This window comes from Cheilinus undulatus, linkage group 11 (genome assembly GCF_018320785.1).
Source record: "Cheilinus undulatus linkage group 11, ASM1832078v1, whole genome shotgun sequence".
NCBI classification, from domain to species: Eukaryota; Metazoa; Chordata; class Actinopteri; order Labriformes; family Labridae; genus Cheilinus; species Cheilinus undulatus.
The window spans coordinates 34,733,390-34,786,463 of record NC_054875.1 but is presented as its reverse complement, the minus strand read 5'-3'; the positions used below and the strand labels follow the sequence as shown (position 1 = coordinate 34,786,463).

Below are 53,074 nucleotides of genomic sequence, written 5' to 3'. Positions count from 1 at the left end.
GGAGTGGGGAGGGACACTACAAACAAGGGGAAACGGTATTTTAATAACTAAATAATCTTGGCTTTAAATGTATAACTTGATGGCAGCCACAGAGGTAAGACTCTGTCATAAATATCATAAATATCAATTAAATGACAAATCACAGATTTGCACCCGAGTTTAATCATTCATAATAATTTGTCTGTGAGCTCTAAATACGCATATAGAAATGACTGAAATACCTACCTAAAAAGTCAAGCTGGAAGTTTACTGTTGGGTATCCATCAGGCCAATGTTTTGGAGAAAAAACTTCTGATGTGATTGCTGGATTTGTTTCCATAAAATCATGCACTATTACTCACTAGATATGGTTTCACATGAGGAAATATCTTGTCTTCAATGCTCAAAGTTAGGTGTCCAAACTAAGAACATGGGTTTATTCTAATTAGCTCTGAAATTAAAAAGCATATCTTGCCGTTAAACAAACTCTTCCTTCTTATTTTATTTTGAGGTCAAATTCCTCTCACTTCCGGTATGATACTGTCTAACTTTTGTTATGTTGACGCAGCTCTCCTCAGCTCAGGCGCGCCGTTGCTCACACCACTATCTCATCCCCACTTTTAGTAACTCGGCGCTCCCTCTAGAGGCGAAACCGTGTCTGCGGAGAACTCGGCCGGTCAAACCACCAGCTGTGATCTTCAGCATGCTCTCAGTGGGGAAAAAATCACAGTGGTGTGGAGGGGGGTAAGGTTAGCTGTCACAGAATAGAGGTTTGTTCATTATTATAGGAAATTTTTACTTTCACATTGTTTGCAATATTACATATCATTATAGAAAGACATGTATGCATGCATTTTATTTTACTCAGATTTCCTGACACAGCATGGGAATTTTGGTCATTTTTGAGGAATTTCCTCATCACCGTGGGAAAATTTACATTAAACAGGACAATGAATATAAATAAGTTGAAACCTTGAGGAAAAATACCAGAATTTACTTAAGCTTAAAAAGGTTTACAAGAGAATGTCCACTCATGGCATTATAGACTTTTGGTGCTTTTTTCTGGCACGCATACATGACCCACTGGAAACAGCTTTGTGACGACACCTGGTTCTCTGGTTAAGAACCAATGCCTTAGAGAATTTACTCTGTCTGTCCTTCATGGGGAAAGTTATTACACTCCATTGTTGTTGAACATGCTCCACACACATGAGCTGAAATAAATGCACAAAATGGATCCTATGGACATGGAGAAATATCAGAGTGAGGGCTGCTGCTATAGGAGGAGCATGGTCTGAGAGGCTGGGAGTCTAGTGCCTTGCACAAGGGCACATTGGCTCTACTCGGGAAGGGAACTGGCACCTGTCCAGTTCCAACCATGACCATGACTTGAACAGGCAATTCACTGGTTTCCAACCCAAGTTCTTACAGACTGGGCTACAATCACTACATTTTGCAATAAGACTTGTCCTTAAAATCATTGACAACCTAGTTTAATATCATATGATATAGAGGTTTAATATACTGTATGTTAGGTTGTATTATTAGAGTGGTATTGTCCCGACCTGGAGCTTATGTTATTTTTAAATGAGCCTTGGTTTGAACCTTCAATAATGCCATTTAGGCTATACTTAGCTTAATCTGTTACTTAACTTGGATCCTTATTTAGCATGATTCTTTGAATTTCACCCTCATCCACTGAATACTTTGTAATATAATTAGAAATTCCATGTTTTTCTGTGTGTTTTGTTTGTTTGGTTTTTTTGTTTGTTTGTTTGTATTTCACATTTATTTGATTGTCTATTCTCTCTCTGTACAGTGATGAAGGAGCAGCCTGGCACTAGAATTTAAAAAATTATCCAATATTCAGCTAATAATTAATACTAATATCTAATAGTATATCTAATTATTTAAGTTCCATTTCAAACCAATGGTTCATTCTGATCATGCAATGATACAGCATCATTACAATATAAGTGACCAGTGCAAGGGGTTAAAATGAAGCTGAAGAATCAAGATTTAAAAACAAACAAACAAAAAAAAAAAACACCAGGAGCAAGATAATCTGTTTAAATCTTAATTTGGAAATGTAATTGTATTCATCTTTTTTTAAAATTATATTCAATATAATGAGCTTTTTTTTTTTAAAGATTTATTTTTGGCCTTTTTTTGATAGGACAGTGGATAGAGTTGGAAACAGGGGAGAGAGCGGGGAGAGACATGCAGGAAATAGTGCCACGGGGCAAGGGTCGAACCCGGGTTGCCTGCGTATATGGCATGCGCCTTAACCACTCGACTACCGGCGCACCATAATGAGCATTTTTTTAACCTTTCCATAAATCATTATTAATTTTAAGGGTATTATTTTGTCCTTTTTCATGCACAGACCTGAGATTGTGCAGCTGGTTGTTAGTATAAGTGCCTGTGGTGTTTGGCCCATGCTGACTTGACTAGAACTGACTTTGTTTTTGTTATTTCTCTACAGAAAAAAAAATCTGAGCTATACAGTGCTTTCAGAAAGAATTTGTCATGTTGGAAGGCGAACATCCAGCCCTGTCCTGAGTGCTGCAGAACAGGTTTTCATCGACAGTATCTCTGTACTTTGCTCCATTCGGCTTCCCTCAACCCTGACCAGTCTCCCAGTCCCTGCTGCTGAAAAACACCCCCACAGCATGATGCTGCCACCACCATGCTTCACTGCTGGGATCGTACGGGGCAGGTGATGAGCGGTGCCTGTGTCCTCTTTACATAAAGTTTAGAATTGAGGCCGGACAGTTTAAACTTGGTTTCATCAGACCATACAATCTTGTTTCTTTCAGTCAGAGTCCCTCAGGTGCGTAGCAGGCTTTCATGTGTTTCACACTAAGGAGAGGCTTCCGTCTAGCCACTCTGCCATAAAGCCCAGATCATGTTGCAGTGGTGGTTGTCCTTCTGGTTGTCCTTCTGGAACTTTGTCCCATCTCATTGTCAGCTATGAGGTCTTCAATAGAGGTGTGTGCGTCTTTCCAAATCATGTACAAGTAATTTAATTTACCACAGGTGGACTCCACTCAAGTTGTAGAAACATCTCAGCAACGATCAAGAGAAATGGGAGGCACCTGGCTAAATGTCAAGAGTTGTTGTAAAGGGTCTGAATACTTATGTCAATGTGATATTTTAGTTTTGTTCTTTTTTATACATTTGCAAAAATTCTAAAATTCAATGAGAGAAAATGATTTTTTGTCTGCAACATAATACAATTGGAAAAAGTGAAGGGGGTCTGAATATGTTCTGAATGTACTGTATTTTATGTGTTACCATTTAGCAAAAAAAAATAAACAAAAAAAGCTTGAGAGACCATTTGTGGTCTGTGTTGTCCAGCCCTAGGTAACAGGCAGAAAAGTTGTGTTAAACAATATACAATGGGGTAACAGCAGACATAAAGATGTTTAAACAAATACAGTCTATATACTGTGAAAGCTCAGAAAGGTCTGTTTAAAGTTGCCTCTGGAGTGCAGAAGCTCAAGTCCGCTTTATTTTATAACTGTTGTTCTTGAGTGACAAATGAATGCAGTCTCCTCAGAGTGAAGTCAATGCAAAAGTACCTCAAGCCTTTACTATTTCCTTTGGCCAGCAGGGGGAGACTACACTGGTTGCAAAAGAGTTGGAGAGTATGAACCCAGGTAAGAAAATGAGTCAGCTTTCTCAGAACACACTGCCTCAGAAAACTTTTCAGTAGTGACTTAATGACCTCAGTTGGTATATTTAAGTTGTTAAATACAGCACCATAATATTTTTTAGTCAATGATGACTTCAGCCTCAAAATGTTTCTTAAACTAATATAATGTAGACCATTCATTCCCAACCTGGGGTCCTGGAACCCCCAGGGGGGGCACCAAAGATCTTAGGGGCAATATGAGGCTTTGACTGCTCTGATGCTGCCAAAATTAGATTTGCAAATATTGACTAAAACCATGATAAAGCAGTTATTAAGTAGTTTATACACAAGTGTTTTGAAAAGAATAGCATACATAGTCCCTTTAGGGTTTTATCAGTGAAACAATTAAAATCCATGTTGATTTTTGGCAGCAGTTTGTCCCTTTTTCTTCTCTCTTGGGTCCTGGGGAGGCTTCCACTTTTCTCAGGTATGTAAGAGGGGGCTCCAAAGAAAAATGGTTGGTAAACACTGATGTAGAAGATATGTGTTTTGCTGAATAATCCCAGTATAGCTTGAATTTGTTCTGTTGTTGTGTTGTGGAAGGAAACCTGGTTGTGTTATTAGCTCCTGCAGATTTAACTATGACTAAGAGGTGATTGGTTCTTGACTGATTAGACACAGCCTCCAGCTGTGCAGTGACTCTGCTCTTGTGAGCTGTTTAAAAAGGGAATCTGTAGATTCAGTCAAACAAATGATCTGATGAAGGCTTTGTGCCGAAACGCATAAGCGTTTGTCTTGATGTGAGCCAAATAAACTTGTAAAATGTTATTGTTTTGTCCTCCATAACTTGGATTTGAGATGTGCTGCCCTTTTTGAAACTTTTGAACGACTTTGAGTTTTGGCACTCCAGTGGAGTGATTTCACCGATGGTCTACATTGATGTGAAGCGCAAATTTCCCTCTAACTTACTATTTAACAAATGTTGAATCACAGTTTTAGTTCATATTTGCAAATCTAATTTTTCATAACCTTAGAGCAGATCTTTGGGCCCCTCAAAGGGGGTCCCAGACCCCAGATTGGGAACCAGTGCTCTACAGCTCCCTATATGGGAAATGGTGAGTAAGGTGAGGGTTAAGGTTTACCGCACTTACAACAAAAAAAAAAATGGCTTCAAACCTCTCGTCATGCTTTGATTTCATATTTAAACATAACTCCATTAATATTACTCAATAAATATCAATCAATATAAGCTTGTGAAAAATGGTCATTATTGTTTTATCATATATTTCACTTCTTCATGTGTTTTTTTAGACCTGCACAAAGGTTGAGTCTAATATGAAACACTTATACACACACCTAACTCCTTATTCCCCATAGAGGGAGAAGTTTGTAGAGCACTGGTTCCCAACCAAGGGCCCAGGACCCCTTTGGGGGGCTCAGAGATCTGCTGTGAGGTTATGAAAATTAGATTGGCACATATGGACTAAAATCATGATAACATTACTATTACAGGGTTCCTGCAGATCCTTAAAACATCTCTAATTGGACTTGATGAATTTAAGGTCATAAAAAGTCTTAAGTCTTACTTTTAGTGAGTGGTCTTGAATTTTAAATCTTTGTGTTCCAACCATATTTTTTTTATCTTAATCTTTTTTTTTTGGTATATTCTTGTTACGTATGTTAATATAAACATTACTGTGCCATATATTGATAGAAAAGAGGCAATTAATGTAATAAAAATCATCAAATTTGTGTTTATGACCCTAAAATCCCTGTTTCCTTTATCACTTGACATTTAATTTCCAGCAAATCAAACCAGATAATTCAGCTCTGTCCAGTGTACCAAGGAATTTCATTTGACCATTTGCCGCAAAAAAAAAAAAAAAAAAAAAAAAGGTATTAGTTTTCTCAGCTCAGGTCTTGAAAAATGTCTTAAAAAGCCTTAAACTTGATTCTTAAAACTATGTAGGAACCCTGAGTACCTTTAAATATTCTTCATATACGAGGATGGGACATTGTTATTCTTCTCTTCTTTTTTATGTGAGTTACTGCTACTTTAAATTCTTATCCCACTGTAGATCATGTATTGATTTTTATTTTTACATCACCTGCTTTTTTCTGGAATATATTATTCTAAGTGCTGATGATCTATATAGACATATAAAATACTGGATCAATTGTTAGCCATTTAAAGTACTTAAAATTAACACCGCTTTGAGTATAAAGGACATTAACAAGTGTTTTAAGTATTGTCAAAAACATTCTCTCCAAGAAGATGTGATTGAAATTGCATTTTTTTATTTCTTATGTGTTTACACAAGTTACTAGTAGATATCCATAGTGGTCGTCATTGAATTAATATTAATATCAGAATTAATATCAGACCTTTAAAAAAGGACAAAGAACTTTTAGGAAATAACAATGGGGGGTCACAACAGGGTCACACACCCACAATACACAATTAACCTTGCTTAGAATAATGTTAATTCTACCATTGGATTAGAGTGAGTATCATCAACGGAGACAGGCATCACTTTCATAACATTTGCCATTGTGGAGCTTATTCTTATGTAAAAATATCAAGTCAAGATGTTGGAATTATTTTCCTGCTACTTTGTGACCTCTCTTCAACACTTTTTCCACTGTTCTGCCTATTTTTGCTACAACTTTTTGCCATTTCTAAACCATTTTGACTACTTTTGCATCACAATTTTTGATGTTTTTCGCTCCTTCATTGCCACTCTTTTGCCACATCTGCCAAATTTAGCCACATTTTTCGACTGTTTTGCCACTTTGTTCCATTTTTGCCACTTTTTTGGCATTTAGATCTGATTTGTTGCCCCTCCTACCCACTTAGTTGCTTTTTCACTCATTTTTGCCACTCTGTGCCTCTTCTTTTGCCCAGTTTCCACACACTTTTTGCTCATTTTGCAACTATTTCTTGCTATTCTGCCTATTTTTTTTTTGCCTCTTTTCACATTTATATAATACTTTTCCATTGAACTTGCCTCAGTTTTTCTGTTTTATTTTCTGGTATCCTGATGAATGTGCAGATCATGGCCAAGCTTTGAAGTCTATTACTTTCCAAATGGTTTTGTTCAGTATGTCCATCCACATTTTTAACTTTACCAATAAAAAGTTAATTTTATCTTAAGAAAAGGGAGTTACATCTTGAATAAAGGCTATATTAGTACAACAGCGTAAATAAATAAAAATAACAATTTGTTGCTTTGATATGAGGGGTTATTATTCCGGTTAAGAATAAAACGAGCATTATCATAGCTTAACTTTACAGTGGACTGTGATTTTGATGACCTCCATGGGACCCCAGTTTGGCTGGGTCCCTTTCACCCCCTTTATAGGCGGCCTTGCTTATCTGCAGAGTAACCACAGCATCTAAAATAAGTACAGTGGAGTAAAAGGTAGCTTAGTTGACTTATAAATGTGCTCGGGAAGAAGTAATGATAACATAAAATTGGCTTCTCAAAGTATCTCTAGGGATGTAAATACCTTTGGAGAGGTACTTTTATTTTTCAGGTTTTTAATAATCACCCCCTGAAATTAATTCAAAGATCCACTCTTTGATGATTCCACATGTATTTTACTGTGGTTTACTTTTGTAAATCTCGATTGAAACCAGACATCGTCCTGAAAGTAGAAGTCAGAATGGTGTTGATTTGAAGCAGCACACCTCTAAATAAAAGGAAGGTTAAATTTTATTAGTGTATTAAAGCATTTATTGATTTTTGTGCCGGTTTAGACAACCCTGACACCCCCGGCAGAGACGTTCAGTTAGTACGGACCTCAACGGGTAGCTCGAGCGATGACGCCTCAGTCCTAACCGTTTATTTTAGCTCCGGTATTTTTCCTGTTCGCGTTACCTTATATTTTCCTCCTCGATATAACATTTGTTTTCTTATCAAGGAGAATGTAACAGCCTCAGTGTCAACTGAACCTTGATAGAAGTGGTCGCGTTTCCCCCTTTTGTATTTTCGGTCCCGCATGCCGCTGCCCCCGCTGTCTTTTACTGCATATAGCTAGATGTATTTTGTGTCCCTTGTTTCCTCCAGTAACCCATGTCTGTGTGCATCCCGCCTCCCTGCGCTCTCAATAGATGGTGCAAGTCAAAATGTCCAAATCGCCCGTAGACCCACTGTCTGCTGTGGAAACAGGCTCCCAATCGCACTATTTCCAGGTAAATCCACACACCTTTATTCACACTATTAGCTGTTATCATCTCAGTAAGAGTAAAGTGCGGTGGGGGAAAACGGCTAGCTAACGTCTTCTTACTGCTACTTGTTGTTGAGATTGAGGCGTCGCGTTTTGCCTTACAGCTACTTTCTTTCATTTTTGTGTACATCCACCTTCACTGAAACTGCAAATTGCTGTTTAGTCGGCGTAAAAGCACTTTGAGCGATCTTATCATGCTTCCCAGTACACAAACAGGTTCCTCTACATGTTGCTGCTTCAAAATACGCATTTAATGGATTACATGCTAATGTTTGGTCATGTATTTGATCCATATTTCCGGCTTTATTTGCAGAAATGCATAAGAAAAAACAGGCATATGACTTGACTTGTATGCTGAATTTTATTGATGTAAAGCAGCATAGAAAAACCATGACTCTGATTCACCTGTAGCCTGAATCTACAGGGCCTGTCAGCACACACATTGAAACACACAATGAAACATCCAAGCTTACCTTTTCATCGACTGTGGTACAAGTGGCCTGAGGAAATCTGTGTCCTGATTTATAAAGATCTGTAGGTGCAGGTAGATTAATGTAGTCATGAAATATGTGATTTTAGCAAAGCAGCACCTGTTTGTAGTTGTGGCTCTGGTGCAAAGCAGCTCTTTTGCACCAGTTTTCACAAAATGTATGCATATATTTTGCCAAAATAACAAAGAAAAACCTTTAAAATCAATTGAAATATCTATCTATCTATCTATCTATTAATTAATATCTTCATCACCTGTGGTTGTCTCTTTCATCACAGCTGCCCAGGAAGTTGCCTAAACGAAAGAGCCGTTTCAAACGCTCAGATGGCAGCACCTCATCTGACACAACATCCAGCTTCATCAAGCGCCAGGTAAGGAGTCCTTTGAGGCATTTGTTGGCATCTCTCTCCTTAATCATGCATGCATCTTCCTCCAGTTATCAGAATCACAGGGATGATTATCACACAGATAACATAGGCCATGTTGAGCTCTAAAGGCTGAATCTGTAAAGGAGGATAGAACAGATGTTATAGGATTGCTGTTTGCTTTTTTTCAAGCAATATAAGCTTTTTATGTAAAATCAGTGTCCTCTTTCTGACTGTAGTTCTCAAAAGTGGTGTGTTGTTCTCTGTTTATCTTTCTTGTATCACACATGAACATTTCTGTACTGCATCTTCAGCTTGGCTTGTCCTTTCAGTTGTTGTTTTGCCCAGTAGAGAGCAGCAAAATGCTTTAGAGTGGCAGTGCATTGCATCAAAATCCCATCTCAGCCCAGATTTTTTAATTAATGTTTCCAGGTCAAGCACGTGAAGCAGACACAGATGGAGATTTGGTGTTATTTAAGACAATCTCCAACTGAAAAAAAAAGAAAGAGAGAGAGAGGGAGATTTCTGAGCTCCAGATTCCCCACACGCTCCGACTGCGTGGCTGTATGTGAATCATCTTGATCAGCTGATTGAAAGGTGTAATAATCAGCATTCACTTTGATGTGCTTGTTTCCTAAAATGGCTTTGATTTAATTTGGGTGTCACTGAGCAGAGCTGATTGTAGTTGTCAAAGAGTCCAGCAGGGGGAAGAACTTGCTCTCTTGATCCAAACTACTGTGGGTAGTGAGGAGTCAAGAGGTTTCACCAAGATACAGCTCATCCCAAACTGTAAGATCCCAGAGCTTCTCAAGTCTCAGAAAGAATACGCTCTCTATGTAACCCCAAAGGATTTTATAGTGCCTGGAAAAGATATCTTTAGCATCCATTCAATCCTGATCAATTAATCTACAGCTGAAACAATTAGAGTTCAATGAGATAGAATGGATAAGAATAGAATTAAACTTGTTCCAGAGGGTGGAGTTAAAACTCTCATACACATCAATAGAGTGCTTTAGTGATGACTCCTAGAAACCAGGGATGAGTGAGCATTTTAACACTTCTGGTTCCATCGCCTCAAAGACTATGTAATAAAATGATGTCTCCAGTAAACACAAGCTTTAGAGATATTGCCCTCATTTTTTTCTATGATATGAAATTCACCTCAAAGCACCCCACTTATGAATTTTGAAGGTTCTCAGGTCAGGCAGTTGCTAACAAGTGGTTAAGTGGGACTGCAGAGTTTGTCAGTGACATTAAATGTCGTCATGTCAAACAAAGAACTCATTTATTAGTCCACTTTTCGCTTCGTGTGTATTGGTGTTATGCATTAAACTACTCTGACTCAAACTTTGCAAGAGAAGAGTGTGGAAAAATAGTTGGAGGCAGCTTAGTGGTGGTGATGCTGAAGTCAGTCTACTACTTAGTAGTTCCTACTTAGTCTAACGTTAGCCTTTTATTTTCTATGGTTATGTTTACGCTTCAAATTAGGGCTGAATGATTTGTGAAAATAATCTAATTGGGTTTTTTTTCCCCAATTGTGCGATTGCGATTTGATATGCGATTATTTGTTAAGTTCCTCATCTTGTGCATTTTCCGAAAAACACAAGCAATAGATCATTCTATACTATAACCAAAACAGTATTAGATTAAGCGTGGGCTGAACAATTGTGAAAAAAAATCTAATTGTTATGATTTTGACTCATATTGCAAATTGAAGATGAATTTTGTATTGAGGGGAGGGTGGTCATTTTTATGTAATTCTCACATTTAATAAGCAAAATATAACCCCCCCCCCCCCCCCAAAAAAAAAGTTAAACTGGCATTTTGTCATAAATTTTAGGTAAAAGACATATTGCATTTCCTGCAATTCGAAAATTGCAGTAGGCCATATTGCGATTTAATCTAATTTTCGATTAATTGCCCAGCTTTACTTCAAATACTTTAATATTGATTTTTTTTTTTTTTTGTGAAGATTGTCCTGATTAAGAAAACATCCAAGTAGCATAAACTTTTTTTCATCCAAGGAGATAATTTCCAGCAATGACCAAAACATGGAAAACACGGATAAAGATCTAGTGAAACCTGTATGACTCAAACTCCAGATTTTCCTACAAAAATAAAATACATCATCTCTATACCGCTCTATTAAAAAAACTGACAGCAGAAGGCTAATCCTTAAGTTGTCTTACAGAGAATTGCATGGATTTAAACAATAAAATGATCATTTTAGGCACTTTTTTACCTGAGTTGATAGAATAGCTGAAGAGAGAAAAGGAATACAGGGAGAGAGAATGGTGACTTAAGTCCCACATAAACCAAACCCATAAACCTATATAGTGGTGCTGGAAAAAATCAATTCACAACAGAATTGCAAATATAAATTTTTAAGATTTTGAACCCATTAAAAAAAATCTAGTTTTTTTTTCCAAATGTACTTTCTTTCATCCTGGTTAAAATTTCATCATCAGCCAGTCTGAGCACAAAACACAGTCCCCAATCTTATGGGGTTGTTCCTGGCTCGTCAGCCACACAGCATTTAACATACTATCACACTGCCGGTAGTAGGGCTCAGTTATGGACCCCTAATAACTTCTTAATATTGCAATGCATGCTGAATACCTCATTGTTTATGTTCTGTAACAAACTGACCAAAAATCTTCTTTAAGTCAGATCCACATACCGAAAAGTCAGATGCCAAATGCCACACAGGTATTTTTTATTATACACAGCTGCAAAATAAAAATGCACATGAAAAATGACATAAAAATTAATTACTCATTTTTGAAAATAACTTAAATGACAGTGCTCCTTAAATAAAGTTTGACTTAAAAAAAATGACAATTTCCATTTTAGATAAATTGTTTATATTTATATTGATTATCCTGACTGAGGTCAATAATTATATTGCTGTTAGCAGTAAAGAGTCTTTTACTGAGCATTACACAAAATTCTTAATCAAATCAACTTAAATTATAAAGATATAATGATATTTTTTTACCCTATATCTCATATGAAAATTTCTGATATATCTTAAAAACACGATATATTGCCCAACCTAAGCTTTACAGATATAAGCTCAAGAAGTGAATTTTTGGTATTGACAAATATGAAAATCTTTTCCAATATTTCCAGCTGAGATACAGATATGGCATAGGCTCAGCCTCTCTTTGCACTGGAGACACTTGGTGTTCTTTATAATTAAAAAATTGTTTGCACATCTCAGTGTTAGTATTAGAGCCTGACCGATATTAGATTTTTGGGGCTGATGCCAGTACCGATATTGGGGGCTAAAAAAAAGCCGATATCCGATATATTGGCTGATATATGAAATAAGAACATTGATATACACAGGATATATACTAATTTAACAGTTGCATTTATTTATTTATTTATTTTTTTTCCACAAAGATGCAACTTGGACAACTTTGAAATGCTGTGTAATAGTCTTTTATTAGATAGTGGTGGGCATGTCAATTAACAACTGCATTTATCTTCATTTCACAAAGATGCAACTTAAACGACTGAAAACGCTGTAGTACATATACCAAGCCTGTACGTGGCGCTGTATTGCTCCCACAGAAATGCACTGAAAGACAAGAAGAGGCTCACAGAAAACTGACACAAACTTTCTTCTAGTTGCCCTTCTGGTTGTTCTTAGCGTTAGATTTAAGAACATATGGTGTATGCATTTCACGGTGGTGGTAAAGGAGCGTCAGATTTTGCTGTAAAAGCCATAACAGAGAGCTACACTGCTTGCGATTTTCATTTCAAGAAAGATGTGGATAGCTGTCCACTAGGAGAAGAAACGGTAGTCGTTTACGGATTTATGCACTCTGGGACCCGTTTTCAAAAAGGATCATTTACAGTCACCCAAAACGCTATTTCTGTGTGGATGAAACGCCGATACGACAAAAAACTTTTGCATATACTCCTGAATTCGTCTCTGTGTGGACGGGGCCTTGTGTGTGAGGGGGAGGGGCCAGGCACTTGGGCTGAGTTCAGCAGGGACACACAGAGCAGAGCACAGGAGCAGAGCGACAAAATCCCCACGCAGCAAAAAGTTAATATATCGGCTACATATTGGCCAATGTTCATTAATCTGTGATACACTATAATCGGCCCGATTAATCGGCCCACCGATCAATCGGTCAGGCTCTAGTATTGGTAAAAACGAGTTTAAGAATATCAGCATTTTAAATGCTGATGGCTGATGTCTGTCACAAGTGCCATTACTGGCTAAAATCCATGCATCAGAGCATCCCGTCCATCCATCCATCCATCAGTTTTCTCCCACTGGATCACAGTGGTAGCAAGCTAAGAAGGTCAGCCCAGACATCCTTCTCCCCAGAGACATTTTCCAGACCTCCTTGGGCGTTCCCTGGCCAGATGAAATATATAATTTCTCCAGTGAGTCCTGGATCTAACCTGGGGTCTCCTCCCAGTTGGACATGCCTGGAAGGGAGGCGACCAGGAGGCATCCTGATCAGATGCCTGAACCACCTCAACTGGCTCCTTTTGAGATGAAGGAGCAGCGGCTGGCTGAGCCCAGCCACCCTCCTAAGGAATCTCATTTTGACTGTTTGAACTCGCGATCTCATTCTTTTGGTCATTACCCAAAGTTCATGACCATAGGTAAGGGCTGGGAGGTAGATTGACTTGTAAATTGAGAGTTTTGCCTTCTGGCTTAGCTCCTTCTTCACTACGACGGTCCGGTACAATGTCTGCAACACTGCTGTTACTGCACCAATCTGCCTGTGGATCTCGCAGTCCATTCTACCCTCACTTGTGAACAATACCCGGGTGAGATAACATCTGGGGCAAATACACCCTCCCCAGCCGGAGGGAGCAATCCACCTTTTCTGGCAGAGAACCATGGCCTGTGCACCCCTAGATGTATTATTAGAAAAGAAGATATCCCTGTAGATTTTTTCTAGCTATTTGAAGATGTTAACTTCTCTGGGACAGAATGATTGACAGTTTTAACTTTCTCCAGTACTATATGGATTAAGATTACACATCAGCTGATCAGTCAGTTATGAAAATATTCAGTGATAGGGGAACTGGTGGCCTTGTGGTTAGTTGGCCTATGGTTCCTTTTCTGCATGTCATTCCCCCTTTCTCTCTCCCCAATTTTCAACTCATCTTTTTAGTCTTGATGGTTTATTATTTGATATGCTTGGTATCAAATTTCTTCCAATGATACTTCTTCTGTAAACAGGAGAACATTAACCCTTACAGTTGTATTCAACCTTCAAAACTGGTGTGAATTGAAAGGATTTTAAGTTAAATCATACCTTGGGAAAGCTTGTGGATTTGTTTCTTTTTGCATTTCTAGTATTGATATCTGTTGAGAACATACAAAAAACACAGGATATAGCACATCCTCTCATTATTTATATTCTAAAACCAGTCTAAAAGTCTAAAATATTACGTTTTTACTTATTTGTAATACAAGCATGCAGAAAACTGTTTTATCTGAGCTATTATTGAATATTCAATTAGCGTTAGTAGCTTTAACCATACATAGAAATGTAGCTGAAAAGATAGAAGCAGAAGCGGTTAATTACAATGAAAATCCACTTTAAAATGCAATCATGAGCTTAAAACGACTGGAGGCGTGATCTTCTTTTCAAGCTGAATCTCAGTGGAAACATGAGATTCATACATTTAGACTTCTGTTTCATGCATGGCATCGTTGGCGAGGGCGACTGTGGAGCAGAATAACTGCAACACTGAGACGTTGGTGGGGAAAAAAGGGCTGAGCAGACATCTTCTACTGGAAGGGGACATTAGTTATCCTGATCAGAGGGCTTAATGACAATTTCCAGATTCCCAGAGAATATTGCACAGCTTAAAATATTCATGATGCTCATTTTGAAGGCCTCGGGCGATGTGATGTGTGGGTTCACTGTTCGCACGGGCAGCACCTTTAGTTTCTTTTCAATCATTAGCTTCTCTCTGCATGCACAACAGGCAGCAACTCCATAGGTGATATGACAAAGTGCTTTATGCAGAAGGAGTGAATTTCACACACAGAGCAGATAGTTTCTTGTCTGTGATAGGGGTGGGGTGTCTATGGAGGAGCAGTAGAGTATGACTCATTTCTGCAGCAGGATACAATAAGCAGTATGCTGCCATAAGTGTGGATATATGTGTTATATGTAGGACAGGAGGCTTGGAAACAGGAGTGGAAATCTGCAGCTGTGTGTGTGAAAACAACAGCAGCTTCTTCATTGTTTCCTCTCTAGTTGTGCATGCTGAATTGATCTCAAATTAATAGGAAGGTGATGTAGATTTAGAGAGCCGGTTTGATCAAGTGACGCAAAAGCTGCGTTGGTTGTTGTGTGGTGTTGGGATGGGGTGAGGTGGGGTAAGAATAGAAAAAGAAGGTGTTGCTGGTGTCTGCTCCAGTGCAGGTTTGTCCCTGGTTATGGGATGGGACACAGTGCAGTGTGTCTGCATCTAACAGCATGTAGTGTACAGAGAGGGAGGGACCGTCAGCAACAGCATCACCACATTAACTGAGTAAGTACAAACGACTCCCGACACCGTCAGCTTCTTCTTCCTCTGCTCCCGTCTACCCACACATCTCTTTGTAGTGTTTTAATGGCATTGTTGCCGCTCCTGTCTCTGTGTTCCTTTGTCTTCCTCTTTCACCTCACCTCCTGTTGTCAGCAAACGCTTTTGTTTCCCTCATTCTTTACTTTTTGATTACTGTCATCACATGTGCGCTCTTCACAGCTCCTCACAGAGCCTTGTGATTGATCAATTGAACATACAGTATGCCTGATGTTGACTTTGATATTGATGTAACCACACAGTGATTTATTGCTTTGTGTATCAGCCAGCTCTGTGCATGTGTGTAACTTGCTGACGTTGAATTATGACTGCACAGTTAATCGAACACTTTTTGAAATTGGATATTTGGCTCCTGGATTTCCAAACCGCTGGAGCTTGCAGTTTTCTTTATTTTTTGCTCTGAGGGAAAGGTGTTTCAGCATCCTGAATAATACATTGTGCTGTTGTGCAGAATCTACTTCCTGGAAATAAAGACAGAGAAATTGGATTGTAGAATAAGCATTCTCTGCATTATATTTGTGATGATTTCAAAGAAATGTAGGAGTTTTATTTTGTAATTCATTTCTTACAGGCAAGATTGTTTCACATTTCTTTTATAAGTAGTGTAGTTAGTGAATAGATGGATTTTAAACTGGATATCTCAACTACATTTTTCAGCTATCCAGGAGCCTGTTTGGCGGTGCTAGTGCTTCTGCTCCAAGGATGGCAGCGATGTTATTAGTTCTGGGTTTAGGTTGTCAAAAATACCTTTTCAGTACTCCATGTTTTACAACCATAAAATCTTTTGTTTTAATGATTGATTAAATAGTATCATAAAGAACAAACACTTAACAAAAAAGTGCTTTAACATAAGACAGGTGCGTGAGAGAGCTGATATCCAAACTAACGACAATTACAAATTAACTGTATGGTACCAGTATTGGTACTGATACTTGAATGTAGTTCAGACCTAAAACTTCACTTCTTAAAACTCCCAATTTGAAGTTTGAGGGTGAACTAATTATAAATTTAATTCCTTACAACCCATTTTAAAGTGTAAGGAATCATGAATAAAGAAAAAGACTACAGATGACAAATGTGTGTTGTTTCAGTCTAAAACTCCACCAACTTACTTGTAAATACAGATCATTTTTACAGCTGATGTGGGTAGATTTTTATAGACAAAATGTCAGTTGTAAATACTTGTTGATATGGCTTACATGATATTTGAATCATGATATTGAACACATTTACTAGCTGATTTTACATCTGCGTCTGTGCATGAATTGTAAAGGCCTAATGATTAGGCCTAAGCATATCATCGTGTTGCCTCAAGAGAAGGCTACAGCTTTTTAACAAAGTGTTAAAATTTTTTGGTTTAGATTTAATATGAATCGATTCCCTCAGAAAAGGTTAAAGAGCTGTGTTTGCCACTGAATCATAATTCATGCATGCCAGAAAAACTCAGCAGTATAGGCTGGTTTAAATCATTGTACTGGTCTCAGGAAACAACTTGGATTTATGATGGAAGCATGAGCCTGAGAAACATAGATAGCTTTGCTAGCTAATGAATCAATGTTACTACATAAGCCAGTGTAGCTACATTAGCTTTGACTAAAGACAATTAGCGAAAGTGAGCCATCACTCGCTTAACTACTAATTAAAAGGGTGTAGCTTTAGCAAACATAGCATAATCTTATGTAGCTTTGTTTGCTTTAGCTTAAACTACATTAGTTGTGTCATTATGTTATCTATGTAGCCAATATAGCTTTGTTAGCTTTAAATTTAGCTATGTCACATATGCAGCTGTTACCTATGTAGCTATGTAGTTTACATAGCTACATAAGTTAGAGTTAGCCTAATGACATTAGCTCCGTAGCTATGTTACTTCCGTATATTATGTATTTAATGTAGTTTCGTTAGCTTTAGCCTTTGCTACGTTATCTGTGTTAGAGTCTCTTCATGGAGGATGAGCTTTTTTCATGTAAGCACACTGTTTACTTGGCTTTATTCAGTGTTTTGTAATCAGGTTTTTCAGGTCAGGTTTTTGACTTTAAACTTTTAGTAGCCTAACCTTTACCCTAACCCTAACCAGAAGTTACATCTGATTTCATTTTGAAAGTTTTAGCATGTATTTCATTCTGACAGAGGCGTTGTCTTACTGTAGTGGTCTGCAGCCAGACTGTCCTGAGAATAAGAGAGAGGGGTAAAGAGTGAGGTTTTAAATCACTAAATATCACCCATAACCTGATTATTTCATTAAATAATTAACTTAGCATGTGCAAACAGCCTTTATGATTTATGACTGAAGAGTTTCACAGGGACCTGAGGTCCATACAACTTTGCAGAGTGGCTTCCATGTTAACAGATTTAATAAATCCATTGTTTGAAAACGTGCGTAGCCTTATAAAAAAAAAAAATACATCACACTCTTTACCTTGTATTATTACTCGGGAAGTATTGACAGGCATAAAGGATGCAGTGAATCTGCTTTGGCATAGGCTGGTTTCAACTTTTTGTACTTCACTGTTTAAAATATCTGAATATTTAGCTCATTCAGGCACAACACTGTGAGCATTTACTGTGATTTAAAGGGAGAGTGCAAGCCCTCTGTTTACCACGCATTACCAAACAAACACATCGTGAAATGTGGCACAGGAATTGTTTATTCGATCATCTTGTTTTTATGATCATTGGAAGCTTAAATCGTAATTGAAACTCAATTTATCTTCAAACACTACTCTTACTTCTCAGTTTCATTTCAGTGACTTGCCAATACTTCCAATACCGCTGTGGAGAGATTACCTAAAAGTAGTTAATCATCCCTTTACGCTGGCCAACTTTCCACCCTAACTTTAATCATAGCTGTTCATAACAGATGCAAGCTCTTTTGTCTAATGACCTGGTTACAAGATGGGATATGAACTAGTTGTTCTTCAACACATCCTGACCTTTAAACCTACTTTGTGGAGTTTTTAGTTGTTTATGAAACAGACTAGAATTAATACCAGTGCCTCTTTATGACCTACAAAAGCAAACAGGACCATCTGGAATGAGACACCTTTTTCATGTCTGGCATTAGAGTTACAGCGCACAGACTGAAAATACATTTCTTTTTCATTTTCAATATTTAACATTTACAGGGCAATATTCTTATTAATATTCTGTTCTTATTACAAGGAATAAGAACAGAGACACCACTTTGTTCATGTTACTCCACAAGCTTTAAGTACAGTTGTTCAGAACCGTTTATATGGCTGTTGATCTACCGTTGGATTTCAAGAACTACTGTACTGATGTAAGTACTGATGCTTGAAATTTGCTCAAACATTGTAATCTATTAATGTGAACACCTGCTGTTTGCATTTGATGAAAACTTAACTTCACATATTTTTTCTCTTTGCTTGTTGTTCCCTGACATGTCTAAGGGAATGCAGAATGAGGTTTACTCAGAAATTATAAGACCTGGTTTAACTTTTCAAACAGCACCATGCAGCATTTCTACACTTGATTTACTGCTGTTGTTGGTCTTTTTTAACTGGCAATAATAAGTGATCCTCTAAATGTCAAACTTTGGGTATATCGTAAAAATGTTCATGCAACTCTCTCCATGTTAGTTTATGTTTTAGATAGGGTCTATTACTGCAGGGAGTTTAGAAGGGGTATGCTATAATTATTGCATCAAAGTAATGTAATGTACCTACAAAATTAAGGCAATTTAGGCTTTACGTTTACCTCTATAAGTGGACATGGACCTTGACTCCACTGTCACCTGTGATCATTGTGATTTTCTTTTTTTAAACTTGTTTTTATCAAATTCAAACCTTTTTTTCCTTCCCACAAGTGTTTTAGAGAGGCTATGATTACTATATCTCTTGATGCATTAGTAAAAGGTTGTCATTTGTTTTGTAAGATAGTCTTTCATCATGATCCACCCACAAAGAATAACCAACCAACCAGGTAACTTTACAAAATTTAGCTTCTTTCAGCTGATTTTTTGTGTTTGTTTTCCCTCCCCTGAATCAACTGTGTATTCCAGTCTCACAACTCTCAACAAGATCATCTTTGGCTACAACAGGCTCCTGTTCCAAGCAAAATAGTCGTGACAAACCCATTGCACAGTCAGTGCTCAGCATCGCACAGCAGAGAGACAAGGTTAGAAAACAGCTAGTGAGCACAATGGAGCATTTTGCAGCTGAAAATACTGAAAATTTTCTCAGGATATGAAAACAGAGATGAAACAAGGGTGTGTGTTTAGAACAATCTGCTTTTTGATATGATCACCAAAGTCACTACAGGGTGATGATACTGTAGATCTTTGTTAGCATCTTGTTTTACTTCAAGTTTGTGACCCCAAAATCAATTAAAGCATGTTAGATTACACCAGAGAAGATTAACATATAACATATCTAATGTTATATTTAAGTTAAAAGAAATCAAATACAATTAAATGAAGGGTTGTAAGATTGATTTGCTGATTGATTAGTGTAGGAATAGTAACAGTCCACTGTTTGCAGAGAACAGGTTTTAGTGTGTTCATGTGGTGGTGGATGGGGAAACAATTGAAATGGATAGAAATAACTATGCAACTTGAAATAGCACAAAGCATTAGGTCTACCTGTGAAACAATTCTTAATTCATAGGTACATGTGATTAATCACGATTAATAAATCACAAATCTTCAAACTCATTAGGTATACTTTTCAGTACTTTGACAGCACCTATTACAAATCATTAAAAAGTTTTGTTATCTGCTTTCACTCCTTGGCTTTGAAGATAAAATGCACTGCAAAATGGTCTCAGAACTTTCTTAAACTTAGCCCAGTTGTTTTAGCCTGGTTGCATATGTTGGCGATTGAGTGGTTATGCATTTATACATGTTTTTATAGATTAGCTGTTTCTGGACAACAACTGAATCTTGTGAACTTATACAATGACATTAGGTAAGCTATAGGATTCTAAAGAGTTATCCTGCCTTGATCGTGAGCATTATATGATTGTAGGCAGGTGCATGCTGGTCGTCTGTGAGTCAGTTGTTATTTCAGTGCAACATAATGAGGTGAGAAATGATTAATAATGCCCTAAAAAGTTATTTATGTTAATTTTTAAGATGTCAGACTACAGTGCCTATAAAAAGTATTCCAGACCCATTTATGTTTTACCCTTTTATTGATTTTATAAACCAATCATGGTCAATATAAAATGCAAAAGAAATGCAAAGAAACTCTTTAATGTCTAAGTGACAACATGTTTTTACAAAGTAATGTTAGTTAAGTAAAAGTATGTAATGTGAAATAATTGACTGCATGCATAGATATTCACCTTCTTCAAGTTAATGTTATGTAGATGCACCTTTGGCTGCAATCACAGCACTGAGTATCAATCAGGCTTGCGCTTCTGGACACTGCAATTTTACTCCTTTGCAAAACTGCTCAAGCTCTGTCATGATGCACGGAGATCAGCCCTGTTCAAGTCCAGCCACTAACTCTCTATAACTCTCTATTAGATTGAGGTCTGGTCTTTGACTTGGCCACTCAAGAATGTTTACCTTGTTGTCTTTAAACTATTTTTGTGTAGCTTTTACTGTCTTCTTTTGGTCATTGTCTTGCTGGAAAATAAATGTTCTCCCAAGCTGTAGTTCTCTTGCAGACTGAATAAGATTGTCCTCCAGGATATTCCTGTATTTTCTATTTTACCCTCTACCTTTACAAGCCTCCCAAGGCCATGTGCAGAGAAGCACCCCCTCAGCATGATGCTGCCAGCTTCAGAGTGGTGCATTTGTGGTGATGTGCCGAGTTTGGTGTTTGTCAAACATGGCATCTTGTATGATAGCCATAAAGCATCATTTTGGTCTCAAAAGCCAAAAGAGCTTTCTTCCACTTGACCACAGAGTCTCCTACATGCCTTTTGGTGATCTCTAGTAGAGATTTAATCTGAGTTTTCTTCAACAGTGGCTTTCTCTTTGCCACTTTTCCCTACTGCATTCAATTTTACATCCATGAAGGTTTATACCCATTTCTTTTTGGATTGTTTTTAGGGCTTCTTGCCTTAATTTGATTGGACAGCTGAAGAGATGAAATATGGGGAGAGAGAGTGTTGGGGAAGACTTGCAGCAAACAGTGCCTTGATTGGGAATAAATCCAGCGCCAGTGTGTCAAGGACGTCAGCCTCAGTATATGGGCATCTGCTCTACCAGCTGAACTAAACCAGTGTTTATTTCCATTTTAGTTGTGATCATTGCTTTCAACTATCTTTTTGGCATGTTATACAGTGGCTAACAAGTTGATCAACTGATAAGGCAAGAATGGAGCTGTTGGTGTCGACAACTCTATGCATGTTGCCTAGGGATGCACTAATGATTTGTTCAACTTCAATATTTGTGATATCAACCCTTTTGACCGAGATGAATCTATGAACACAATTTGACATGAACAGATGTCAGTAACAGATGTGTATCTGTTGTGTTGTAAATTTATTGCTGGCATCTAGCACACCAAACTGCTGACTCAAAGAGATTTTTTACTTGGCAGAAATCGCTTGCTGGATGGGCTCTTTTTTTAATGGCCAAACATGAATGAAAATGTTGGCACAGAAGGAGTCTTACACCAGAAGAAGTGATGAAAATAAAAAAATCAGAACTGGCAATTGGCTAAAATGTTATTTTTACCAGTGTCAGCCCTGATTTCCACAAACGGTGCATCTCTAGCATTGCCATCTCAGAAATAAAAACACAGTTGAATCTAAATTGATCCATCTTTGAAATCCAGACAAAAAGAATTCCTTGCTTTTCTGTCCCTAGACTCTTTGGATAACTTTGCCCTCTTGAGAACTTGACTTGCAGGATGACACAATTCCTTGTTGGCCCCTCCCTGAGGAGCTGAGGCCATCAGTGTTGCAGTGTGTGAGGAACAATCACGGAAGCTGAATAGAAAGAAAGGAAGGAGTTCAATTTAGCTCCTCAAAAAAAGGACACAGCCAGACCAGACAATAGAAATTTGACTCTCTGCATTGCAGCGTAGCTTCACTAGGAAAATGCTGTTTTGTTTCCAGCTACATTGTTGCTTGCACTTTTATTTAGTGGGAAGTATTGAACAGGCATCCACAACAGCAGAGGTCCAAAGCTTCATGTCCAAACATTACCTGGGAATCACAGCCCAGGCAGCGCTATGTGTTCTAACATCATTTAGCAGCTCTCTGACATAACGCCTTTCCCCTGCGCCCACCACCATATTTATACCACTTTTATGTCTGTGTGTTTGACTGCGATCTCAGTGAAGACAGGGAAGCCGTCACAGTGCGAAAAAATTCATGTCTTTATCAGGCTCTAGCGCCGTGCTCCTAATCAGCCAGGTATGCTTCTCTCTTTCTCTGACCGTCTCTATCCGTGTGTCTCTGTGTCCCATGGTCACGCTCCCTCTTTCCCTCCCCCCACCTCCTCCCCCGCTGTGTTTCCCCCTCTTTTTTTTTTCTCCTATCTGCGATCGAGGATAGATATCTAGGTCTCACTCCACTCCTTCATAGCATTTTATTATGTTCTAATCTCATCTTCCCCTGGAGATAGCCTGGCTTTATCTTGTCGTATAAATCGTTTATACCTTTCCCGTCTCTGCAACCGCTCCTCAGTCACTCTCCGTCCTCGTAAACATCCTTCTCTTTTCACTATATCTTGTCAAATGATATTCAACCCCCCCGCATCTCATCCTCTGTCTCTCTCTATATCTATCCCGTTCCTCCTCACCCTCCTTTTTTCTCGCTCGGTGCTGTACTCTGGCGCTGGTGCAGTGTTGCCTTGCAGAGCTTGTGAGTGCTAGAAATCAGATCTAGTTATCTAACATAGACACACACACTCACACACACTCACACAACAAAAATAAACGAGGGAGAGGTGTTCGCTTGCCGTTTCTCTGGGACTTAAAGCGGTACTGTAGATGAAAATTTATCTTGGATTTTATGTATGTATTCTGAAGTGCAGGGAGAGAAAAGGTGGAGGTTGTTTTTTATGTCCAGGCACTTTTTTGTGTGTTTTGAGGCTGAATTTCTTTTTGTTGTGCCGGTGCTAATTGGTCCTCCAGAGGATTCGTTTGTATATGTTGGCAAGATGGATGACCACGACTAAGTCACTGCACTCTGGAGGAGAGGAAAACCAAATACAGAATTGTATTACTTGCTGTTTTGTTGTTTCTTTGCTTATTTTGAGGAACATGCTTGATCCTCTGAGTATATAACTGTATATGTATTGATGTTTTTATAAATACTCTAAGCATTTTTATGTCTGTTTTGTTCATTACTTCTTTCACTTGTTTGTTTTGGTGTCTCCTGTCTCACCTTTCTGTCTTGCTTTGTTTTTTTTGTTTTTTTTGCTGCAGCGGTTTTCTTTACTGACAGATTCAGGACTGAATTCCTTCATAGAAGCCAAATAGATTCCAAATATAGGAGAGCTCACACGCGCATGCTTCTACACGCACGTACAGTACCCAATCTGCATCTAGAACACTTATTCTCTTTGTTTTTTTTTTCAGCCTCAGAGTCTGCAAATTTCTTAGAGAAAACTATTTTTATTCTCAAAACCCTTGCAGATTCTATTCTTGACTCTTTCTGAATTCCCGAGTCATGACGTTTAATGACATGTTTTACTACAAAATTTTGCAAAAAATGTTTAGAGCAAAATCAAAAACACCCCCTGACTGAGTACAGAAAGTTGTTTCCATTTCAGAAAGGTTGATATAGATTTAGAGGTGTTTGAAAGTTCACTTTTAAAAAACAGCTAAAAAGGGTATAAAAAGGAGAAGGGGTTCTGATACTGGGGTTAAACTCTGTGATGATGCCGATTGAAATTTAAGAACATGTAATTCAGTTCCATGAAGCTGGTTTGTAAAGCTATTTTTGGAGGCTTATTAGCATGATTGATTTATCTGTTGTTTTCTTGCTCTTCTGGATGCTGGAAGCTTAAATTGAAGGAAGTAGAATAGACTTTATAGGCATTTTGCTTCTGCCTGTGCCTTTTCAGTCACTGGTCAGTGCATGGCTGTTGATTCTGTTTAAAATTGTCTTTATAGTATATAATTTTTGGGTTTGTGTAATGACTGAATAAAATACTACTTCTACTACTACTTATTATTATTGGTTTGGTTTAGGTCTTAAACTACGTCAGATAGGGCTAAAACGCCTGGGGCGCCAGTTTGGCTCAGTGGGTAGAGCAGGCACCCATATACAGAGGCTGTAGTTCTTGGTGCACTGATCGTGGGATCAGTTCCTGGTCTCATCGCGTGTTTGGTGCAGTCTTCCTCCACTCACTCTCTCCCTGTGTTTCCTGTCTCTCTTCAGCTATCCTATCAAATAAAAGTGAAATGCCCAAATAATAATATTATGAAAAGTGTATGTTAAGGTTTGATTGATGTTGTTTTTTCAGGGCTGATTACCATTACCAATCTTACTATAATTGGCAGAGTGTGTCTATCTTACTTTGCATGCCACACCCCTGCTCCGGTTGTCCTTGATACCTTTCAGGAGACCTCCTGGGTGCACTGGTTCAAAAATAGTGCCATAAAAAGCTAATAAATATGTACAGATTTTCAGTAGCTGTGCCTTTCGCTTCAGTTTGCCCCCATCCCCCATTATGTGGCCTGATCTCTGACGTGCTGACATATGATGAGCAAACTTTCTGTTTGTACTGTTGCTTTGTTGCTGTGTTTCTCATTATAAGTCATTTGTGAGACCGACAACTGATATTTGAAACCGATATGCATTTGTTATGATGTACAAAATGTACCGTACTTACTGTGGCAAAAGTAAAACCGCATGATAAAAAAGCTGAAGTAAAATAACACAGTTTAACCCTAGCTCTATCTGCATGAGATATGGCACAGAGCAACACAGGAGCAGCAGTGGCACCCAGGCTTAGGTGTTTATTGGCAGGTACTCATTAGGGTTGAATATCACCACCGATTACATAAATCGATTCAATTCCCAATCACAAGCTCCTGATTTGGTTCATGATTCGATTCAATTGAACCCACGATTAATGTAGGGATGTTTTGCTTCGACATTAAAGAGATTTTCATAGAACGAAAGTTGGAAATGGAATGTTCCATCTAGGAACATACATAAAAATATCAAGGTTTTAGTGGTGTAAAGATGATCCGATATGGATCTGTTATCTGATCTTGATGTCAGCGGTCTGAGTGCATTGGTCCGCGGAGCCCTGGATTTGTAAAAATACAGCACAAACCAGTTTTTGGACCAGTTTTGGCATTAAGGATCTGTTCACCGAGACTCTGCTGCTTGCTTTCATAGCCTGTTCTACCATGCTCTGGCTCAGCATCTATAATCTCACTTGTCCGGCAATGACCTTTAACTTTAGTTCGCCGTAGGTGTTTGCTAGGTAGCTTTCAGTTACAGTTCTGCACCACAGGAAAATGTCACATGGACTTTATATGAAGGAAGGATAACTTTCCAAATGTCTGCCTGTCTGTACGCTTTGAAGAAAAGCGATTAAGAACAATGGCAGTGCATAAATCTCAACTGTTGAGATGGCGGAGCTAAAGTTTAGCTAAGATGCTAACGCTAAACGCAGCACAAACAGACCTGAACATAAACACTTTTCTGAGTTAAAACACGGAGAAGTCGTCAGTTATCACTGTAACAACAGGCGCTTTATTCATACCATGACATAATCACAACATCTGAGCCCACTGTTATGATATTAAACATCAACAGAGGACTTCACTGAGCTGGAGATCAGCTGTTCTCCAGTGTATTCATTTAAGAATGAAAACAATTAAGAACGGTCAGACGCACAGAGAAAGAAAATAACGATGTTTTTGTGAAATGTAGTCTAAATACTTACATTAGGAGTAATTATGAAAGGAAAAAAATGTATAGAAAGCTGTTTTAATTTGACTATTTTCAGTATTTTTTAACCCCTTGTTCTCCTGTACTAGCAGACACACAGAGCTCTGTCTGTCTAAATCTCCTTGTGACTTTAAATTAATTCTAATTTTTGCTTCTTGGGAAAATTTGATACTTAGTTTTGTACTGTTGGGATTAATAATTAATAAGAAAGTTACAAGTACAGAAGAACAAACATGTACTATTAAAATTCATTTTAATATTTATCTCACAATTTAATGTCAAAGTAAGACACCTGGGCACCCGAGTGTGATGAAAACTTTCTTAAACATAATTTCAGATTGTTAGCACAGGAGGCCTGGCATTTAGTCTGTTTTATAAATAAGATAAAATAAACTTAGATTATTATGTAAGTATCTTGTTTTTCCCTTTTTTGCTTATTTTTGTTGAAGCAAAAAGTTATTTTTATTCTATAATCAGATGGTACCGGATCACATTGGACCGGACTGAATCGAATCAGATCAGACGAATCGGTTTGTATTTTAATGAATTGTCAGTGAATTGAATCATAGTCTGTGAATCAAGATTCAAATCAAATCATCTTGAGATGGAGAGATTCATACCCCTACAGGGTTTACATTAAAAAAGTAGGGCTGACAGCCTTGAGTCGATTGGTCGATTAATTGGTCGATGACCTCATCTCTGACCAAAATCCAATTGGTCAAACAATTGCATGTGCTACTTTAATTAAAAGAATCCGTTTTTTGCAGGGGTGAAAAGAAGACATCATGTGTTTTTATTTTTGAAGTTATCTAGTCTTAAAAAATATAATTTACAAAAAAAGAAAAAAATATGAATATAACTCTTCAAATATAATTTACTTATGCCTTTAAGAGTAATTAATTACAGGTTAAATACCCAGAAAGTCAAAACAACGTCACTAGGACCCTCCCACCTTAGAGGAGAGCAAAGCCTTTGAAGCACGTTTATACTCCGTATCCTGTCAATTGACAACATGTCGAAAAAGTCAGCGGTGTGGCAACATTTTGTTAAAAAGGATTATTATTAAATTACAACATAAGGTGGTTATACTGCAAAAATCATAAGATTTTTAAGTTCATTTTGGGTTCATTTTGAATTTTAATTACCACCTAAATGCACTGACTACATTGTCAGTGATAAGTTTGATGTAGAAATAACATGAAGGGGTTTTTTTTGTTTGTTCTTTGGTCCGTCCCACGACCAATCATTTAATTAATGATCTGGTGCAATTTTAGTCGACCAAGTTTTTCTTTGGTTGACTACAGCCCTATAAAAAAGACCCCAAACTAGTAGCATTTACATAAAATTTTACATCCATGTGGCCTGTTTTGCATATGCATCGTAATGATAATGAGGACCCGTCATCTAAAGGAAAATGATTTGGCATAAGATTCAAACCTTGAATCAGAGTCTAAAGGCTTTAAGAGGCGAGTGCAGGTCGAGTTTCAAGCTGCATGACTGGTCTCGCTAGGAGACGTCAGGAAATGGAGCAGGCTTATATCCAAAGACGGATCTTTTTTATATGAATTGATATCGTGATAAAAAAAGATAAGAACTGATCTGAATCGGGGAATCTGCTTTTTGAGCCAGGTCCTAGTACTCATGTGACACCTACCCAATCAGATTGTGTTGTATGCAGAATATTTGGTGTGAGACTTTGGCAAGTGAAAATGGAGCCAGAGGGAAAGGTACACCTTGCATTGGAGCCGAATTAGTGAACTTTATTGATTAATTCATTATATCGATTATCAGTAAAATAAAATGCAAATACTGATAATTGGCCAAATGTCACATATCAGCCTAAATAATCAGCTAAGTCGATAATTGGTCAACCCCAAATATATATATAGTTATTCCTAAAAACATTGTATAAATTTTGATGTTGACACATATATTCCTAACAACAGTCTTCACCCTATTTTAAAAGAAAAATAAAGCGGAAATCCTTTACATACAAGGAGCTGGAACCAGCTAAAACCTGCAGTGACTGCAGAGACAACTGTTATTTTTAAGCTGAACTACTTTATTTAAAGAAGGCACTACTAAAGACTGCAGGATATGGGCATTTTGATATAATTAAGAAAATCACATGTTTGATTTAAAGTCTGCAGCAACATCTATCAAGTGATTTTCCCCGTTTTACTTTTTGTATGACATTGCTTTGTCGGCTTTATCTCTTGCTTTCAGCTTTCTGTGTTAGCCATCCCTGGAATACATCCTTAAAGCGCTCACAATGAAAAATGATAGCCAGCATATATTTTGCTAATGAGGAGATGTCCTTGGAGAATAAACATGGGAATAAAGGATGTATATGTGCTGCACTGTGGGGGATGATGGAATGGATTGGGGCCAAGCAGGAGAGAAGAGGAAGCAGTTGCCTCCTTTGTGCTATATTTGGTCTACCAGAGGATGGCTGGTGTGGGAGAGCAGAGCATTGTGTTGTGGATCCACACAGGCTCACACATGAATGTGTTCATGAATACAGACGCATATTTGCATGCACACCTGCACACAAAGACTGCAGAACAGAAAGGCAGATGAAAGCAGGAGTAGAAGCAGAAACAGCAGATCTGTATATTTAAGCTTATAGTAACATGTTTCAGTATTCTTGGCTTGACTTTAAGATCATTAGGTACACTAAGTAATGAAGTGATTTGTGCTAATACCATATCCGCCTCTTACTCTGTCCTGACAGGGGTCGGCTGATTCGTACACCAGTAGACCGTCGGATTCAGACCTGTCAGCGGAGGAGGACCGCGAGGCGTATCGGCGTGAAGCCGAGCGCCAGGCACAGCTGCAGCTCGACAGAGCTAAGGTACATCACACTGTGATTAACTCTTCTACACACTGCTAAACTGTGTCAGTGCTAAACAAACATGCAGTGATAATTTGTTACTAACCACTACACACAGCATCAGATCCTATGGCAGCTGAAAGAAAACGTCTTTTGTTCCTGTGATTTTTTTATTTAAAACTCCAAAACCTACTGCACAGTGTTTTCTGAACTTCTTCTTCTTGTGTTCATTTTAGCAGCAGAAAACAAAACTTTTTCTTTAGACCCTCCATCAGGTGTCATCAACTCCATTTTCACAAGGGCCAGCTTTTTCCTCACCCTTGCTATTGTTCAACTACATACAGTATCTTTGAGTGGGCAGGACCATCTCTCTTATCCCAGGTGGTGGCAGGTCTGACAGTTAACAGTGAAGGGTTCACTTGGGATTTCAAAAATGTGAAACAAGTTTGAGCAAGATAAGAACAGATAAGATAGACTTTAATGTCCCCATAGGGAAATTTGTCCTGGACTCTGTCACAGTTACAAAATCAATAAATACATAAATAGAGATCATACAGAACATATAACATTATATCCTGTAGCAGCAATTCCATCCAACAATTTCCAAATGTACATAAAAAAACATCTGGCAGCAATGGCATTCGTGCATATTGCATAATACATTTAATGGACATGGGCATAAATGAATGTTTGTATTGGTTCAGTCTGGTCTGAGGGACCCTCAATCTTCTTCCTGAGGGTAAAAGCTGAAACTTAGAATGGAGAATGTGGCTAGGATCAGATACTATTTTGGTGCCTGTCTAACAACAAGCACTAAGCAAGCAGAAGGAAGCACCATCCAATCAATGTGAACACATAGCTGAAAACAACAAACCTTGAGGAAGTTTGATTTCATTCTGTTATTAAAGAGTCATGATTCCACGATATATTTAGTTAAGATGGATTATATTGTATGGTATCTTCAAAAGTTTTTACAAGTAAAAAAAATCTTTTAAATCACAGCATCAACAATGCAGATTAAGGATGCATGTTATTGAATTTTTGCCATCCAATATGCCGATATTTACAAAATAATTTTTAGCCGATTCAAATATCGATACCTTTTTATTTAAGTTAACAAAAAAAAACAACAAATGCTACAAGACTGGATGGTCCGTGTAATAAAGAGTGTTGTGACATTGTTAAGAAATAAAATAAGACACTGAACTTGCAAAGTAATCAGAATTATAGGGTCAAGGCATGCTCGTGTCCATTACTCTAAATCAGACAAGTCCTCCGATTGTCGGATACATTATTTATTTAGATCCAGATTATAGTTCCAGAGTTTTTGCTCCATTTATAAAGACAAAAAGTCCTTCCATCAACATAGAGTCCAGGTTTTTACAGGGTTACAACCTCAAAAATGCGACTTCCACATATTTTTTGTGTGACAGGGATCTTTCCTGGTAGACAAAAAAGTGGATTTACTGACACCTGCTGACCTATTGCTGTAGTAACATCTGTGCAGACTGTCTTCCATAATATTTGAATTTTTTCAGATTTCCATAAATAATGCATTCAAGTATCTTTGTAAGATTTACTGAGACACTTTTACGATGTTACAACGCACAGGTTTAAGTTTGAGGATGAACAAATTAGCACATCTCAGTCCTTAAAACACACTTTAAAGTGCAAGGAATGATGCTGGATAAAGAAACAGACTTCAGGGGGCTTGGGTATGTTTATCCATTATTAAACTCCACTAACTTCATTGTTTGTACGGCCCATATTTACAGCTAATGGGCTGCACGGCGCCGCAGGGGTTAGGGCTGTTGCCTCACAGCAAGAAGGTCTCTGGTTCACTTCCCTGTCAGGGCCTTTCTGTGTGGAGTTTGCATGTTCTCCCTGTGCATGCATGGGTTCTCTGCGGGTACTCCAGCTCCCCCACACCCCCCCTCAAAAAAAAAGCACATTATGGTGACTCTAAACTGACACGTAGGTGTGAATGTGAGCGTGTCTAGTTGTCTGTCTCTGTATGTGAGCCCTGCGATTGACTGGCGACCAGTCCAGGGTGTACCCTGCCTCTCACCCAATGACAGCTGGGATAGGCTCCAGCACACCCGGGACCCCTAACAGGATAAGCAGGATATCCATCCATCCATAGAAAATAGATTTACATCTAGTATAGGCAGATTTTAATAGCAAAATATTGGCAGGAATTTCATACCTGCAGAAACTAATAATTGGCTTTGTAAGGTAATATATGCAGATTCTGACATCATGCTGATTTATATTGTGCATCCCTAATGCACATGTTAAAAATAAAACAGTGCTAATCAGTACTATTGGTCCATAATTCAGTTCTTTGATGTTGGATTCATTCCAGCCCAAAACTCTGGTTCACACAGTCTTTACACTTCACTTTTTGTGACTGATAAGTAATTTCTCTGTTCTTTTACTTGAACCATCCTTGTCTTTCTCTTTAAATTTCTTGTTGCCACAGTCCAAACCTGTAGCATTTGCAGTAAAGACGAATGTGAGTTACTGTGGAGCTCTGGATGAGGACTGTCCCGTCCAAGGAGCTGCAGTCAATTTCGATGCCAAAGACTTCCTGCACATCAAAGAAGTGAGTGATCATCTGCATTTAATCATGATTATTTATTTTTTAACATTAAACTGACAATATGTGACATCTTTCACTACTTTACACTCAACAGAAGTATAATAATGACTGGTGGATCGGCCGGTTAGTAAAAGAGGGAGCAGACATCACGTTCATCCCCAGCCCGTTACGACTGGAGGCCATGAGACTCAAACAGGAGCAGAAGCAGAGGTCAGCTCATAGAGTGGAGCTTCTCAGATGATTGCGTTTAATCGTCTAATAAGTTATATGATTTTTTTTTTTCTTGTTGTCATCACAGGAAAACAGGGGGTAACTCCTCTAGTTTAGGAGACATGGTGACTGGGAGTTGGAGGACCACGCCGCCATCTGCAGGTGAATGTAAGTACTACAAATACTCATTCTTACAATGCCTTAACACATAATCAGACCTCTGCTGTCTTCAGTATGTTTTCCCTCCTTGATTGGTGGTATTTTCTTGTTTTCACAAGCCAAACAGAAGCAAAAACAGGTAGGTTTTCTGACACTTTTTGATACCACAGCATGTGTCACAATACTCAGTGTTTGTGCATGTTTTGAAAATGAGCCATCAGACTATTAAACACTGCTTTAAGATCATTTGAAAGGGTATTATATTTTAAATCTATCCTGCTGTGGAAAGTATCAGCTGTTTTATACTTTGTACCTTGTTTTATGACTTTTCATTACTTTCTCTTAAAATAAAAGTAAGGCTGGATTGTCACAGCAACTTAAAACCTCAGTATTTTGGGAGTGAGTAAATTCCTTAAAGTGATAAATTACTTTATTACTTCTCAATAACTACAGTGAATGGTGTCTTTACAAGGGTTTAGCCATTTAAAGTGTCATATACAGCTGGAAAGTTATAACCATGATATCAAGTTCATGCAACTCATTTTTCTTAATGTGTGTTTTGTCCTTAATGGTCCTTGAATGGTAATTTTTTTTGCTGTATTTTTCTATTCAAATATCCATGTCTCTACATATTTGTTGTTGTTCAGTGATTTTCACCTCATTTTTTTTTCTCCTTCTGCTTTATATCGGCTATATCAGTGGTTCTCAACTTGCGGGTCGTGAATGTGTGCCAGAAAAAAAAAAAAAAGCTGGCAAAAGTCTATGATTTACAAACACCCTAAGTCAGGGATGGAAAAATTTGGATCCCAAAAGGGCCATGTTTTTCCTCACCGCCAGAGGGCCAAATTCATACAAAGGGTAGGATAATCTCAGTTTAACAACCATAATTACCTCTAGCTTGACATAAGGAGAAAATCAGAAGATTTCATTGGAATTTTATTTATCATCATTTATAATTTTAAAATTAAAGGAAACTCAAATTCCTAATTTGATGCTCTAAACTCAGAATTCAAGCCAATTTAAGCTACTATTTTAAGCTGCATTGTTGTACATGACAGGAAGAGACATAGGTTATTAAAAGTTAAATAACTTTTGAACCATAAGCCGTAGCCCCTTACTTTTTTTCCTCTGAAATTCTCTGTTTTTCCATTCTAATGAGGCTATCCATGCCTTTGTTCTTCTTACTGAAGCTTTTTCTAGTGAGCCTGGAACTTGTGTGACTTCTCAGGGTCTTTAAAGATTAAATCCACACCAATTACTCCTACATGGAACGTCTTTTTATCAATTTTTTAATCAATTTTCGACTGTTTCTTCCACTAGCTCAGCATTAGCCACCATGTTGCATTCCCAAAACAGATGTCACTACCAATGACAGGCTTTTCAGTTCTCACACCATTGATTGCAGAACAGTGCATGTGTAAACACCTTAAAATTGAAGGAGAGGGCCTGAGTGGCTCACAGTGGAGAGAAAAAGAGATGGACGGCCTGAGATGTGGCCCTTTGAATCACTGCAGACTGGAACTTCTTTGAAAAATGGCTCACAATCAGCCAGTAAATCATGCTTTGTCCCCTTTAGGAGTCCAAACTAACCTTTGCTCTATTAAATACATTTGAGTGACTCAACAAATGAAGAATTTAGGTCGCGATTTCTCATAAGGAGGTGGTGGTGGGTCCTGTTGCCCAACCAGTTGAGAACCACTGATCTATATGATTTTTTTTTTCCTTTTTTGTATCAAGTTATTTACGGTTTTTAAATATTTTAATTCTTGCGACTTGTCTACATTCAACCATGCAACATTGATCTCGTGATTCATTACAGTAAACACTAGTATTCATAATCTGTAATTCACATTATGGTTTTGCCATTTTTGTCATGCATGTCACTAATGTATGAGTAAAAACAAAGAATATTGTTTCAATAGTAAAAAGAGTGGCTTGAAAGGTATTTAATTGGATTTTATGTGTTTTAAAAGTCAGCTTTTGGAAAAGTCTGCCAAAAATGCTGATTATGTCTGCAGTTTTTTTAAACGGCCAAATCCAGCCCTTTAAAATACTCACCCCAACTCTCTCTCTCTCTCTGCTCCCCTTGTCATCCTTTCTGTTTGGCAGGAACACGTCCCTCCCTACGATGTGGTGCCCTCGATGAGGCCGGTGGTTCTCGTGGGACCATCACTGAAGGGCTATGAGGTCAGCTTCTCCCAGTTTCACCTTCAGCAGACTCAGAAAGACTTCATCACACTGCACACTTTTTTTCTCTGTTGAAAATGTTTCCACACTGCTGCGTTTGTGTGTTTGAATCAGAATCTTTTTTTTTTGGGCAAAGTATGTTTTCACTGACAAGCCTGTCGTGTATGGATGGGTTTAAAATTAGCTACTGTATTGCTGTAATTAAAATATATTAAGAAAGTGACAGTGTTGTTAAACATACTGTACAATCATCTTGTAATTAAGCTAATTACATTTTTATTTAATGAGAATTTATTGAAGTTTGACTACAGCATATTAGTTGTTTTCTCTTGGGTAAACTTTGATAGAAAACAAACCTCCATTGTTATTTTCTGTTTACTTCTTTATTTTCATTTTACTTTATCATACTAACCTACAGCTCAATTTGTTGTTTCTTCCTAGAAATACTTCCACAGTCTTAGGGACTACTTTTGAGTTGTCATTCAGGTTTTTGTTTTAATAAACTTGCAATACTGCCTCACTTTTTTCACTTTTTTGTGTTGTGATGTGAGGAAAAGAAACCGTCGTAATCTGGTATCCTGACTTATGGTGCTTAACAAATTTATTAGACCACCCTAACCCTAACCAAAGTAAGGTTTATGCCACAGCTGCCCTAAATTAACAGCATTGGTAATTACCAAAATCTTTTTTATGTTTCTGCAATGGTTAATACACCAATATGTAGAAGCTCTTTGACCCAAATGATATTTTTAATTCTAAAATATAATTATTATTGTATCCATGAATTTTCAAATTTACTGATTTACAAAAAAACTGAAAAAATAGTAAAGCACATTGATATTTCTTGATTAATATGTAAAGTTATAGTTAGTTACTTGCATTCCTGAACAGAAAAATTGGTTTTAGTGGTTGAATGTTATGCTTGATTCATTTCTGACTTCTCAGAGAAGCCCAGTGAGCCGGCTCAAACTTGGGTGAATTCAATTTGAAATTCCTCATTCCTGTTCAAAATGGTAAAACATGGAGAGCTCACTGAAAATGAAAGAGTCCACATTAAAGCACTTCATGAGGCTGGATGGTCTTTGAGACAAATATGACAGGTGGTCTAATAAATTTGTTAAGCACTGTATATACAAACCAAACCCGATTTCTAATGCTTTTTTTTCTCTGTCTATTCAAACCAGTTAATTTCTTTTCTTTTATCGTCCCATCTAGGTGACAGATATGATGCAGAAAGCTCTCTTTGACTTCCTGAAACACAGATTTGAGGGGAGGTTAGTGAAATGGACAAATCCCAGAATCTTTTTTGTTGTTTTTTTTTGTTGTTTTTTTTTTGGTGATAGCAAGGCCTTCTGTTAATCCGATCAAAAAGCTTCATGTAATTTTTTCCCTCTCTTGTTTGCAGGATCTCGATCACACGAGTAACTGCCGACCTGTCTTTAGCTAAGAGATCTGTCCTCAACAAAAGACCCATAATGGAGAGATCCAACACACGCTCCAGCTTAGGTGAACAAACGTGTGTCAGTGTATAAACTTTTTCAGTACTTTGGTGTGAAGAAAGTAATGACTTTAACTTGAATCTGTCTTCTTTTGTGCAGCGGAAGTCCAAAGTGAGATTGAAAGGATATTTGAGCTCGCCAAAACCCTGCAGCTGGTGATTCTGGACGCAGACACCATCAACCATCCCGCACAGCTAGCCAAAACCTCCCTTGCTCCCATCATTGTCTATGTAAAAGTTTCTTCACCAAAGGTACAGCAGGAGGTCACCTGTCTCATAAAGAGCATTACAGTTAGGCTGAATAATCTTTCTTAACCTTCATCCTTATCTTTTCCTTGCTAGGTGCTCCAGAGGCTCATCAAATCCAGGGGGAAGTCTCAGAGCAAGCACCTGAACGTGCAGATGATGGCTGCAGACAAACTCTCTCAGTGCCCCCCTGTAAGTCAACGAAGCAAGCCTTTTATTTTCTAGAAATAAATTGTTCCTTAAAGGGTATTATATGAATAACCTATATAAAGCAATCAGTTTTATGTGTTCCACCTTCGGTGTTCATTTGTCTCTTAAGCCTGCAATGTCATGGCCTCTCAGTTCCCCTCCCAGGTCCAGACTAAATGAAAGTTTTAACTCAGAGCAAGTTTCGACATGGGTTTGCAGGAATCACACACAAAATATTAAATTCTCACAAGTCTGGCCACCATATGTCACATATTAAATGTTTGCTCTGCTGAGAAGGCTACACTGCAGACTGTTAGCAGACCTAATCCAAGCATCTGCAGTCCACACAAAGGCTACGTTCACGCTAGCCTTTTTTTAGTCTTTTTTTTTCTCATATGGGACTCAGCTCTGATTTTTTTCTGACAGTGTGAACAGCACAAGTTGCATTGAGTCTGACATTTTCAGATCCGATTCAGGCCACACTCATATGTGCTTCCAAATCAGGTACATATCTGATCTTTTCGAATTTGACTGCAGTGTAAACAGCCAAAATTCTGATCATAGCAAAAGATCAGAATTGAGCATCAAGGCCTGCAGTGTGAATGGGCCAAAGTGTCCTTGAGCAAAACTCTGGACCCCAGATTGCTCCCAGTTGCATGTGAATCTGTTTACATGGGATGGGTTAAGACTGCCATTGTGTGAATGTGGCATGAATGGGTGAATGTAACATGCACTGTCACATGGTCAGAGACCTCAGAAGATGAGAAAAGTACTATGCAAGTCTATGTTCATTTACTATTTAACTGTCAGGCACTGTCAGGAGACTAAAATATTTTTTTTCTTGAATGTACAAAACATTCATCTAACCTGTCCACCATGGGATCAACCTTTATATTCTGCAAACATTGTTTAATAATCAATGACCTGCAACCAATCATGAAAGTATAAGAAGTCTAGGCTGTCTTGTACAGTTCTGGTAATGAAACTTATCTGGTTGGTACATCATAAGGTTCAAGGTATATTTACTAGTACCTACAAAGGTAAATTTGCAGACAGGAGTTTCACATTCCATGTTTTAAAAACGTCTTTTTAATATTTTGGCTCTCTCCTTCCTACATATAAAATACATATGGGATTCTTAAACACAACACAAAAACCATCAAAACAAATATACAGGAGGACTTTTTCCCCTGTACAACACTGTAAACAACTGAAAAACAATGAGCTATTATTAGATTTGAAAGATTCTATAGCTTACTGAAATTTTTAATCATACCTAATCTTCTTAAAGGTCTCAAGACGCACCTCTTGTCTTCCAACTGGCCCCCATTTTTATCAGGATTCAGCATAAAACTCTTGCAAAAGTCTTTAGAGTGTTGCATGCTTAAGCACCAGCTTACATTAAAGAGCTTCCAAAGCTGTACAACACCAGCAGGACTCTGGGGTCCTCTGATTAGGGTCTGCTGCTGGTTCCTCATGCAAGACTCCAAACCAAAAAACAGTAGAGGCGGTTAATCTTTTCAACTGGAACTTAGAGATCTTAAAGGGATACTTCAACATTTTTGACTATAGGGATTATGACAGTTGGCGAATTTGCCAAAAATGTTGAAGTATCCCTCTAAACCTGTGGACGTTTTTGAAAAGCATCTGATGGCCCCTTTGTTTAGGCTAAGGTTTAATCTGTCTGTGTCTGCTTTTATGGAATTTGGTTTTTATTGTCTGTTGCTTTATCTTTATTGCACTTTTTTAAAATTATTTTATCATGAAGCACTTTGTGTCCATTATTTCAAGGTGCTTTATCAACACTTAGGTACTAATAAAGGAAGAGGACATGTAACATACCAGGGCTGTCCAGTATATCTTTTTTTTTTTTTGTCATCCCAATATGAACATTCACAGTAAAAATGTAACTAAGTATGAATTTATCACAATAAATTTAAAAAAGGTCCTTTCATACAAACACATAATTCTTATCACCCAGCAATTTGTCCATTTTACCTGCAATTACATCATTTTGACACAGCCAGACTACACTAAAGCTATCAGCTTTCCTGAAGTAATGCTGGCAAATTCATGGTAAAAATAATGCTTGATTCTTTTTAGATTCACAACGAGGATGTGTTAGTTAGTTTAAGTTTATATGGATTCTCCAGTGTTACTGACTTTAATACACTTCCCGTCATTATCCGTTTCAAAATTTGTTGTACAAATCACATTTTTTTCATATATTGCAGACTTAAATTAAATATCTAAAGTCAAAAATAATTTGATAACTGTAAGATTCAAATGTAAATTGGTCATATTTAAACCTAAAGGAACTGGCTATATTTATTTGTAATAACTTCCAGAAATATTTCATATTGCAGGCAGATAATATATCAAAATGTCACTTTCATCCAGCATCATTCAGCCCTTGTTTATATTCGCTACACATCCTTCATTCACTTCAGTGTATTTTCTTTTTGTTCACCCACAGGATATGTTTGATGTCATTTTGGATGAGAACCAGCTCGAGGATGCATGTGAGCACTTGGCTGAATACATGGAGGTCTACTGGAGAGCCACTCACCTCCCAGGAAACACCCCTCTTAACCCCTTATTGGAGCAGAGTCTGATGACCCCGCCTTCTGCCATCTCTAGCCTACAGGTGAGTCAGTTTGCATCTGTTAGATAAAAAAAGCAGGAGAGCATGAAAATACTGTCTAAATAAGACCCTTAAGTAGGACTCCTGTTTTGAACATGTTGTATGTTGTCACTGTGTTTTTACGAGCTCTCCCATCTCAGATTCTCACGCCTTTGTTTTTGTTTGTTTCCAGTTGTCTTGTCTGTCCTCTCACTCATCCATGCTTAACATTTTTGCAGTTTTCTGAAACACAGGAATTAATTGAATGATGGCTTACAAAACTGGGTGAGTAGTAGGGTTTATGTGACAGTATCTTTACTGTATATTTGCACTCTCGACCTGAACAATCCCCTCCGATACACCTCCTCACACCTGAGCACAACACAGCGGCTGAGACAGTGAATGAAGAGCACTTTATTCATTCAGATCTCACCAAAGAAAAAAGTTTTTTCTTACATTGCATCCTGCCTTCTTTCCTTAAGTTGATGGTCTCAGGTGAATCACTGCTCCACAAGCTTACTGGGAGAAAATTCACAAAGCGGTTTCAGTTTAATGCCATAACTGAGGATGTCATGTTTCTTTTTTATCCCCTTTAAAGTTTAAGTGAATTTTCAAATATGACTTCTTTTTTTTCAATTCACCCCTTTATGAGCATGCTTTGTGAATGGTGCCCCCTCTCACAGCAGCACATTATCTTGACTTATCCCTTTAATAAAAGACTTATGATCAGTGCTTTAATCATATACCCCCCTGTGGTCTAGTGCACCAGCTATGCACAAGTTCTATCTTAAGTTGTGAAGTCCATATTAAACCTTACTTTGAAAGTAGAAAAGTAATGGGGCACAGATGGTCTCACGTTAAGGTTGTGCCCTGTGTACACCAATGGCCCAGGTGGCCCCTTTCTCTCATGACATTTCCCACTCTCTCTTATCCCTGTGTATGACTGCACCATCCTTTTTTCAAAAAATGAAATGGCCCAAAATAAATAAGTCTTAAAAATAAAGAAAGTCAAAAAGTTATTGCTTACATTGTGTCATTGCACCACAGAGATGCAAGACTCAGAGTGTAACACCCAGACTAACCAAATATTGTCACAGGATGGATGTTTTTACTGGAGTTGACCATAGACCAATAGTTCTGTTTCTCATGCTGAATAGTCTTCGATCTGACTGAGGACTGGAAACAACTTCTGTTAACTCTCATTAATCCACAAACAGTCATGAAAACGTTTGTAAAATATTCCCAGGGTATTGTGATAAGGTGATAACCAAAGTCACAACTTAGACCTACAGCCAGTGTAATATGACAAGAGTGATATTTAGTGGGGAAATTGTCAATATCTTAAGGTTTTGCACACCGTGCAGTCGTTGATCGCTCTCTGTGTCTGAGTATCCAGCAGGGATGAAATTTCACAAACCGTCTTATTGCAAAGGCAGCATCCTTCTCAGTACCACACTTGAAGTTATGGAGCTCTTCAGAATGACACCCTTCATGGCTAGGTGCTTGATTTTATACATTTGTAGCAATGGGTCTGATTAAAACAACCTGAATTCAATAACTAACAGGTGTGGGCAAATACTTCTGTCCAACTGATGTATTTCAGCTCATGCAATAACTTAAATGTAAGTACAGTGTAAACTCAAAACATTGAAAACTTTCGTTCAAATTAGGCTACCCTTGAACTTCTGCATAGCTACTTCTGCATAGCTGGTGCAACCCATAGGTGATCTAAAAGCATAACCCATACAACAATAATTTTAACCATAACATCCACATGAAAACATTTCATGTCCCAGAATAACCACCTGACCATCCGTTCAAATGTGTCACTGACATTTAATTCTTTTTTTTTTTTGTTGGGTGTTTGTATTATCAACCTGTAAACACACACAAAATAGTGTCAACACTTGACTGAAAAGGACTTTGAATTCTCTCCAAATTTTAGAAACATTGCAAAATATTCTTACAGAATTAAAGTGAAATGTGCATCTGCAGTTTAGGACCATAAAGTGAGTCACGATCAGCTCTTTTGGCTGTGGGGAAGACTCCAAAGCATGCTGCAGAGGGTGTTCTAAACAAAATAACAAAGGGATAAGAGATATAATTTGTGATAAGAATTATCCGTCTTCCATATGTTACAGATTTGACAGTCAGTGCTTAGGTGTTTCATCATCCATGTTTGACACTAGAAAAAAGACATAGAGGTTTGACTCCCATTTGTGTAATGTGATTTTTTGAGTGCTCATTGTCAAAACAGCTGATTAATGCTCTCATATTTAGACAATAAGTGCTACTCAATTGCAGCGTTCATTTCTCAGCTCTTGTAGATTTAAATTACATATAATAATATTTCATTCAGGAGAGACTTATATGAGTTTAAGAATGATTTATTTTACAAGTTTGGAAATGTTTGGCAATGTTTGAAATTGTGAAATGTCTTTGGCGTATAGACTCATTGTGATGTTTGTGAACTTGAAGGGGTAGTGAGGCGGACAGCAGGATAGGATAGCCCGCAGTCTAGACACTGGTGGTGGTGATGGAAGTAGTAAGATAAGATGAGTAAGAGACTTCCAAGGAACAGATTTCGTAGGAGCTTAACCCAAACACTGATGAGATGACTGGAAGTTACTTTGAAGAGGTGCAGGATGCATGGAGGAGCTTGGCCTGGACACTGATGAGATGTAATGGAGGTGGCTGGGGAGGAGGAGGGTTGCTGCAATGGCACTGAAACAACAAACTGACTGTGAAGGAAAGAGAACAGGTTTTAAAATATGACAGCTGCAGGATGATTGGATTGAGAGATCGTGGCTGAAAGGGATTGGCTCAAAGCCTAAGTGAGAAGACGCCCGTTGATGATTACTAGATCAGGGACAGGTGCAGGAAAAGGGGGGACAGGTGAGCGAGTGGTTACTAATGAATGAAAGGGTGAATGGGAGTGAAAGTCTTCCTGCTTGAACTTACACTACGCTTAATTTCTACAATATGTCTTCAACAATACTTTCATTTTAGTCTGGTTGTACTGGGTTTAGAGGAGTTAATTCCCAAAGTAACTCAACACTGAGGATAAAAAAATCAGAATCACAATGAATGTGGCTTTAAATATCCCCTTATTGCAGCGTATCAGTACAAAAAATCCATTGGATATCTACTTGATTATTCTATTAAGGCCTCATGTCTCTAGTGGAGTTTTTGTCCGCAGGAACACAAAGAGTAGATCTATTCCCATACTATATTGTATGTTTTACACAGCAAATCCTTTAGAAAGAGGTGTTTTTGCAGACAGTTGACATTAGGTTTCCTTCAAAGTCCTTCTTGACTAAGTGTTTGCATAATTTTGTTCTCCTCGTGTGTTTGCTGTCAATGAAAATGTCTGTGCTCTTAGATTAGAAGTGACTAGAAAGTGTGAGGCTACTTTTTGCTGTTGTCCTGTTTTGCGGAATGTTCTTTTGACTGTTTCTTTTTTCCCTGTACAACTGATCACATCCTTAAGAACCAGAACAAGAACCAACCACAGCCTCATGAGGGGGTGGGCTTGGAGGGTGACGAGGAGGAGGAGGAGGAAGCAGGCGAGGAGGCCCACTCCCCACTTGAGCAGGACAGTCTCATGCCGTCTGACGAGGCCAGCGACTCCCTGTCTCGCGGCCGGAGGGGGAGCCCATGCCAAAGGGGGGGTGAAGAGGAAGATGAGGAGGAGGAAGAGGAGGAGGAAGAGGAGGAGGATGAGTACACCTCCCCTGTCCATGGTCGCACATACAGGGACATGTACCCCCCTCACCGTGGGCACACTGGCAGCGCCCACAGTGCTAACGGGCATGAGTCACAGGACAGGCTGCTCCAACGCGAAGCTCAGCAAGGTCACAACCAGAGGAACAACCGCCAGCGCAGCCGCCCCTGGCCCCGAGACACCTACTGAGGAAGACCAGCCCTCCTCCCCCTGCCTCCAGATCACCTGAATCACCCCCGTCTGATGTCGTATGTTCCTAATTCAGAGATTTATAAAGTTGCCCTGCTCCAAACTGTAATCATACAAACAGAATCAGATGCCCTGATTATAAAGCAGAATACTTTATTTAAAGTGATTCCAGTCCCAGTCTCCCAAACTCCTAGATTATTTTAACAGAAGGAAAACTCCTACAGATAAAAATCAACAGGGCTAATAGAAAGGTTTCAGGCTACCAGCTGGCGCAAACTCAAACTGCTTTGCCTAAGGTTTCTCTGTCGTAGGATGTCTCATATACTGGCCTTAAAATACCTTAAAAGACTTTTAACTATCTTTACTATTGCATGTCTGAGTATAATTCTTTTAAGACTATTTGCACATTAACGTCAGAACAGGAACTGAATGATCTTTACGGATAAACTTACGTAGGAATGTCTACTGTTGAATCCATTTATGGGAAATAGTGATGCATTTGATTACAATGTATATATACTGAATGGGCACCTGGTTTTGTTTCATTGCTACTATATTTGTTTGATTTTGTTGATATGGACTTGTTTGTTGTTTCAGAAAATGTTTGCCATCCATCAGTCAGTTTGTACTCAGATTATGGCAAATGGCATGTGACAGAAACACAGATAGACACAGTTAGACTGAATATTAGAATGATTCTATTGTCAATAGAGCCTGATCGATACAACAGATGACTGGTATTGATGGCAGATAGAGATCTATTAAAGTTCAATATCAGCATAATTTAAAGACACCTCTTTCATGATACAGTTGCGTAGGAAATGAATGAAAACATCAGATATTGCAGGCAAACTCTTGCACAGATTTGTTGACAATAAGTGCAATTTTGACAACATGAAGTACCAGGTTTCACAAGGTATGCACAAGTTCAGCAAAGCCTAGCCTGAACACAGTTCTAACTGAGTTTACACACTCACTTCTCTCTTCAGCTGAGAGAATTTGCACACAGTAAGTAGCAGCTCATAGCTGTTTCAGACTAAATGCATGGTGGCTGTGTAATGCCCGCATCATGGGCATCCTGATTTTTATTGTAGTGTGCATGTTGACAAGTCGGGGCTTACAGACTCTCTGGGCAAGCATCTGGTCTCACATACCGGGTACGCTTGTCTCATGCACCAGGAATCCAGAGAATAGAAGGCTTGTCTATTGTCTTCGCAAGCTGCATGGGTCTCTAGGCTGAATTAGACAGGAAAATGATGAACAGACATTTTTACCTTTTCAAAGAGATATGTACAGTAGTGTACAGAACTTTTAGGTATAATTGGTCAAAAAATTGAGGCAAGTAATGGCAAGTAAGCCCTCCTGAGGGCACCATCGGTCAAGAAGGAGAATTGGCACAACCCTGGTTGTGCTCTGAACATCTTTGCATATTACCAGGGGCATGGAGAATAATATGTTGAACAAATCCAGTCCACACCTTTAGGGTGGCGTAAAGGGTGGATTTGGCAAGTAAGCGTGGCTAAGGGTACCGTTTTACCAGGATTGCCATGAGCCCTAAGGATCTGAAAACCGCCAACAGTCCCTGGACGTTTCACCAGGGGTGTGAGGGCGTGGACAAAAGAGATTCTGTTGAGCTTGACCTGCCGTGTGACACACGAGTAGACGTGACTGTGTAGTTTTTCATTGGCTGAGATGATTTCATCTGTCCAACAACAGAATAGCTGTAAAACTTCTTGTGTTTTAGTCGATGATTTCAACACTCTGTGTTAGTGTTCTTATTTACACAGGCTGTAGACTAAGGTTGTTGCTATTATCACCTATCATAATTCTTTGTCTTTACTTACCTTTTTGTTGCAGTCTGTGGATAAAAGTCAGTTTAACAAAAGTTTGTCTGTTGAGACACTTAGGCAAAAGAGTTGAAACTAAAATAAATGCTGTATAAAAGAATGCTTTTCACTGATTGATCAGAGGTAGTTAAATGTTTTCATGCAACAGTGTATTGGTTTGGGCGTTAACTCTACTGGTGAACCTTGTGTCTCTTGGTGCAATCAAACAATAATTCACCTTAAGTTATAAACTACCTTGTTTCCATGTAGGGTTTAGAGTGGACAATAAACTAAAAAACTAAACTACATATAGAACTTGTGCATAGTTGGTGCAGGATTGCCTGCAATTTTTGGTAATTTAAAACAAGAAATTGACATGATTGGTGGAAAACAAAGCTACAGAGCCCAGTCATACGCAACCACTTCTGTTGCTTGATATAGTTGTTTCTTCTTTACACATTTGCATAGTAGTAATGCTGCAGACACAGTCTTCATAGAAATGTCCATTTATATTACAATGAAATCCCTATATCTGCAACTGTATCAGTAATTGATAAATTTGTATTCTATTCTGATATCGATCAGGCTCTATGTGTGAGTACGAAGCTGCAGTCCAGCATTAGTGTCACCTACTGTACAGTGCACTCTGGGCATTGCTTGTCTTTGCTGTTGCACAATCACCTCTAAAATCTTTTTTAAAAAGGGCACAGAGAATGTACACACAACTAAGAAAGGGAATGTTATCTTTATAAGGATGAATTCTTTGCCAAACTGCTTGTTTACATCGAATCATTCACATACTTCTCAAGCACATGCTGCACAGCTGCAGCGCCTCTTCAGATTCAGGCTTCAGAGAATGTAAGCTTGCATGCCTTTTGCACCTCCAAGCACCGTCCGGTGTCTCCAACCCAACCGATCGCCCTGTAATCCGATTGTAGCACGTTATTGATTGTAGCATCCACGGTTACTTCTCCCGCCACTCCTTTGTACGTCTTTGCCAAACATTGCATAGAGTTTGTGTACTGCAGGTTTACAGTCGATTATCAAGGCAGATCCTCAGGTGTACACACTCATCGCGCTCCACAAATCGAATGTGTAGTGCTCCTGATAAAAGGACTCGTAGCACCCGTTGACACGATTCACTCATTCTGTTCCTGCATCATTTTGAATCCGTGAGCCGATGATTTGATTTTGGGCGCGATGTCGACGGAGTATCGAAACCGGTTTTAAGGAGTTTTACTGCTTCCATGTCTCACAGGTATCTCCCTATTTAGTGTTCTGTATATTTTAAAGAGAAAAAAAATCAGCATGATTGAAAAAAAGAAAAAAAATCTATGCAAGTGTTGCATGAAAATCTGATTGTTTCTTTTTAGAGTTAAGTATTTTAGTAATGCATTGATTCTAATTCTCCTTGTTGTCTTGTAGTGATAGTCTTGTCTTTGAGGCTACTCACTCCTCATGCCACTAACAACACTATTACTAAAATTCTCATTTTTTCCACTCTATTGGTTTTGACACTTGTTGATGCACTTTTAAAAGTCACTGGCTAAAAGAAAAGTTTCCAGGTCCCAGATCAGGCCTAAATTCTTTTAATTTGTAAAAAAGGAAATGATGAGTGAATTATTAAAGCCCTGCATGTGTTAGTTCACCAATTAGCTCTTTTCATTCTGTTTTGGCAGAGTATGTTTTTCAAAGCGGACCAATTTAGCAACTGATAAAGCAGTTGAGGTTTTTTCAATTTATGAAGCACAATTTTTACAAGGGTTATAATTTAGTTTCCTGTCTTATTCTGTATGCAATACTAAGCCTAACATTGAAAAACTTAAAAACGCCTTAGACCATCTGGACTTCCTCTTTTGTGTGAGTAGAGAATTTAAAAAAATTGCACTACTTTTTTTTGGGATGGTTGCTTTGTAATGCAATAACTGCACTAAATATAACCGTGTATTCACCAGACTACCACAGCGTGCTAGCGTGACCAAACACGCCTCTTCCCTCTATTTATCAAAAGAGACAGCAAATGTGTAAAAAGTGAGACATTTCCTGCCTGATGCTGTATAGAATGCTTTCTATTTGAAAATAGATTTACAATGCTAAGTAAAAATATGACTAAAACAAAATAAACATGACATTTTATGTACTTTTAATTGTGTGGCTCTTTATTGTGTATCACTTCACTGTACCAGATAACCTTTACTGACTTTAGTGCCACCATAAGGTTAATGTGTTTTAAGATTTATTTGTGTAAAAAATCTTTGTTCGCAACTTGTTTAAAGGACAGGAATTTTGTGCTAGTAGCTAACTAAAATGACCTATGGAGTTCCCAAGGCTCTTTTCTTGGACCTGTTGAGCATTCATTCATTCATCACAAGTAATAACTCTCTCAAATTTGAATATAATAAAGTTAATGTAAAACAACTGTTAATACCCATAAATACTGACAAACCAGGAAGCTGGGACAATCTACACTGAAAGCTTTTAAAACTGGTCGCTGGGTGTTTGGCTGGACCAGTTTACCACATCTTAAGCCTCCAACAGACTGCGTTTTTAGCAATCTTACAAGTTTCTGGCATGCATAATGTCAAAGAAAAATAAAGCTTTCAATTTACTGGTCAATCTACCTCCCAACCCTCACCTATGGTCATGAGCTCTGGGTAATGACGGAAAGAATAAAATCACAGAAACAAGCAGCTAGAATTAGTTTTTCACTGAAAGGCGCTGATTAAGGTGGTCCAGGCATCTGATTAGGATTCCTCCTGGGTGCCTCACTTTAGAGGCCTTCCAGGCACATGCAGCTTGAAGGAGACCTTGGGGAAGACCCAGAATGCACTTGAGGGATTATTTATCCTGGTCTGGGAACTCCCAGAAGGAGTCGGACAGGGTTCGTGGGGAGAGGGATGTCTGGGATGAATTGCTCAGCCTGCTGCCACCACGACCCGGCCGTGGATAGGTAGAAGTGGGTGGATTGATATAACTATGGCAGACAAGGCTGCCCACAGAATTGGCTGGGCCTCTGACAAACCCAGAGAATGGGACCCCTATTGATGTCAATTCATCTGTGTAGGATTAGTAACATTAGTGGCTAACACTTACCTCATTCTGGACCTGAAAAGTGTGTCAAACTACTGCTGGGTTCTGATGTTGGAATAACTTACTCGTGCTACTTTTTAACCCCTTTTCAACACATTTTCGGCCCATTTTTGTGACTTTTTTGTGCCACTTTGTAACCCCTCTTGTAATTTTTGCCCTATTTAGCCACTGTTTTTTTCTTTACATTTTCAACCCATTTTTGCTGCTTCTTTTGGCACTTTAATTCCATTTTTGCGGGTTTTTGCAAGAGTTTTGCCACTTCACGCCCATTTTTGGACACTTTATTTTGGCACTTTTTTCTCAATTTTTTGCCACTTTTCACCCATTTTCAAAACTTTTTCCCAATTTCAACCCACTTTTCACCTATTTTTGCCTCTTTTTTTTTTTTTTTTTACAATTGCACAATTATTTGAAGCTGTCCTTGTTTTTTCTGCTGTACTATCAGGATTCCTGACATTTGTGCACATCACTGCTTAGCTTTGAATTCTGACGTTACTGTCCTCATCGTTTAGTTCAGTGTGCCCATCCCCATTAACATCTTTGATAAAAAGGTAATTCTGTTTTAAGATAAAGGGTTTACTTTTTTTTTTTTTTCAAAGGTTGTATACTAGAGCATAATTAAGATTTGTTTTTGTTGCTTTCATAAGAGTGGTTATTATTCAGGTTGAAAATGAAATATGGTTATCACAGCTTAACTTTACAGTGGTCTATGACTTGGAAAGCTCTCCCCTTTATCCCCCCTTATGGGTGGCCTTGATGACAGAGATGGTAAATATGTGACACTTCTAAAAAGTGGAGACATTGCCATTCTGACAGAACTTTTCTGCATCAATGGAATTTTATGGAGGTATGTGGTGAAAGTACTATCCCATTCAGTATTAAGAGTGAGGTAAGGCTATATTAGACTGAAATGTAAGAATAAACTTAAGCACTAAATTTCCAAATAAAATAAGGTTTTTAACCTTTGTGTAGAAAAACTTGTGATCATTGCACACAGATTTCTTATCAGATTGCAACCTCATACAGTGATCACTGAGTGAATGATTTGTTTCAGGGCTGCCTGTAGCCAAATGATGAGTAAACTGCCCCATGTATAGAGGTTTAAGCTCTCAAAGTGGGCAGTCTGGGTTGAATCTGACTTGTAGCACCTTTCCTGCAGGTCAGTCCCTCCCCTCTCCCTCCCCTCTCTCTCCCCAGTGTCTGATCTATACACTTTGCTGTTTATCAAATAAATGCACAATAAAGGTAATTTTTTGCATGCAAGAGCAAATTACCAGCACATATTGTAGAAAAAATACCATCAAACTTTGAAAGTCATTATCAGTTGCAAGCTTTGCTATACTATAATTAAGGCCAAATTAGCTATTTTAAAAAGATTAGAAATGAAAAATATAAATTATTCCAGAGCAACACTTTGTGCCAAAAAAATGTTCTTTGGTTAAAAAAAAAAAAAAAAATCCGCATCTATGAATCCTCTCACTAAATTCCACTATAATATCTGACTTCACTGCAAAGATCTTAAGTAACATACTGGGACAGATACGAGTCAATAATCACTCAAATTTTCTGTATTCACTTCATACAAATGTTTATACTTAAACAATGAAGTACAATTTACCCAGAGCTACTGAAGCAAATGTAAAGGGTTGTCACTTGGTCTCTTAAAAAGTCCAGAAATCCTCATTTTTGTGACAGAAATGAATAACACAAAGCAAAGATAACTCCTCATTGTAGTTTTTTTTGTCACAGTCTTTTAACTGAAGTGAATTTATACAGTGCAGACATCATGGTTATGCTTGTTTATAAAAGACTGAAGCACCTCTACCACTGAATCTGCATTTACTAACTGAGCTTTCTCACCCCTAAACAAGTGCAGGGAACAGCGAATCTTTGTCTTAACCAGCTTATTGGTTAAAAAATAAAAGACAGTTTGAATGGGATGAAAGTTTAGATCATAATCACCAAAGTGAGGTTTAAATGTCCAGGAGTCAAAATTCAGGGTGTAAAACAGACGTGCTCGTCCTGTAGCGATACACCTTGATAAAACAGTCTGAAAGTCCTGCTTTGTGTTCATCAATCAGGCAAAGATGGTCTCTTCGCGCCTCTTCTTGGTCAGGATTGTTCCAGGTTTGTGCTGGGCATCCGGGTGGTTGGCCAGCTCTGGAGGACAGGTGGAGACCGGGCTCTCCAGGATGGCCTGCTTTAGGTCGTAGAATACAGCCGAGTCTTCTTTAGTCAGGAAGGTCATGGCAACACCGCTCTTACCAGCACGACCCGTACGACCGATACGATGGATGTAGTCTGAAGAGGGAAAAAAAGGGAGTTCAATTTTCTATTTCATAAAAATAACACATTAAAAAAGAAGAAATGTAGAGAGACTTCTTACCTTCAATATTCTTGGCCATGTCGTAGTTAATGACCATGGAGACGTCCTGGATATCGATACCTCGACCAGCAACGTCTGTGGCCACCAGAATGTCTTTAGCTCCAGCTTTGAGGTTGGAGAGTGCGAACTCTCTCTGCTCCTGTCCTTTACCACCGTGAAGGGTGCAAGCATTGTACTGCAAGAGGACATCAAGGGGTTGTTTTAATTCATAGCACTTTTGAGAAAAACAAGTGTACAGCTTTGATTAAAAAAAAAAAAATTGACCATATCCATACAGTTTTGGGATTTCAATAAAACATTAATTTCCAGCTTGAGGACGAGCTTGGTCTGACAGCAGCATCCAAAATATCAACAAGTGTGTCTGTAGTCAGCACTTCTTTACATGTGCAAAATTCCTACAGCTGTGTCATCTTAATCATCAGAGTGTTTTACAGCACAAATCCTTAATTACAAAGTTTCACTTTCTGTTCCTAACTGAGTATTTTTTTTTATCTAGTCATAAAAAATAAATAATTAATCTGGTGTTATCCACAGTGACTTACTCCCATCTTCTCCAGAGACTTGGCCAGCACATCACAACCTTTCTTCTGGTTGACGAAGATGATGATGGGGGGCTCGAAGCCACTAGCCAACACCTCCAACAGCTTCTTCCTGCAGTACAAAAATAAAAACACATCAGTATGACGTTCATACAGAACTAAACAATGAAGATGTTGAGGGTTTACAGTTACAAGTTTAGTCTGACCTCTTCTCTCCCTCTGACATCAGCAGGACCTTCTGTTCCACTCTCTCATGTGGTTTACCAGCAGAACCGATGTAAACCACAGCAGGACGTCGCAGGTAGCTTCTGGCCAGCCGCTCCACAGCTGGAGGCATAGTAGCCGTAAACATGACCGTCTGGAAGGAGCAAAAGGGTGAATAACCAATGAGAGCACAGTCGATTTATACACTGATGGGTCAAAGTGTCTCGTTGGATAAACATACTTGTCTGTATTTATGTTTTCCAGATTCAAAGTTCATCATCATCTTCTCAGGATCCTCTGCTTCATCTGTGTCTGGTTTCTGATTGGTCACTGGGATGTACTCCAAAATCTTCTGGACGTCGGGCTCAAAACCCATGTCAATCATACGATCAGCCTCGTCCAGGACCACATAGGTACAGCGGCCCAGGACCAGGTAGCGATTCTCCAGCACATCGATCAGACGACCAGGGGTGGCAATCACAATCTGTAAGAAGAGTACATGAAAACTAGGTTTACACAGCATTGATACCTTTTAATCTAGGTGATACAGCAGAAAATATATCTGTTTGTGAAGTTATCACATTTTTGAACTTGCTTTAAAAGGAACCCTGCACGATCAGACAAGTTCATCTTGTTGGATAGATATTTGTATGTCTCAAATGTATGTTAAACTAAAAAAACTCACTAAGTATCCCACATATCTGTATTTTGAGTTCATTTCAGCTCATAAACTCACCAGACCACCATGTTTGGCTCTGCGTCACGTTAGTGTGACCTCACGGTTCTGCAGTGCTCCTCTCCGTTGCTAAGCAGTAACCGTTTTTCAGATGGTTCTGTTGCTTGCAGCTGATGCTGCCATGAGTTTGCTGCGTGTTGGTTTCGTCTCCCTGCTGTCAAAGCTCTGTCATTCCTTTAAGTTTTACCTCAATAAAGCTCCCTACAAGTGACTGATTTTAGTAAAAAGTGGAAGTGTGCCTGGAGCTTTTCAAAATAAAAGTATTATGTACATACAAACGGAGCGTCTCCAAAGAAATGCTAAAGTGGACTTATACTTTGAAAGGCGCAATCCAGAAGTCCTTTCATTTTAAACATCAGCCTTGTTTAGAACAGGAATTTCCTGGAAATTTTCTTGTCCAAAATCTAAACAAATTCCCTAAAATTTCAAAGAAATTTCCTAATATTTCTGTTAAAATTCTAAATTACATCTTCAAATTATCCCATACGAAGTACCCCACGATTTATTTAAATAGCCCTAAAATCTTTCAGTGAATCTTTATCATAAAGTATAAACATTTCCAAAAGATTGCCCAAAAATTCCATGCAAATTACCCCTAAAATTTTTAGCAAATTCTGGAAAACGTACAGAGGCATTCCCCAAAATTCAGTGAAAATGACAGAATCATCCGAACAAATTCCCTGAAATTTCCATTAAAAATCCTAAAAATCTTAAAGGAAAACCCCTACCCTTCAAATTCCCAATTAAATCTGCAAAAATGTACAAATAAAATTCCCAAATTCCAAGGAAAATCACAAAAAAAGCAATTTTCCCCAAATCTTTCAATGAAACGCTCCAAAATAAACAAACATATTCCCTTAATTTCCATTAAAATACTTGAAAATTTCCAAGCAAATTCCTCAAAAATATCAAAACTGCCAATTATCCAAATATTTCAAGCAAATTACTTAAACTTCAATGGTCATTCTGAGCAATTACCTCATTAATTCTAATAGCAATAATTATTACTATGTTTGAGGAAAGCTAATATGTAATGTCCTCACATGTGCATGAAAGGGCTTAGGAGGCTAAAACTTCTGAAGTAAGCCCTGATACCCGTTTAAACAAGCATTTAACATTTCATTAGATGCCTTTTCTTCACAGGATGTAAAAAGGGTCATATCATGTCTCACCTCACAGCCCATCCTGAGACGGAAGCCCTGGTCCTCTCTGGAGATTCCTCCAATCACAGCCACCGTCCTGATGCCGAGTGGTTTACCAAACTTTATGGTCTCCTCTTCAATCTGCTGAGCCAACTCACGAGTCGGAGCCAGGATCACAGCATAAGGACCCTGGTCTGAGTCTTCAATCCTGTGAAAAAAGCCAATCAGAGAGAAAAGAAATGTCATATACACTAATCTAAGTAATAAAATGTAGAGAAGGTAAAAAAAAAATCATTTGGGAGATCTAATTAATAGATCTACTTGGATCATTTTGCTTCCTTTCTATTACCTGTCGATCTTTGGCAGGGTGGTGATCCAGACCAACAGTGGAATCAGGAAAGCAGCTGTTTTACCGCTACCAGTCTCAGCCACGCCGATGATGTCACGGTTCTGTAAACCAATAGGAATGGCCTGCCTCTGGATAGGTGTCGGATCCTAGAATTTCAGAGAGAAAGCACACATTTACTGATTAATAAAACACAAGAAAAGGTCTGTTTCTAGGTTATCTGGAAGAAAAAATG

General features: G+C 38.3%; 2 protein-coding genes across 3 annotated transcripts in view; one reads left to right on the top strand and one right to left on the bottom strand.

Moving 5' to 3' along the window:
• Positions 1–7,481: 7,481 nt before the first annotated feature.
• cacnb3a (calcium channel, voltage-dependent, beta 3a) lies at positions 7,482–46,536 on the top strand. Of its 2 annotated transcripts, XM_041799742.1 has the most exons (15): positions 7,482–7,811; positions 8,615–8,707; positions 28,845–28,964; positions 31,426–31,548; positions 31,640–31,755; positions 31,844–31,923; positions 32,034–32,053; positions 34,024–34,101; positions 35,317–35,375; positions 35,507–35,607; positions 35,700–35,851; positions 35,942–36,037; positions 38,511–38,681; positions 38,897–38,942; positions 42,148–42,257. In XM_041799742.1, exons 1-14 carry the CDS (start codon positions 7,731–7,733, stop codon positions 38,924–38,926), a joined length of 1,320 nt encoding a protein of 439 aa, XP_041655676.1. In that variant the 5' UTR covers positions 7,482–7,730; the 3' UTR covers positions 38,927–38,942; positions 42,148–42,257. The 2 variants fall into 2 exon arrangements, with proteins under 2 accessions (XP_041655676.1, XP_041655675.1); XM_041799741.1 differs by lacking the exon at positions 38,897–38,942 and having other exon boundaries at positions 42,148–46,536.
• A 2,521-nt stretch (positions 46,537–49,057) lies between these two features.
• The window catches only part of ddx23 (DEAD (Asp-Glu-Ala-Asp) box polypeptide 23), an 8,032-nt gene continuing 4,015 nt past the window's right edge, over positions 49,058–53,074 (bottom strand). The window contains exons 11-17 of the mRNA XM_041800233.1: positions 52,843–52,988; positions 52,524–52,701; positions 50,857–51,099; positions 50,618–50,769; positions 50,415–50,523; positions 49,873–50,047; positions 49,058–49,787 (exon numbers count right to left, since the gene is read on the bottom strand). Of these exons, the coding sequence (XP_041656167.1) occupies positions 49,564–49,787; positions 49,873–50,047; positions 50,415–50,523; positions 50,618–50,769; positions 50,857–51,099; positions 52,524–52,701; positions 52,843–52,988 (1,227 nt within the window). The 3' untranslated portion in view covers positions 49,058–49,563. The remainder of the gene's footprint in view (positions 49,788–49,872; positions 50,048–50,414; positions 50,524–50,617; positions 50,770–50,856; positions 51,100–52,523; positions 52,702–52,842; positions 52,989–53,074) is intronic.

Coding starts and splice junctions, on each gene's coding strand:
- cacnb3a (XM_041799741.1), top strand. CDS start 7,731: ATGGTGCAAGTCAAAATGTCCAAATCGCCCGTAGACCCACTGTCTGCT. Junction 7,812..8,614: donor CCCAATCGCACTATTTCCAG/GTAAATCCACAC, acceptor CTTTCATCACAG/CTGCCCAGGAAGTTGCCTAA. Junction 28,965..31,425: donor TGCAGCTCGACAGAGCTAAG/GTACATCACACT, acceptor TTGTTGCCACAG/TCCAAACCTGTAGCATTTGC.